A 69,324-nucleotide genomic window follows, 5' to 3' on the forward strand; every position below is an offset into this window, starting at 1 on the left:
GATACAAAGTTGATGGAGGAAAAGCAATCATTTTGAAGCACAGTAGGTCCTTGACACATTGGAATGATGGGCTGAAGTCAATAAGAAGAATTTCAACAAAAAGTAAGGCAAAATCCTACATTCAAAGGCCTGTGTGAAGCAGGGCACCGTTAAGGATTTGAGTAAACAAGGGGAACAGGAGCCTGTGGGAAAAGCAACGCCATCCTACTACAGTACATTGCCTCAACATCAGCAGAGGGCCAGACTCAGAGAAATCCTCATTCTTTTCTGTTCCATGCTGGTTACAGCACCCTTAGAGAACAGGTAATCCTCAGATTAGGACCAATTGGGACCAGGATTTCTATCACAGTTGTAAAGTGTGACATCACATGAACACATTGCTTAGCGACAGAAATTCCAGCCCTTCCAGTTATTATTGCCAAATGAGAACCTCGCCATCACCATGACTGCTGACCTCCGCCTGGCTTCCTCGGTGACTCTGTTTGGGAGAAGCCAGTTGCTGAACGGAGACTGCCCCCCCCCAACCCAGGCCTACCTGTACTGCCCCCCCCGGAAGCGCACGAGGAAAGCAGAACTCCGGAGAGGCTAAGCCGCCCAGCCGGGGGAGAGACGGGCCGCCAGGTGGGCAGCGAGGCTCGCACGGCTGCCTCAGGGGCAGAGCAGGGGGACGGGGCATTGAATGGGGGAGGAGGGGGGCCCACTCACAGCTGTTGCCCAAAGAGGGACCCGTGCGGGGCGGGGGAGATCAGAGCTTCCTTCCGCGACCCCAACGGGAGCATCGGGAACTGAAACCAATGACAGGAAACAGGGTGACGGGAGGTCCGTCGGGGGCGCGCACGAACCGACCCCGAGGTAAAAGCGCAGCGGCTGCCTCCTCGGTAAGGCTCGCGGGAGGCGCCGACTGCGGAAGAAGCGTCCGGCGGAGCTTCGGGTGCGCTCGTGCTTTTCCGGCGGCGGCGGCGGCCGAAGCCGGAGGGACGCGCCGTGCGCAATGAGGCGAGCGCGCACGCCCGGCCCCGCCCCTTTGTCTGTGGAAAAGAGAAGAGAAAAAACTTTTTTTTTTAATTGAGGAATCAACAGCCGCCATCTTGTCGCGGAGCCGGAGCGCGTCGCGGGCGGGAGCCGAGCCGGGCCGGGCCGGGCCAGGGCGGGAGCCGGGCCGCAGAGAAGACACCGCAGAGCCGCTGACGCCGCCCGGACAGGCCCTTTCGCGCCTCGGCTGCCCGATCCCTCCAGGAGGCGCTGACAGCACCGCGGGCCGCTGTCCGCCCGCTCCGGTCCGGTCCGGTCCGGTCCAGCGGCGTGAGCCCCGCCGTGCCTGCTCCTCGTGGGGACGTTCGGCCCCGAAGGCGCGGCGGGCCGGCGTAGGACGGGGAGACCGGCGTCCGCTGCGACTGACCGCCCGCCCGCCTGACGGAGGGAGGAGGAGGAGGAGGAGGGAGAGAGGGAGGGGGCGCGGGCGCCATCCGGGCACTGCGCGAGGGGGAGGGGCGCCGCCGCGCTTCCGCCGCTTCCGCCGCCGCCGCCGCCGCTGGGGGTCCTGCCGCTGCCGCTGCCGTCCGCCGCGGCCGCCGAGATGGGGGTCGCGCAGCGGCGGGGGCGGGCGGCGGTGAAGCGCTGAGGAGGAGCGGAGGGCGGCCCGGCCTCTCGGCCAGCCCCGCCACGGCGGCGAGCGGGAGAAGGACGCGGAGGAGGCGGCGGCGGCGGCGGAGGAAGCCGCGGCCGGCAGAGCGCGGAGCCGCGGGGGAAACCGAGGCCGCAGCGGCGGGCGGCGGAGGCCATGGCGGAGAACTTGCTGGACGGGCCTCCCAACGCCAAGCGGGCCAAGCTCAGCTCGCCCGGCTTCTCCGCCTCCGACACCACAGGTGAGCCGAGGCTGCCGGCCCGGGCGGCCTGTCATGCGGGGAGGCCCTCGGCGTGCACCGGGCCGCCCGGCGCTGGGCTTTTGTCCCGCCGCTGGTTGCCCGAGCCCGCAGGCGGGGCAGCGGCTCTGAGACGGGGGCCGCAGTGGCGGGTCCCGAAAGATCGGGCAAGAGGAACCGGGGCGGGGGAGGGGTGGGCTGGAAGGTGCCGCTGTACAAGGTCGCCGGCTTCCGTCAAGCAGGGTTCCCCGGGCGGCGCATCGGGCCGGGCAGAGGAGCTTTTAGCGCCAGCCCCGGCCCTTCTTCGCCTTTCTCTTGGACGTCCCTTGGTGCTGAGCATGTCAAAATGCCCCCCGTCGCCCGACGCTTCTTTACAAATGCCAAAACATTTCCATGATCTTCCGTTGTGAAATAAAATTATCTTCTCGTAGTATAAATGTTTGTTTAAGCGAGTATGCTTCCCGACTCCCAGCGATTCAGTTGCATAGGGCTTTTAGCTTTTGGGTGTAGGGTCTGATGATGAGGCCATCCTCCAAAGAGGCTTGTGAAGTTGTGGTTGGAGAGTTCAAAAGCCTCTTTCTTTGATGCAGAGTGATACAACATAAACTCAGAGAGGTAGTGCTTGGCTGTAACGTGGCTTCAAAATTATTACATATTTCAGCAATTTCATGCATTATGTTATAGAAAGGCGAGAGATTCCAGCTTTCCTTTTTTGACAGTGCCCCATCTGTAAAATGCAGGGAGAGAGGCACTATAGAAAAGTCCCTTCCTCTTAGTCTCACTAGCTGCACTTTCTAAATGGGGTGGGGGACCCTGCCTCTCTGTTGTGGGTTGGTAAAAATAACAGGGAAAAGACAGTACTTCAAATAAGCACAATACATAAAATTCTGTGTTAGCAAAATTATATTAGGTGTATGTCTAATTTTGAAAACACTTTTTGATGTATATTACAGACTTGTTTGAAACATTTGTCACCTTCAGATTTAGATAACATTAATATATATGTCTCATATTTTAATGTTGCTATCTGTATAATAGCTTGAATAAAATTTAAATGAAGAGTTGTTCAGGCCTAGGTGTAAACTATTTGATTATCTGATTGTTAGTAAACTATAGTTTACTATTATGTTCAGATTGACTGCTGCGGTTTACAGGAAGCTTAGAAGTTAAGTTTTGAGAATGTGTTGCTAATTGTAATATGGTAGATTTCCATAAACCATATGCAACAATTGTTTACTTTTGAAGCATTTCTTCCCCCATTCCACTGCCCATAGACATAATCAGCATCCCAAAACATTTGTCTATGGAGGTTCTCAATCATCCAGGTGATGGTTGTGCCAAAACATGATTTTTTCAAACAGCAACTGGACTTTCTTGATTTTTCCTTGAAGATGTCTTGAAGATATTGAACTTCTTCAAGAAAAATCAAGTAAGTCCAGTTGGCATTTGAAAAACGTGCTTTTGGGGATATCCCTAAACCATGTTATATGTGTACGTTTGAAAGTTCAAACTCATTTTAAGTTCTGAAGATGCTAGCTGTGCTGTGAGAATCTGAACCTGAATGGTTTTCACATTTTAGCTTTTGCTTTGGGGTTTAGAGTTTAAACAAATTTACAATTTCCTTATGGCAGCAGAACCTTTTATTGCTATTACAAATTTAGAAATCCACTGAACTAGCTGGTCCTGCTTGCATCTCTGTCAATTACATTATCATTTGAAATTTTCTAAACCGTGGCAATGCAGTTCACGTTCTTAGGTATTTTCCTGTTTGTGGATTTCTGATTGTACAAATCATTTTCTGAATGTTTAATACTTTGTATATGAAAACAAATGATAATGTTTTTGAATCATTTAATTTACTGACTTTCTTTGTTTAATTTCATTGCTCTTGCTTTATGCTATAGTGTGTTTTTGAAAGAAGTATTAATATATGGTAGTTTTTTTTATTTTCTATGGCAACTGCCTCCATCAGTATGTTAAGTAGAAAAGCTGTGCTGCACAACACTTGTTTTGTGTTCCTAAACTGTGTTCAGAAGTGATTTTACTGGGTATAAAGATTTTCTTTCTAACACAAACGTCTGTTAACTTTACAGATTTTGGAACTTTCTTTGATTTGGAAAATGATCTTCCTGATGAATTGATCCCCAATGGAGAGCTGAACCTTGTAAACAGCAGCGGAAACATTGTTCCAGATGCAGCTTCTAAACACAAACAACTTTCTGAACTTCTGAGGGGAGGCAGTGGCTCTTCTCTTAATCAAGGAATTGGGAATGTGAACTCTGGTAGCCCTGTCCAGCAGAGCATCAATAGCCAAGGCCAGGCACAAGCGAACAGTGTGAATATAGGCAACTTGAATGTGATGGGCAAGAGCCCATTAAACCAGGCAGACGCTGGTGTTTCAAGCCTGGCCAAACAAGCAGCCAGCACATCTGGGCCTAATACCACAGCCACGCCAGGCCTGAATTCTCAAGCACAGAAACAAGTGGGAATGGTGACAAGCAATCCAGCAACCTCCCAGACAGGTTCTGGGATATGTATGAACACTGGCTTCAACCAGGCTCATCCAGGTCTTCTCAACAATAACTCTGGCCACAGTTTAATGAATCAGAGCCAACAAGGACAAGGGCAGGTAATGAATGGTTCCCTTGGGACAACTGGAAGAGGCCGAGGTGCCGGATTGCAGTATTCTGTCCCCACCATACAGGGAAATGCAAGCAATGTGCTGGCAGAGACCTTGACGCAGGTGTCTCCTCAAATAACAGGGCACACAGGCCAGGCAGGAGCCATGGCAAAAGTATGTGGGGGTCACGTAAACTGGGGAATGGTTTGCAGTTTTATTCAAGTGCTTTGTGAAAGTTAAACTTAAAGGCATTTGCTTTTGCAGCTCTCCTTTAAATAACTAATTTTCAAAAGATATCAGAATAAGTGTAATTTAGTTGTTTAGGGTCTAGAGCAAAGGTGGCCAAATGCTACATAATATTTTGGGGAAGTAAAGCAAGAGCCACAAAATAATGGTTTGCATTCTTTGGTCTTGTAGGATTTTTTGTTTTGTTTTCTTCCTTGCTATTTGTATTGTTTAAAATCACATTGGTGTATAGTTGGACATATTTCAAGTCCACGTGTTTTTTAAATTTCAGATTGGTATAAAGCTGAATTTTGCTGTTACACTGCCAAAATTTATTAGTGCAATCAGAGTGGGCTCTGGGTGTGTGTGTCGCAAAGTAGTGGGGCAGGGGAGGTGGCAGTGTGGCCTTTCCCTAGTTTAGAATACTGTAGTTGGCAGCTATTATTTGAGACTGGTGCTCAAATAATATAACTTTCCCAAGTATGGTGTTTCCCTGAAATATTGAATTATATCTTTGACCTGGCTGCCTAAAGATAATGCCACAAATTGGAATTGGGAGAACATCTCTTTTTAAAAGCTGATGTTTTAATCAGGGCTACACTAATTTTTTTTAAAGACCACAAGAAATAGTTGTTTTGAGTTTTGGCTATGGTGACATTGTTGCCATTCATCGTTCACGATATCTGATCACTTTAATTTCTTGGAATGAAACAACATTTTCTGGCATTGTTGCATGCTGAATGTTTGGATTAGACACTTTGCTCTGTATTTATTTGTGACAATATTTTTCGGTTCAACATCAGCTGATTTATGAAATGATTGTAGAACCGTAAACTTAGAAGGGGCTAGTACTCTTTGCAGGATCCACATTAAGGCATCTCCAACAGATGGCTACCTAGTCTGTGCTTGAAGACACACGGTTGGATAGTCACCCCCTCTTTGGATAATTGATTCCACTGTTGGATTGCTGTTGGGGTTAGGCCGCAGGGGTAGGCAACCTTGGCTCTTTTATGACTCGTGGACTTCAACTCCCAGAATTCCTGAGCCAGCCATGCTGACTCAGGAATTCTGGGAGTTGAAGTCCACGAGTCATAAAAGAGCCAAGGTTGCCTACCCTGGGTTAGGGCATTTTCTTACATTCAGTAGGAATCTGCCATCCTATAATTTCCGCATATTATTCCATATCCTGCATTTTGGAATACTGTAGCAGAGGTCACAATAATTGGTATGATTTCCTTCCAGGTATTTGAAGACTGCTATCACATTCCACTCCTACCCCCATGCCTTCTCAAAGCTAGCTATTGCTAGAATCTTCAGTCTTTCTTCTGCGGACCTGAGTTTTTTAATCCCTCAATCATCCTGATTATCTGAATTTGTTTGTAACTGTGGTGCCCATTTACTACATACAATCCTTGAGAGTCAAATTTCAGATATTTGAGATAGAAATATCACTTCCTGTCATTTAAAAAAATTATTCCTCTATGAATGCCATCTAACATTGATTTTTCCTCCCAAGAAACCATATTGCTTTGTTAATTCATAGTGAATTGTAATAAGCTGGTATTCCAAGCTCTGTTTCATTGAAAATACTGTTGCCACGCCAGGTATCTGCCATTCAGTTTGGTGCATTTAATTTCTATTTCCTAAGTGAAGAACTGTGCATTTTTCTGTTATTTTCAGGCCATTTCCTTAATCAAGCCCTAATCAGTTTTCTGTGATCTGTAGATTTGTTCAACATTTCCTCCTTCATCAAATTAGTTAATAAATATTTTGAATAGTGCAGAGCGTAGGATTGACCCTTGCGATACCATATTCAGTTCTTCTCAATTTCAGTTTAATGAAGATCTGTTTATGAACCCATTGTGAGTATGATTTTGATCCACCTGTATCTCCATTTAATTGTCATGCTCATCCCTGAGTAGTTGGCTGATTAGAAACAAGATTTTGTGTACCAAAATCAAAATATATTATGTCTACAGTATTTGTATAGTTTACTGAGTCTGATTTTAAAAATGAAATCAGGATATTTGGGCGAGATCTGTTTTCCACAAATCTATGTTGATTTCTAGTAACTGCTGTATTATTTTCAAAGTGTTACTGATACTGCCATGTCAAGAAAAGCAATTAAATGAATATTTAGAAGCTTGATAATCTAGGTAGCTGACTGGATAGGATTATGCAGATTCTTTCAGAATATTCCACTGAAAGGTATAGCAATCTCTTCAACAAATTCTAGGAATTGTGTCATTATAGCCGAGAGACAAAATAGCATTCAGAAGTGTACATCCAAGCAGAGTCTAGAACGGCACATTAGTCTGATGAGACTCAGGAAAGGATAATATAGTATAATTTTAATACCATTGTCATCAGATTATTGCACATAAAATTTGGACATAAGTCCAAAAAATACTTTATTACAAAGAGGTTTGTTTATGTGATTTATATGTAAGTGTTGAAATGAACACACAGCCAAGGAATAAATATAAATATAAAATTAAACTAAATATAAAACTAAAAATTTCATTGTTTATGAAACAAATTTCATGGTTTATAATGAGCAATTGAGAGATTAGTGAAGCAAAGAAGCATCATTATAGGTTCTGAATAAACAAACTGGTTTTTTTTTTGGTAGTATGAAGAATGGATCTACTAGAGTAAGTAGATCGTCTGCCAGAAGATAAATTACAAATCCTGTATGAATAAATGTTAGTTGATGGTTTAATCTCCTAAAAGAAGGAACAGAAAATTAAGGAAATTAAATGCACGAGCTCCTTGGGACATAGTAAGAGAAATATTAGAGAGTGCCAAAAAAAGGTAGAAATATGCTGGTGGGATGATTAAAAAACGGAGCTTGGTGAAATGATGAAATAAAAGAAGCTGTGGATTAGAAAATTCATATAAGAGAATGCTGCAAAAAAGGAAGAGAAAGATACTGTATAATGTATATATATAGAAAAAATAATTGCAAAATACATGGTTAAAGAGAAAATGGGATAGTTAAGATTAAAAGAGGTAGAAAAATGCAGAATGATTTTGATGGAAGCAAATAGTTGTTTTGGAAGTCAGTGAAGAGGAGTCACCAGCAGAGTGGAATTAAAAATAAAAATGATGAAATTATTTGAGATGAAGTAGCAGTAGGGGAATACCAGAAAGAGTATTTTAGAGGCTTATATGGAAATGAACTGTCACAAATGCTGTTATTATTGTTACTGATTTGGCCAACAGTCAGAACTGACAAAAATGAATATGTATAAATACTAACAAGAAAGAAAATCAATATAAATTTTCCAAGAGAGGCAGAAGCACAGGATTGGAGAATATATCCAAACAATATATATCCAAACAACCAGTCTTGATCAAAAAAATGCTTTAAGATCAGTAAAAGTTATTCAGAATTCTCTCTGTCTAGAGAGCAATGAAAGAATGTATGGCTCAAGGACTCCACTGCATCTCCACAAAGATGTATGCATTAAAGGATGATATGCCCCAATAAGACTGGCAAGGCAGTGCATCTTAAATGCTACAAATGTAATGTCCAAGAAAAAATATAACAAAAAAGAAGTCATGAATATTGTGTGATTGTTGAGGAAAAAGTAATATTGCCAGTATAGATAGTTTAACTGGAGAAATGTTAACATGCATTGTGATTTGCATATGAACTGGCTGTGTGATTTCAGTATGGGTGTGAAGGTTTCATTAGGGGTTAGGGTTGGAAAGATTGCAAAAATGATGTTGTTATTCTCTCATACAAAGGAAAGGATATTAAGAGGTAGGAAAGGAATACAGTGAACTGGTATGGCATGAATTTTTGGTCTCCTGTTATTCTGAAGGTAGTTCTGGAAAATAGCGTATGCCGAATCATTGAAAATGACCAATGCCTCTGAAAAATTTTTAGAGTTACAGAAGAGGTAACAGAATGGTAGAGCGGAGCGAGCAATCTTTTGTTGGTTATAGACTGCTCTTAATATTTTATGTGTAGATGGTGTAGTGGATGGATTAACAATGCAAAGCAAATAGAGTCAGGATTTTCAGGGAGGGGGTTTCTACCATGATTAGACTTTTATGCCATTAGTTTTCAGCAGCTGTATTCAGAGGTGGTCCCAGTTACTGCAAAAATGGAATTTGGGGCCCAGATGATGCTGTGAGACCTCAAGATGCTCAGTGCTAGAGTGGATAGAGTTGTGATGTGGCTCTGTAGATGTCATATCCTTGTATTAAGCCCAGTGACAGGCCATCATTAGATACAGAATAGTAAAGTGTGAAAGTATTTCAGAGGTTATCTAGTTTGGCCCCACTATTCAGTGAAGGGTAGACTAAGGATTTCACCAGATTACTATCCAGCCTGTGTCTGAAGACCTCCAGGGAAGGGAAATGTACCCCTTCACAAGGTGACTTCTACTCTTCTCAGGAACCTCATCTTAATATCTAACTTGAATTACTTCCCTGTGTTTTCAACTCATTGGTTCTGGTCCTGCCTGTTGGGGTAACAGAGAACAAGTCCACTCTCCTGTATTATGACAAGTCTTTAGATTTCTGAAGACTGCTTTCCTATCTTTTTCAGTCTTCTCTTTAGCAGAATACTTAAAACTCAGTTCATCGAACCATTTTTTGTTCCAATCCCCACACCAACTTAGTGCTTTTTAGTCTTCAGGATCTAACACTGAACACAGTCTTCTAAGATGGTGTTACTTTAAAGTTCCATGGGTATTTATATGCCAATTGATTACCGCAATTTTTAAATCTAAAATGTCTAGAGGACACAAAATATTACATGGTCAGGTTACTGATTTGAACTGGGCACTTGGACAATTATATACTGATGTGGGGTGTTAACTTTGATGATTCTTCATTTTGATTTTCAACTAATTAAAGCTTGTTTAAACTTCTAATGTTGATTTTGAAAGCCCTTCGCTGCTTGAGTTGCAGCACCTGAAGAATTTTTTCTTTCTATCGTGACTTATGCTCATTATTGTTTGGTCTTCCAGAAGCCTGCTTCTGAGGGCTGCTTAGGAGCGATACTGTTCAGGGCTAGCATGCTGCTTACAGAATTCCATCCCCAGAACTGTCCAGTGTTCACCTCATTATGTTTTTCAGTGCCAAACAAATCTTATTGAATATTATTAGATTTCTATATTTCTCTCATGGTACATTTTTAGTAGCTTTATTTCTATGGCATTTTTTTAGATTTCCTGAGAAGCATGACTTAAGCATTACTGTTTTGATTCATTGTTTTTAACAAAGAGTTAAAAACTCTTAAACAAGAGAGCTCTTTCAATTTTCATTTGCGTAACACGGGTTTTATTTGCAATTTTCAACTGTGGACTATAGAGGGATATATAAATATTTGAAATCAATTAATAAAAAACACATTTCCAGAAATTTCTGGAGAACCAGAAACTCAGTTGAGAGGGTTGATCCTGAGAATAATCCACAAGTGACAAAGGTAACAGTTGCCCACTTCTTTGGTTATTCTGTAGAAACTGGTAATCAGAGTAATGCTGGCTTAAAGTCTTTAGGACAGATAGCCATTGATAGACCAATTTCCATGACAAATGAAGGAATTTCTTTCATTACTACCTTTCTGGAAAGAAATCCCATCATTGGGAGAAGTTATTTCATTTTTGCTGTGCTGCCTATCCCTCCCACCATTGAATGACTGGGCACTAGTCTTCAGAAGGGAAGGAGAGACAGAAGAAGGCCTCTGTATTCAGTGGCTCTGCAACACGCATTTTTACATTATGCAGACCGAGATGTTGTATAATGTTATTTTGTAAGGAGCATCTATTCTTTGGATACAAATAATTTGGAAAGATTTTAATAGTTAATGTATCATAACAGGTACTTTAGGGTCAAAAATGGTTGGCTATAAAGTATTAAGGCATAGTTTGGGGATTACGAAATTAAGACTCATTGGTCATATAAAATAGGCTGCAGTATTTGAATGCTTTCCATAATCACTTGTTTGTCATTTATAATCTAGTAGCAACTTACTTGACCAGTTTGTAGTTAAATCTTTTGTTGGCTTAATTGTTGTTTAATAATTTAACATTTTTTTAATCTTGTCCATTGATTTACCTTCAGTTTTTTTAATTGCCAATTTTGAGATCTAACAACAATTTTTCTTTTCAAAATCTTTGCAAAATTACCCTGGGATATTAGCAATTTCTATATTAATAATCAGTTAACAAGATGAAAATATTATTGCAGATAGAAAATGCATATTACTCAAGCGGTCTTTCAAACTTACTTTATAGTTCTCTCTGATAAATGCCAACGTTCATCAGCTAACATAATTGTGGAGCTTGAATGCTGGGCTTGTTCCGAAGCCTCTGGAGGATCACAGAGTCTCAATTCCTGATGTACAATTCTTTAAAGTTAATATGGCTGCCAAAAAAGTCACAGAGCAGAGCAAGAGGTTTTATGTATCAGAATGATCCCCTCTATCAAGTGGCAGCAATGTTTGTCAGAAGGCACTCTGATTTATTTTGTACTTAACTCTTCAGATGTTAATTTCAGCTCAAACTGTTGAATTTTTATTCTTGTGCATCCTTATGTTGAAATATTACAAATAAGATTTTAAAAATGAAGGGCAAGTAATTTCCTCTTCATGTAAAACAAGTTTATTCCCATTTCAGTGATATTTTTTGTTATAAAATGTGTAGTATTCCTTCAAAAATACTTGAAAATCATGACTTTGTGTGGATCATGACAACAAAACCACGTACATAATTATAATAACTGTTAAGCTTTAGGTATATAGGAAGTCCTTGTTTAGCAACAGACCCAAACAATAATCATTTGCAGTTACAACAGGGATGAAAAAGTAACTTTGTGACCAATTCTCATATTTATGACCTTCCCAGGTCTGTAAAGCAAAAACAAGCTGAAAGAAGATTGTAAGCAGAGTCATGGTTTCACTAAACAACAGCTTTGCTTAATAACTGAGTTGCTACTTCCAGTTGGGTCACTAAACAAGGACTACCCGTACTATTAATTCAAGCAAATTGCAGTGTGGGCTTGGAAAATTATATACTATTCCTTTCAGTCTGTATCTGCACTTAAGTGAATGCAGGATGCTAACATCATTCATTCATTTTGCTTTCGTTCTAGATGGGAATGGCCAGTAACCCAAGTCCCTTTGGGCAGCCATTTAGTCAACCTGGAGGGCAGCAGATGGGAGCAACAGGAGCCACCCCGCCACTATCAAATAAACAAGGCATAGCAAATAACCTGTCTCCCTTTCCTTCAGATATCAAGAGTGTTTCAGTTACCAGTGTGCCAAATTTGGTGAGTTGCTTGTAGCTCATTTAGGTGTTCGCTACAATACTTAGGTTTCTTTTGTCAATACAACTGTGGCAAAATGGTAAAAAAAACAACAACTTCACAGTATTCCACGAAAATAATAGCAAGAGGTGTGCAGAAAACTGCATTCTAGATAACTTGGAACTGAAGTAGTGATAAGATTTTCTGACAAGCTCTGGGTTATGAAGTCACCTGTTAGGAACTCCGGAGCGAACCTTCTTGTGCCTTTAGCATTTTAGTAGGTTTTTAGGAGTTGTTTCGAATAGCTGGGATACGTTTATAATCAACCTTGGTGAAATTGAGGGAGCTAATAAGGATTTTTTTTTCCCTATGGGAGAGTTATTTGATTATGTTTGTCAAGTTGTTTGCAATGCAAATTAGGAGACCAGAAAGATTTCTCAAAGTATGTAGAGAGAGTCAGAGAAAAAATATCAGCAAACACCGGAGAATCCTTTAGATCAGGGGTGTCAAACTGCCGGCCCATGGGCCGGTTGCATCATGCAGAGGCTGCGCCCACCCCAGCTCTGGCAACGCGAAAAAAGTCATGATATGTCACAACATGTCACGTGACACAGGGAGTTTGACACCCGTGCTCTAGATGGAGGTAGATTGCTTTAAAGTGTATGTCATTCTCATGTAACCATGAGGTATGTACCCCTGCAGCTGCACCGAGTTGAACTGGTTTCCATTCAGTGAGTGAAGGCTTGTGTGTAATGCTCATGTAATTCGATTACTTGTATTTTTAATGACTTTTCATTAGGGAAAAATTGATTTGTGGCTTCTAAAATATTTTGGTTATGGCACTATTTTTTTTTAGTCCTGGATCTTTTTATTCCTAAACAATGTACTGTATTGTTATGTAAGCTGCAAAATTATGCTAAAGTTTAGCATTAAAAATAAATATTTGCTTTAACTGTGGCCTCTTAAGAGGCAGTTTATCACTCTAAAGAGACTTAAGATGGTAATCAAATTAACATATTTATTAAGCACATATGTTGTCCTGCATGTATAAGGCTTCATGTAATGTATTTTTTGTTTTTAGTCTCAGATGCAAACCCAGGTACAGCAAGTGGGAATTGTATCTTCACAGGCTATGGCAACAGGACCAACAGCGGACCCTGAGAAACGCAAACTGATTCAGCAACAGCTGGTTCTGCTACTTCATGCTCATAAGTGTCAGAGGCGAGAACAAGCCAATGGAGAAGTGCGGACATGTGCTCTTCCCCATTGCCGAACCATGAAAAATGTCCTGAATCACATGACACATTGTCAAGCAGGAAAGGCCTGTCAAGGTAAGAGTCAAGCCTGTGGTGTGTTGCTCTTTAGCTTTGGTACAACACAGTCTCTTCATATGGTTGTATACAAAAACTAGGAGGTGGAAATTGACCAATAGGCCAGCCTGGTGATCTGAGATGTTGAAGTGCAACAGCTATGATTCTCAGCCAGCACAACCATTGGTAATTGAGCATATCTAGAGACTGATATATAAGCCCTTAATTCTCATGATACAATGTTATAGAATCCCTTGAAATCAAAAGGGCTGGGTTATCTATTGTTCCTTGCTTTGGTGAGATTGAATCTTTTGGAAAGAAATGAGTTTTCCTACATGTTTACAGCTTTCCCCTTCATTGGGTTTGCATTGACTTTCACCTGTTAAAAGTACTCACAGAAGTGCAGGCGTTTGTTGTCTTGTGTAGGACTGTAAAAGCTGCTTCCAATCCATTTTACTTGGGCTGCTTTTGATTAACTAGTGTTCTCTTATTAAGAGTTTTAAAGCTTGCTCTAATGTTTTCTTAGCATTTCTGCTTTTTCTGTATGTTTGGAACTTAAAATAAGATAGTTTTGACTGGTGAGGCTAATATTTTGTTTTTCCTTCTCGTTTCAAAAATGTCTTCAGATATGTCAAAGCCAATAAGCAACCACAAAAGGTTGCATTTCTTGTAAATTATAGTAACTTACTCGAGCTATGAGGGCTTTGCAGCATAGGTCTTTTTTAGAAAAGTATATCTTTCTTAATGGTATTTCAATATAGCCGCTCTAGTCCTTTGTTTAATAGATGATATCCTCGGTATATGATCAGCCCAGAGAATTCTCTGTTGCAATATAGCAAATAGCAGGTATTAGTGCATGCTCCCTATTCATAGATCCAAGGTTTGCAAATGCTACTATGTGATTTAATAAACTTGGAATTAAGGTTATTCAGGACTGTAGAGGTTTAGTTTATGGTTTTTCTTCCCTAGTGGCACATTGTGCATCATCCCGTCAGATCATATCCCACTGGAAGAATTGTACACGGCACGACTGCCCAGTGTGTCTCCCATTGAAAAATGCTAGTGACAAGAGGAGCCAGCAACGTAAGTAGTTTTTCAGTTGAAGAATTTTTCTATTGGGAGTAAAGAGAAAATGCAGATGAAATGCATCGTCTCCATTTCCTGGTTTACTTTTAAACTTGTTCCTTTAAAATGATACCAAATTAAGAATATATAAAGCCACAGTATTATTAAGATGTGTAATCTTAAATAGTTTGATTGCTTACCTGCATTTGGCTAAAAAGTCTCCCAGGGAAAATGTAGAGGAATAGAGATAACCCTGAAGGAAAAAAAAACTGGCAGTTATTTCCAGGGCACCTGCTTAGTCCTGAAAGAGAGGAAAGGGTGAGGAAGAAACGTAAGATTGGCCCACCTGAAATCCTTTGGCTATAAGAGGAAGGAAAAGAAAAAACCCTGTCAGGCTTTCGAGATTCTATTACTGTAAAGTAAAATTCCATTAATTTTTGTAACTCTGTTCCCTGAAACTGACTTCACAGCAAGTTCCAAGTTAGTAAAATCATGAAAGCCTTGCTGTTAGATATAAAAAGCAATGGTCTGAAAATATTTTTTAAAAATGTATTCAGATTTCAAAACTTTCTTTAAAATCCTTCATTAAACAATCCAACACCTATCACTTGCCCAGAGTCACTCTGTGAGGAAGATGTCTCTAAATTTGATGTATAAATAAATAAAAATAAATCAGTGATATAATTATGAGCATAATTATATTCTGTTCTGTTTGCTAATATGGAGATGAGATAAATCAATAGACCTGGTAACCAATCTTGCTAAAGGGTCACTTACTAAAGAATGTGAGGGGATAAAGCAGATAGAGAAGTAAAACAAAGAAGACCAAGTCCTAAGGATCTGAGGGATAAATTGCTGCTCCTGAAGTATACTTTCTAGTGATTGAATTCTAATCGGGGCATTAATTATTTGGAAATAGTTGAATGAATATTGAGTAAGATAGGAAATGGTGCACTATGCAAATCATAGAGCAAAGAAACCTAGTCAGCTAAATGAATTATCATTATGAGAATAACTGCTGCTTTGGACATCTGAGATTTTAGCCAGTATTTAGTCAATATAATGTGTGTGTATATACACACATATATACGTATACTTGTGTATATGTGTGTATGTATGTATGTATATCACATAATTGTTTTTTCTTAAGGACTGTTTTCCAATTACAATTTTTGAATAGATTTCTCAGAGTGCTATTGGAATTCTCCCATTAGAATAGAATTAGAGATATTCTAGAGGGGAAAAAGTTATTTTAATCTTGAGGTGAAACAATGCCTACAATGGTTCATTTGTATGCACTTGTAGATCAACAGAAGGGAGTGTCATTCATCAAGAAATGAATGTACTTCTGAGTATTTACAAACTAACCATAAAGTAAATTTGCTGATAGGTTGAATGGTCCCTTTAAAAATGCTGGAGCTAACTTGGAAGTGAACTACAAGCAAGAACTCAGCACGAACTAAATCTTGAGAGTAGATGGGGTAGAAACTTCAAAAGTTTTCCCATAGTAGAACTGGGGAAACTCAGGTTTAGATCTCCATGCAGCCCCAAAACTCATGGCTGTCTTAGTTTCACTTATCTCATGAGAGAACATAGATTGAAAAATGTGTTTGAGTTATGAATTAGTGTTTCTCTCAATTTTTATCATTAGTGCATTAGCTTGTGGTGTATGTATTGCATAATTCATTACTTTTTTCCCCTCCCGCTAGCTCTCCTTGGGTCACCAGCTGGTGGAATCCAGAATTCTGTGGCATCTGGAACAGGACAGCCCATAACTCCTTCCCTAACTAATCCTAACCCTATTGACCCCAGTTCCATGCAACGAGCCTATGCTGCTCTTGGCTTACCTTACGGCAATCAACCACAGGCGCCGTTGCAACCACAGGTACCAGGCCAGCAGCCTACACCACCTCAAACCCACCAGCAAATGAGGACTATCAGTGCACTGGGTAAGCAAGGAAGTTACTTCTAGCAGAAGGCCAAGAATCCTTGACAAGTGCAGAGATAGCCTTGGCTGGAAACTGGGATACATTATTTTCCTGTAATCAAAATGAGTTTTCTCCGTGTTTAAGGGTATTTAGAAGCTTGAAAGAAGTAAAGAATGGAGTTGTTTGGTTCTCAAGGGTCCTCCCAGTACTGTGCATTCATTCTGTGTGATTCAGAGAAGAAATGAAATCAGTTCTCTGGAAGGCGGGCGGTATGCATCATTGGCACACAAAGTGTGAATGGTTGAGGATGGAGGGCAAGATAGCACCTTGGGGGAAAATATAAGTTAATTGTCATTGGTTGAATGCATGTACTGTTGCTTATAACTTTCATTTCATTTGCATCTCACTTTTAATCATGTACTTAAATGTCTTTTACTTTGTTATTTGAGAAATGTATTTCTTGGTTGAGTTTTCCTACAGTACACCCATAAATTATGTTAATATAAATATAAGAACTATCTGAATATGTTCCATGACTAACATAGTACAATCTCGTTCCAAAGGAACTAATCAGATGAATCTGGCTACAGGAGGAATAACTGATCAACAGACTAGCATGATCTCAGAAACGGCTCTTCAGACTCCACTAGGGACAGCAAAGTAAGAAAGGCTTGTCGTTGAGCATTTACAGTTGACCATTCTAGTTTTAAAAATTACAAGCTTTTGGTAACATTACTTCCCATAGACATTTCATATCTCCCTTTCTAAACGATATCACGGTTATGGTAGGGAGGGCTCAGTGATAAAATTAAAATAAAATTTCATTGCTTGTGCTTATTGTAGTAATCAGTTGTTTGATAATATCTTAACTTTGGTCATCACTAAGGATATTTAAATAGAGAAATACATTTCAGTACAATAAATATCTACAAAAGGTTCCCTAACTGCCTTTTCTTTAGCCCATTAATGAGTGATGGCACAAATTCTGGCAGTATTGGAAATCTCAGTGGCTCTGTGCCAACAGCTGCACCACCTTCAAGTACCGGGGTGAGGAAGACCTGGCATGAGCACGTCACACAGGATCTGCGCAATCACTTAGTACACAAACTGTAAGTATTAACCTGGTGAAGGCATAGCTCACTATGGGATCAGACTGATATGTTAATTATGTTGTTACAGTGCCATTCCTTAGATTTGGGACTTGGGAGACAATATGAGAAACTGGTTAGTTTCAGTAAACATTGATTTTTTTCTTTACTGTATGAGAAGTATTTCATGAGAAAGACTATTTCACACATTTATTGTACTTCCCAATTTCATCTTTTGTCTCAGTGCCACCAACAAAGGTTTCAATTACTGCATGTCATTCTAAAGGAAGAGTAGTTCTCATTGAATTTCTTAAGAGCTGGAGTTTTAAGTGTGTTTCCACTACACAGTGTTTTCTTGCAGTGTTTCTAAAGGGAATTAAATCTTTTCTTTTTTTTTTCAGTGTACAAGCCATTTTTCCAACTCCAGATCCAGCAGCTTTGAAAGATAGGCGGATGGAAAATCTGGTGGCTTATGCTAGGAAAGTTGAAGGCGATATGTATGAATCAGCTAACAGTAGGGTACGTTATTGATCTGAAAAAAAGGTTTGGATGTGCTGTTCATGATCTACGTTGTCAAAAGCATTATGTCAGAGATGTATAAAGCCCTTTGTGCTGGTGAGACTGTACCTGAAGTACTGTGTGCACTTCTGGGCATCACATTTCCAGAAGGGCTTTGACTGGTTAAATCAGATTTGGGGGGGGAGGAGGAGGAGGAAGAGAAGGAGGAGGGGAGCTTGAGGAGAAGAATGTTGAGGCAAAACAGGATATCCAATGTTTAGGTAATAAAAGACTATCACTTCAGTTTATACTACTGTTCAATTAAATTGCATCCACAGTATTGCTGTCATAATCCTATCATTGTATTGCAGCAGCTTGGTCAAGTTTCTTTTCATCTAGAGCAGGGGTTGATGGACAATATATGGCTGTCCAGGTGTTAGATTTAAATTCCTATCATCCTCCCTCTTAGGTCACAGCTGATCATATCAAGCACCATCTGGAGGGTGATATGTTGCCTGTCTTTCATCTAGAGACTGTGTTGGGCCAAATTTCAGGAAGTATCTTTTCAGCTTAGGTACTCAGTTTCATGAGGTGACTGCTTCAAATGGCCACTATTCATGTACAAGAATGGATTCAAATTAATCATATCTTCAATTGTGCTCATCTGATCCTAACATTCTCTTTTTTTCAGGATGAATATTACCATTTATTAGCAGAGAAAATATATAAGATACAAAAAGAGCTCGAAGAGAAACGGAGGTCTCGTTTGCATAAGCAAGGGATCTTGGGTAATCAGCCAGCCTTACAGGCCCCTGGGTCTCAACCTCCTGGCATTCCACCTGTGGCAGGAACTGTGGGTCAAGCGCAGCCTGTGAGACCTCCCAGTAAGTGATTCACTAAAAATACAGGGCAAAAAAGACCTTGCTTATTCTTGTTTTTATCCTTTTGCATTCAAAAATCCCATCTTAACAAGTTTTAAAAAATGAAAATTTCTAAAACCGCAGGGAAGTGGGATCACATTTGAATTTGCCTCTATAACCATTTTCTGAAATTCTGAAGAGATGACATTTGATGAAACTCCACTCTCGGAAAGAAAGTCCTAATGTTGTGCCTCCCTAGCATCCCCAAATGAATTTTCTTAAGCAGAAAATATGATCCTTTCCCATCATAAAGATGAAGATGAGCCAGAGTGCCCTTCTCAGCACTTTCTTCTCAAATGGATTGCTTGACTTTATTATGCATCGCTGTGTTGCCACCTTCAGGTATCATCGTAGGGAGTGCATGACCTCATTTGAGGTGGAGGCTGGAGAAGTTTAGGCCAGGTTCCCACATACAACTTCTGATAGATGTTTGCTTTGTAGTGTGAGAAGCAAGATTTATCTCCATGGCAACTCCTAAAGTGTTACAGGTGTAGTATTTGTAGTATACAGGTTTGGTTTCATGGTGAAGGTGCTGCCCTGGAAACCAGGAGAGAGTGAGTTCTAGTTTCGCCTTCAGCATAAAAGCAGGCTGGGTGATTTTGGGCCTGTCTTTCTCAGCCCAACCTACCTCACAGGGTTGTTGTGGGGAAAGTAGGAGGAAGAAGGAATGTTATGTATGCTTGCTGCCATGAGTTACTTATTCAGTAAGAAGGGCAGGATAAAAATAAATAAAGTTGATAAAACTGCTACTTATTCCATATGTACTTGTGGAAGACTGACAAGAGAATTCATCTTTTAAGATGATAGCACTATTCTAGTTTTATGAATAATTAAGTGTTTTTAAAACTGACGTCTCAAATAATTCTAACATAATTTAGAATTCTATCAGTATTTAATTTTCATTCATTCTCTTACAGATGGGCCTATATCCATGCCAAGTGTGCCTCTGGGCCGTATGCAGGCCTCTCAAGGTATTTAACGTCCATTGCTTCCTCTTTTACTTAGCATCCTGCTGTGGATTTTGCTTTCAGTTGGGGTGCCCTACCTAGCCTCTCCAATGCCACCTGTTCCATTAACTTTCTATCCCATGTCAATTTGCTTGATAATATCCCAGTAAGATCTTGATAGTCTAGACCTCCAAATTTTACTTTGGAGTTCACTGTTGCTTCTGAAGCAATTTATGTTGTTTGTTAAATAGCATAATTAACATTTTTTGTCATTTGAATCCATCTATGCCATTCACATAATCACACAAATGACATAAATTATGTCCATTTTTAAAATTCAGAATTAACTGACATTCCTTCCTCCCAAATGGTCTATTAAATTGATATATACTAAAATCAACTGTCCTTGCAGAATTTTTGATGATGATGAAAAGATAGTGTCTGTGTTCTGTAAAGTCTGATAAAAACCAAATGCTTGGAATTATGGAAACTTTCTAATGAGACTTTAGGAAGAGCAGCTTTAAAGTTCAACAAATTAGATAAAACTGCAAAAATCAGCTTTAATATGATGGGCCTCTGCAAGGAGACAGAATTAATAGCTTTTAAAAAAGTAAATAGGTATGCATTTGGCCATGCGTTGTTGTGTGAATCTTCAGGGGGACATTTAGCCTGAATCTTCATCAAAACAAAGCTTTCTCTGGAAGGTTTGCACAGTCTTACAAACTGATGCTGTGCCCTCAGCAAGCTCTTACACAGAGCTGACTGAAAACCAGTTCCTTGTGGCATGATCTACAGGGGTTAGCTATTCTACAGAAACTTTATACTGTCCCATCACAAGTGTCTAAAGTAGAGGCACAGGAGAGATAAGTGAAGGCCCAAAGCAGTCGTCATGCATGAAAAATATGAAAACGTGATCCTTCTGATTATCACTTAGAACTGAATTAAAGATTTGTCAGAGTTAGCAGCGTTGCTGGCAGAATAGTTTTATTAAACCTGACCTCTCCCTACACGTAAAAACTCTCCTTTCATATGTGAGGTTACACAGAAGTCATATTAAAAATAGGAAGAAGGGGGATGTACCTTGAAACTCTTGTGACATGCCTCTTCATCTGCCAGTTCCCCAGGAAAGGAAAATTGCAGTTATAATAAAATAAATCAAGCTACTCCAGCCTCACTGACCCAAGACAACAGTTACTTTCAAAGGCATTGCAAAAGAGTTTTTGTCTAAACCTCCTGGCACCGCCTAGCAGTCCAGCTGAGCAATTGGACAGTCCTTTATCAGCTCCTGTTGGAAAAGCAGGCGGCCGGCTAGAGGACTTTGCCCAATATCAGTTCAGTTGTGCCAATCGTGGCTTTACCTAGAACAGGGAATATCCATCCATCCATCCTATATCATCCCACCACTAGCCATCCGTGAGGGCAACTGGAATGGTTTCATTCCCATATCTAGGCCAGAAGCCTGACTGCAAAGCAGCAAAGATCCAATTGAATCCTGCTTGTGATAATTGGAATTCATTGGGCTCCCAACAGTGCCCTCTCAAAGTGTCCTTTGTTGTTTCTTTCTGCTTGTACTCTACTGCCTGGGCCAGGTTTTCCTGCCCGTTTGTGGTCTGAGTGGGGCTTGGATGTTGTGTGTCTAATGAGCTGTTCTGGGGGTACATTTTGCAGGAGTGAATCAGTTTAACTCCATGTCCATAGGAAATGCCCAAATGCCCCCAACATCAGTCGGGCCTCGTGCAGCTTCTCCACTGAACCACCCTGTTCAGATGAACTCCATGGCCTCTGTTTCAACGGTTTGTATTATATTATTTTTCTTTCATTGTTCAGTTTTTAGAATACTTTCAGGAAGTCAATTCAGCTATTGGCTGCTTTGCATCTTTTCCAGTATTGCCACATTGGAATTTTCAGTTAATACATTTTATTGCAATATTTACTGATTTTCTGATAGCACTCAACTCTCTAAATTACACAAGAGAACCTGGGAAATATTCAGTGCAAGCCATTTAAAAAAGCATTGTGTTTGGTTCAGTGTTTCACTGCAAAGCCATTCTTCCTTTTGTAGTTGTTATCTGTACCTCCTGAAACCTGTGGTCCAGAATCCTAATATAAGTAGATTGTTTTGTTTACTAGATGGCTCTGTCTCCTTCCCGAATGCCTCAGTCTCAAAATGTGATGGGAGCTCATTCTGGCAACCTCTTGGGTCAGCCCGCCAGCCAAACCCAATTCCTGCCCCAGAATCAATTTTCTGCCTCTAGTGGAGTTTTGAATGTGAACAGCACAGCCCTGGGGCAGCCAGCAGCACAGGCTGGGGTAGTACAGGTAAGTTTTGCAGTAAACCAAAATTAATTTGGTATTTCTGACAAATTTGTTTCAGTATGGAGTCTTTTACTAAATTCTAGTTGTGGGGAATGGATAGCACAATGGTTGTTGTTTGCATGTGTGTCTGAGTGTACGCACAAGAGTTTGATGAATTTTTATATATCCTGTTAAGTGTAGATTTTTCTAACAGGGTCAGCTTCCTGGCAGTGCTGTTCCTAATTCAGTAACCTTACTGGGATCACAAAACAATCAGCTGTCGTGTCCTCCAGTGAGCCAGTCACCCCTTCATCAAGCCGCACCTCCATTACCCACAGTGGCTGGAGTGCCACCTCTTCCACACCAAACCCCTCCAGGACTTACTCCACCACAGTCAGTTGTGCCTGCCCAGCCGTCCACACCTGCCTCCTCATCAGGCCAAGCTTCCACTCCAGCTGCTGGCTCAGTTCCCAACGCCATGCAGATACAAAGCACCCCTTCGGGGCAACTGGCAACACCAGCTCAGGTCACCCCCCAGCCTCAGACCCCCGTGCATCCTCCATCTGTGCCCACCCCACAATCCCTGCAGCCGCAGCCACCGTCATTGTTGACCCAGGCTCCCAGTACTCCGGTAAGTGTTTTGTCTTTTCCCTGTCTGGGCTTTCTGCTGCCTTTTGATTGGAAGCTCCTTAGAAACCAAACAGCAAGTGAAACAGCGCTATCCATACTTGTGATCTTGGGCAAAAGCAAGCCGTTTTAAAATTTAGAAAGTAGAATGTTCATCCCTTATCCCGAATGCCATCAAAGGGCTGACAGAGAATGTGACTCTTTACAGGCAGCCTTTAGTTGCTGCTTACCATCTTTGATTGTTTGCTTTGGTCCCAAGCCTAAATAGCTTAATGGTGAAGCATTTCAATTGGACTTTGGTCACAACAGATGTTTAGCATTGATTGGCCGATGGTTCCAGCTAGCACCTTTACATTTTGCATTATCCACCATTTCGGAACTGCCCTTAAGAGCTCTAAACTGGAAGTCTACAAAATATAGATTTTCCTGTATGTGTTGTTTTTTAAGGACATTGTTTTAGCTTTCTTGTGGCACATGGAAACAATTGCTCTTCTACAAGTGCTTCGCATTCAGCACACAGAGCAATCCCTTAAACTGTGCCACAATCCTTCAAATATATTATTAGGCAGCTTATAATAAAAAGGTTGGGAGGCAGATGGCTCTCTGACTTTCATTAAATTCCTATTGAGGATTCTAAGATGGATAGGTAATTCACCATATAGAGATATTTATGGATAGCCATCTCAGTTTAATGTTGCAGGTTCAGTGCCATTCTGTAAAGTCATTTTTTTCATATTTTCCTCCCTCCCTTTCCAGCTATCCCAAGCAGCAGCAAGTATAGACAATAGGATACCTACACCAGGTTCCGTTGCCAGTGCTGATCTCAATGCCCAGCAACTTGGTCAGGAAACACAAATGCAAGAAAATAAACCAGAAGTCATGGTGGAAAAAGCTGATTCAGAATATGTTGAGACTCAGCTGGAGCCAAAACCAGAGGTAATTGAGGACCAAATCATTATCAGTAGATTAATAAAAATCATGACCTACTCTTGCTTATGTGAAAAAAATGGAAAATCTAGTAGGTTGCATTGGAGATAAATATTCTATTTCCCTTTTGCTTTTTAGTTGGAGGAGGACATATTAGGATCTGCACGAACCAAAGAAGAAACTAATGGGGTAGATGGTAAGCAAGAATCAATGGAGGTAGAAGGAAAAAAATCAGAGCTAAAAGAGGAGGAGGATGGGAACAGCAATGGCACCATATTGCAGTCTACGTCACCATCTCAGTCACGGAAAAAAAGTAAGTCTGCATCTCTGTAACACTGGGATATCTTCTGAGGCTGGACAGCAAAATAGTCAAGCCTCTTGTGTAGTCAGGCATAATAAGCCTTCCTTTCGTTATCACTCTATTCCCAGTAAGATCAGCCATCCAGACACCATGGAGAATGAGAAGCAGGGCTAATGGACAGCTGTTATTTGTGGCTTGTCAATCTCTGGGGGGAAAGGTATATGGGTAGGATCATTTATTAGCTTTAATGATTATTTACTGATCCTTTCTCCAACGATACTTCTTTTATCTTTCTTAAAGCTATCTGAGCAAGGGGTCAGGGATTATTGCATTTTTTGTAATTAATTTCTTCAATGAAGAAGACTAAAACATTTCATGAGAAATATAGAAATGACTTGTGGTTGATTGCATTAATGGTAAGGTGAATTGCCTTGAATTATGGAAATTTAGGGCAGTATAGAAGTGTTGTGGTGGGTGGGTGGGTGGATGGATGGATGGATGGATGGATAATAAGGTTTTTATTTAACAGTCTTTAAACCTGAAGAATTGCGCCAGGCCCTCATGCCTACCCTGGAAGCTTTGTATCGTCAGGATCCAGAATCGTTACCTTTCAGACAGCCTGTGGATCCTCAACTTCTAGGTATTCCGGTGAGTGAGTAAACAGAAGGAAATTGGCTAATTTCTTCTGGCCATGCATAGTTCTATCTGTTAATTAGAGGGCCATCTGAATAAAGAACAGATTCCTTTTTCAATGCTTTTTCTTTCTTTTTTTCCTTTGCCCTACACTTTCCATTTTCTTTTTCCTCCCTTATTTTCCTATTAATTTCTTTTGTATTTTTGTATTGTATATTAATAAAATTTTGAATGTTGGTAGAGAACTATGATGAGTGTCTGTGATAGTAGACATACCACCTGGTTTGTAACAACCTGACCTCCAGAAGACCAAGAAAGCCATCAAAGTGCTGTGTGCTAAGATTCTGGCATCATTTACTTTACTTTGGGAATATTACCAGGTCTCTTTTCCTCTCAGCGAAAACGAGAACAGACCATGTCTTGATCTCTGTGAAAAGTCCAATAGCTGTTCTGAGGTCTTGAAAATGGGGCAGTACTATTTATTCCTTCGGGCTCTCTAAGCTTGGTTGTGTGCTTGCAGACATTTTATTACCCAACTAGATGTTAACATTGGGTAATGAAACTTTGGATAATGAAACATTTTCAAGTATCTCGTGTTTGACAGAAAAATGAGGAAAGAGGGGCGTTCCTTATTGAGGTGGAAGGGCTTTTTTCCAAGCTCAGGCATTGGCGTGGGAACTGAGAAAAGCCCCTCCTCTCCTTAGTGTTATTCCCGGGGGAATCAAGAGAAGGATCTTTCAGAACCCTAGAACCTTGATACAGGCATGGATTGATCAGTAAGATCAGTTCCTTCTTTTTACAAACATAGACCACTATCTAGCTAGATTGGCTTAGAATCTGGACTGCTAAATTGCAGTTCTCCTAGATTGAGATTAGATAGCCCACATGCATTTGTGGCCCAGGAGTGGCTGGTTCCAGGAGTTCTACCAGCAGCTGCCCTCTGTTTCCAACTTCACCTGTTTTGTGCTGAAGAAAATGGTACATCTCCAGTTTTACCACTATCAAAACAGGAAAGGAAGTTTGTACACAAGAGCAACATTTCTTTTTTTTGCCTCTTTTCTCTCCTGTAACAGAGCCTTTCTCATTCCAAGAATTACCATGCATTTTTGCCTAGATTCTGCCCATAAAATCTTGAAGTCACTGAGAAGATTTTAGCTGTCAAGCTGACCTAATTGTCTATGGAGGTTCACAATCATCCAGGTCACAGTAATCCCAAAGGTGCTTTTTCAAAAGGAAACTGGACTTTCTTGATTCTTGCTTGAAGACATTTCGCTTCTCATCCGAGAAGCTTCTTCAGTTATTCAGCTGGCCTAACATATCTTTTTATTTTCTTTTTCTTTTTCTTTTTACATTCTTCAAAGGATTATTTTGACATTGTGAAGAATCCCATGGATCTTTCTACAATTAAACGCAAGTTGGATACAGGGCAATATCAAGAACCGTGGCAGTACGTAGATGATGTCTGGCTAATGTTCAATAATGCCTGGCTTTACAACCGCAAAACATCAAGAGTCTACAAATTTTGCACTAAGCTTGCAGAGGTCTTTGAACAAGAAATTGATCCTGTTATGCAGTCCTTAGGATATTGCTGTGGCCGCAAGGTGTGTTTGGTTTCATCCTATCTACAAATATAACTTTATAAAGAAAAAGAAAATGCTTTTTCTTGTTTGCCCAGAGTCTTGTTTTTAAACTCTAGGGTTCTGAGCAGGTGTAATGTATTGTATAAATGATGGCATTTACAAACATTTTAAAATAATAAAATCAGTTTAATAATAAGCTTCTCTTCCACAATATGAACTGTTATATTTTCTTTGACTATCCCCATCATTTCTGGACTATATGAGCTCCAGTTGAGCAAAGGAGGCCTTTTTAATGTTATAAGATTTTTCCCCCCAAAAGAGGCTCTAAATCATTTTACACTGAGTATAAAATAATTTACACTCCATGTATAACGTAACTGAGGAACAAATACTGTGGAACAGTTTTTGCTGTACATATGAGTGAAAATGTTTTAGGTAAAACTAAAGTATTTTAATGCCATAAAAATCTGTATTCCAAACATTTTATATGAAATCTTAAATAAGGTATTTAGAATGTTCTGCTCATATCCTATTTATGTGATGTATTTTAAAATCAAATATTCCAACTATTAAGAGATTAAAAATAACAAACTCCTTCATATAACATTATTACAATACAAATGATTAATAACCATAATATTTTAATAAGGTAGCAGCTAACTTCTGCATTCTTATTTGACCTTGTGCTTATTTATCAAATTTATTGCCTGCCCATCTTATCACAGGGTATCTCTGGGTGGCCAATAAAACTTCTTTAATGATCTTAGTGAATTACAGGCTTTTTTCTAAATTTTACAGATTGAACTTAAATGAACAGGATGACCCCATGGCTTTCGTTCAGTTCCTCCATAAGGAAAGAGATGGTGCCTTGGGTGTCCTATAAGATATTAAAGCAGAACATGAAACAAATTGATTGTAATGACAGTAATTATTATTTATGCATATAGAGAGTTCTGTCCTGTAGCAAACTGTTCTCTATACCATTTTTTTTCTTTTGTAGTATGAATTTTCTCCTCAGACATTGTGTTGTTATGGCAAACAATTGTGCACTATCCCCAGAGATGCTGCCTACTACAGCTACCAGAACAGGTGAGTCTTGCTAAGATTTAATTTTGCCCGCTTGCCATTTCTTCCTATTGGAATCTGGGAGAAGTTTCCTCATGTTAGAAAATGCAGTGACTTCTGAGACCACTCTCATTTATTTAGACAATGGGGGGGGGACAGAAATAATAAATTAATGTTGATTAGTTGTTAGATGAACGCTTTCACCTTCCCACAGCATGTCCATCTATGCTGTGATCTTGCTTTGTCCAAAGTATAAGAAAGCCTAATCCTACATTCCCTGCTCATGTCCCACTATTACAGCCTGCGGTTACTACAGGATGCCTAAGGCAGGCTACAAACCTAGCTGTATTCAGCTCGGAGGAGACTCCATGTGGCTGTTTGGGATGTCAGCTCTCTGTGCTGGGTTGAATTATTGTCCACCAGAATTCTGTAGCTGTTTACTTTGAAAAAGATGGAAAGTCCTGCAGTCCTCACATTGACTCTGAGGGCTGCTTTTACTCAAATAAGAGGGTGAAACAAATGCTTTGTCTCACTGACTATATGGGAGTCCTCTCACAAAGTTCTGTTCTAGCAAGGAAAATGGGAGTCTTGCAAATAGAAGCAAAAAGATGCTTCTAAAACTCTCAGGAAAAGAGCATCTAAAGGGGCAGATGGTCGATGCTTGACTTTGATACACCCGTGGTTGGAATTCATTGCAATAGATTTGCATTTGGTCAGCTGTGATGACCCTCTTTGATAAAACATCTGGATAATCTTGGTTACTAATGTAGTAGAATCAGCCTTGCTTTTAACTAGGCAATCTGCTCCTGCTGCTGTTTTGGGGCAAGATGATTATTGATGGAGGCATGCTTTAGCTTCCTGACTCTTGGGTTCATTTTTGTTACACTTTGTAGATCAGCCTTTGATATACAGTATCTTTGTAAACTGAATAAGTTAGTTCAGCCAAGTCATCTATAAAAGTCTCCATTTTCACAAAAAAGCAGTCTTGGTCAGTGCTCAGCAAGTGCAAAACTTGATAGCGTGGAGAATAGCCACCATGTTATTTTGGATGCTCCCTATTGTTATTTCATTGAGATTATCAGGACCGCTGTTGTTATAAAGATACTAATGAATGTTTATATCTTTCTTTTTTTGTTTTTAAAATGTAACAGTGTTTTTCTTTGTCTGTTTTTGTGTTTTAGTTTTAATTCATGCTTTTTTCATTTGCCAAGTTTGTCTTACATTGATACAGTTTTGCTTCCAAATTTTCTAAAAGTAAAAATGTGGATCTGACTTATTCAAATACAAGTTGTACCTTTATTCATCTTTGCTTATCTTAAACCAACAAAGAATTGGCTAAGTTTCATTCTAATTAACAAAAAATGGAAACAAGTCTGTTTCAGTTTGCAAAACCTTAATATATCACTTCATTATGATTTGTATTGTTACAGTATAAACCATGTAAATAGTTCACATACCTTTATAAAATATACATAGACAGAAAGATGCTTTTTGGTTACATGCTTGTTTAAAGTATGAACTTGGTTTTATTTATATAGTATGCATTTAATTTGAGCAGTTGGCCACATTTAATGTAACTTTCAAACACAGTTTGGTACAGTGGACAATATTAAAACTTTTCCTTTTTCTGTTGTATTCATAAATACTGTGATAAACTTACTTTAGCTGCAGTAAAATTGTATCTAGTAACTGCTTGCTTTAAAGGATACCTCATGATTAAACAGAATCCCAATCCTTCAGTTGAAACACTGATTTCCTTTGGGGCTGCCCCACAAGAAGCGTGGAATTCTGGAGCTCTCCTTTGTCATCCTTGGAATGAGACCAAATGCTAACCCGCACTTGGCCTGGGCTTTCTGCTCCATGTGGTCTTGATGTTTGTGTCTTACTACTTCTGTCGTTGCTGTTTGTCCTCTCCCCTCTTTTCTAACCCTTCCTTTCCCCTCCTCTTTTCCTTTTCATTGTCCACACTGGCCCATCAAACAAAAAACAACGCTCCCCCTTTCGTGGTGATGATCTGCCCTGCTCTGATTAGTGGTTCCATTGCTTGGGTGGCTATGTGTTTTGATGGACCAGTTCACCCAAATATGGCCTTCTCACTGACAGGTATCACTTCTGTGAGAGATGTTTTACTGAAATCCAGGGCGAAAACGTTACCCTGGGTGATGACCCTGCCCAGCCACAAACGTAAGTATTTCAGTTTTTTAAAAGCTGCTGAGTATAAACCAAGGAAAAAATAGTTTCAATTACCATGTAGGCGTATCAGATGTAGCAGGCCAACAGAGACCAACAGGCACACCTTCTCATACATTATAGCCTCGTTTACATTTGCAGAAAATTCTTCGGTGCCTGTCCTCTCTGCAGAATCTGGCTTTAACCATTTTTTGGCAATGCAGCTGTTCATTTTCCATCCTCAGTACTGAGCAACATTTCATGAATGTTCAGTTTAAAAGACTCCAATTCAAATCATATTCAGACATGAATACATTGCACACATCACATTCTGGAATATATGGACAATAAATAGTCCTGTCTTTGAAACATATTGCTAAAAATGAATTATCTGGGCGCTAAGCAAAAAAGAAGCCAACCAACCCTAGATAGCTTGTTCTCATAGTTAGAGTGCTGAAGACCTTTTTTACTGATAGTTATTAGTTTTTTGCTTCCCTGCAAGCATTGTTCGATGAATTTAACACAGAAATTGCAGCAGTTTTTTTAATATTGTCTTAAAAAAATTGATTTGACTTAGGTTAATTTGTATAACTGGAGATTATGAGCCAGCTTTGTCTAAGAATACCAGGTGACAATCAAATTCCAGAGTGACTAACTTTATGAGACTCTCTTGAAGAATACATAGCTTTGTTATATGCAGCTGCCTTTTTTACAGAAATATACTTATAGGTTATAATGTAGCCAAACTAAAATAAGTTTTAATTTCTTATATGTTTTTCTTTGCAGAACCATCTCAAAAGATCATTTTGAGAAGAAAAAAAATGACACACTTGATCCTGAGCCGTAAGTATGGTGTGATTTTATTGGCAGCAGTAGCTGCAAAACTGAACTTCAGATTTAGGTAGTATACGATAAGTCAGCTGGGGAAACTAGTGCAGAAAAAGTCTTTTAAAAAATCAAAAATCCAGTAATTTAGAAAGCAGTGTAATGCTGAAATCTTATTTATGTCTGAAACACCAATGTTATGCAGAAACACTTTTAAAAATTTAATGGTGTTGAGGAACACATATGTATTTAATATGTATTTTTGTTTCAAGGAAGTTAAAACTTCTTCTCTTACATTGTTCAGTTTTGTTGATTGCAAAGAATGTGGCCGGAAAATGCACCAGATATGCGCATTACACTATGATATTATTTGGCCTTCTGGGTAAGTGGCTCTGAGAGCTACCTGTTTTACTATTGCGAATTTTTATTTTATTCATTAAATTTATATGCCACCCATCTCACTATCAAGCAAATCTGGCCGGCTTACAACATGAGAAAAATGACAATATAAAAATTAAAATGTTAAATATTAAGATTAAAATTAACAAAAATTAGCTAATATAAGAACTAGTATACCCTGAAGTAAAGGTGTTTGTGTTGTATTAAACAAATTTCAGAATTCTGTGTAGATGTGGGTGATTGGCAACAAAAATTTCTTTGTTCTGTGGTTCTGACAAAAATCTGCCCAGGATGTTTGTAATATGTGGTTGCAATGATGTTTTTAAATCCCCTTTGTTTATTTTACTGAGAGTGACTTGCTCTATCTTGCATTTTAGGGCCTAAAAATATACGGTTTTTATATATTCAATTTGTATTCATTTCTAAGTAATGAGCTTAGAAGCTTAGAATTCAACTTGCTCCTAAGAAACTACTCAGTTTCGTAACAACATTTTGGGTTTCCCATAGGCTTTGGTTACGTGTTTTTATGCAAGTGAGTAGTGTTGTCTGCATCTGAGAAAAGAATCAATCTTCTATTGGCAGTTGCCTTTTATCAGAACAGGCTGTCTTATAATACTCTGGAGTGTTAAGGGCCATTCTGTGAATTTCTTAAAGGAATAATATAAATACATGCCAGGTTTAATGTAATATCAGATTCCATGTATGTGATACCTGATGTGGTGTGCATGTCACAATATGTCAAGAAAGTACAATTCATTGTTGTATGCTGCCCAGAGTCACACTCTTGTGAGATGGGTGACCATATAAAAATGCCAAATAAATAAATAAAAGAAGTGCTCTTATTGCAGAATGAGAACAGTCCTGTCCAGCACCAATTCCTTTTGACCATTGAACACAAGATACCCAGCTGACAAGAACTTGCCTGTGGCAGTCTCTTTGACCAACTGCTCTGGGATGCAAAGAGCTCTTCCAGGCAGATCATAATGGAATTTTGAGCTGAGAATTTCAAATTGTCTCGCTTGGCTAGGAGACTTGAGCTACTTATAAGTCTAATACTCCTTTTCACCATCAGCCCATGGATTCAGCCTTGCAATAAGTGAAGCTGCTGTTTTCCATGTTCTACCAGGGTAGCCTTACAAACCCTGTCCTCTCACTCTGTATCCCTTATGCTGTTCAGGAATTAAGATGGGCTTCAGCTCCAAGTTAAAAATGGCCCAGGGGGGAGAAGAAAACAAAGTGCACATTTGCAATTTTCTGTTAATGAAGAAAGTAGTATTTTGTTGTAAATCTTTTTTCCCTTTTTAAAAAAAAACGTTTATAATATTTTCAGCTCAGGATATGTTTATTAACTCTTTATTGTGTTTTAGTTTTGTGTGTGACAACTGTTTAAAGAAAACTGGCCGAACACGCAAAGAGAATAAATTCAGTGCCAAAAGTAAGTTTATGGCCTCCTTTATTGTATATTAACTATATTTAAACACAATTTCTTAATGCATATTTTAAAGAACCCCATTATTAATTGTTTAAGTAATATTGTGGAAGGCCATTCATATTTGGATTTTGTTTTGATTCAGATAAGTAGTGGAGTGGAAAAATAACTGTATTGCAGATCTAAATATAAAGCAGAGCTCCACTGGTAGTCCTCCACACTTGCTTCCCCAGTGGAGGGGGGGCATGTGTAATATTCCCAGTTTTAGAAACGGCAAGCTTTGTAAAGCATTTGGTGCTCCTGCCTCCACATGGTCTATAAGAGCTGTGGTGGTGCAGTAGTTAGAATGCAGCATTGCAGGCTAATTCTGCTGACTGCTGGCTGCCAGCAGTTTGACAGTTCGATCCTCACTGACTCAGGGTTGACTCAGCCTTCTGTCCTTTCGAGGTCAGTAAAACAAGGACCCAGATTTTTGAGGGCCATATGCTGACTCTAAACTGATTGGAGAGGGCTGTTAAGCACTGTGAACCAGTATATGCCTAAGTGCTATTGCTATTCCGCATCCCATGAATATAGGCACACACACCCCTTCAGCTCTGGATTCCTGATTGGTCTTGTGAACCCCTTTTTGTTGATGGTTTGTATTACAAGGCAATGGTCTATAGTAATAAGAGCCATTCCTTTATTGTTTGGAAACAAGCTCATCATTTTCCTATGGAGGTTACTTACAATAAAGGATGTTGATTGTAGCTTTAAGAATAAAGCTAAACATTGCTGTAATGATATATGAGCGAAAAACAGGATGATCTCTTTCTGTTCTTCCCTTCTTCCTCCCCACCTACTAGGGTTACAGACTACCCGCTTAGGGAATCATTTGGAAGAGCGTGTAAACAAATTTCTGCGGCGGCAGAATCACCCAGAAGCTGGGGAAGTGTTTGTGAGAGTAGTGGCCAGTTCAGATAAAACGGTAGAAGTCAAACCAGGAATGAAATCTCGGTGAGTTTTGCTTTTCTTTTACTGGATTCATCTGATTACCATTACCAATTGACTGAATCCATTTCTCTATAATATCTTTATTTAAGCATCCAAAATTTTATTTTTTTCTGACAGCGCCATTTTACCATATATTCCTAGAATTTTTGTCTACATAATCTCAGAATAGGGTATTTTATACATTGGGAACAAGAAAGCCTATTATGCTGTGTCCATGACAACAGCTAAAAGGCAAGATTAGGATCAATTAGATTAGCTAAAGAACTCCTAATGAGTATTTTACTGAAAAACAGTTACTGTAGAAGCCATAACAGACAAATAAAAGCAATTGTTGTGTTTCAACAGCAAGCTAACCATATTCTAGAAAATGTTCAAACCGTTATCTGCTCCCCCGTTTGGAGGGTGGGGGAGACCTGATTTCCCCCTAACTCCGTTTTAGTACTATAATGGTCAGATCTATTATGATCTAGTTTTTCTCACTTTATGTGACAACTGATTCTCATAACAGCCTAGCAGATAGAGCAGTCTTTTCCTTGGGAGAAAATTTTAAAATGTCATTCTCAGTTCTCTTTGCCCTTTAAGGAAGAATTCTAGGTAGCTGGGCATTTTATGCCAAATGTAGGGCCCAAAGAATCTTTTATATCAGGACAACCGCTGGGTGGAAGTTATGTTTGCCATTTTCATCTACTATAACCCAATAATAGTTGAAAATAAACCAATAACCAGTAAGCCAGCTTGAGAAGGACATTTTTTTCTAACATCAAATAATTATTTGGCTTTTTATCTTTTACCTTAAAATGGTGTGAATTTCTCTTTGTCGTAGATTTGTGGATTCTCGTGAAATGGCTGAGGCCTTCCCCTACCGAACAAAGGCTCTGTTTGCTTTTGAAGAGATTGATGGTGTGGATGTCTGCTTTTTTGGCATGCACGTGCAAGAATACGGATGGGATTGTCCACCTCCAAACACAAGGTCTTGCTTTGCTTCCTTCCAAAGGAAGGAAGGATTCTGGTTATTCCGTCTCAACTTAGGCTGTCTTATTTTATTGCTTTCTATTGTATTGCCTGCCTGTCTGGGAGGACACAAAGCATAATAGATAACAGTAACAGCCACCCTGGTGCCAGTAAAGTCAGACAATCCATTCCCAAAGATCTTTGGAAGGCCATGAAAGTCCCCCTTCCCCTTGGGGGACAGGTTGTTCCAACAGAGATGAGCCACATAGAATGTTATTGTGTCCTATCCCTCTGCGGGACTTTTGGCAGCGGTGCCTAATCATCCAAACCAAGAGCGGAATGCTGGTCTCCTAGATATCCAGGCCTCAAGCTGCATAGGTTCTTATAGGTAATGTCTAGCAGTTCAAATTTCATTCAGAAAGAGAAGCATTTTCCAAAGTGATAGAATGTGGCAATTCTAGAACAGCCTAATAATCAAGAGGTCTGCTGCATTTTCAATCAACTGAGCTTTCCAGATGGCCTTCAGGGGCAGCCCTATGTCAGATGAACTACAGTAATCCAACTAGTTAGGATATGAGCTTTTGAAGGAAAAGCAGGAGAGGAATAGCAATAGACTTACCATACCACTCCACAGTGCTTTACAACACTCTCTGAGTGGTTTACAAAGCGGTTGTGCTGACCGTGCAAGGATGGAAGGCTGAATTGACCTTGAGCCCATCAGGATCAAACTCCAGGCAGAGTTTGCCTGCAATATTGCATTCTAACCACCACGTGCCACCAGGGCTCAGGATATAAATCAAAGGAACAATTATTCAACCACTGAGTTTTCTTTCCTTTTTGTCACAGGCGTGTGTACATCTCCTACTTGGACAGTATCCATTTCTTTCGCCCAAGATGCCTCCGGACTGCTGTTTATCATGAAATCCTTATTGGGTATCTGGAATATGTCAAGAAACTGGGGTGAGTGTTCTGCCAGAACCTCTGAGTGGAAACAAGTGGAATTTGTTATATCCCTCTAACTTCTTCAGGGTCAGTCGAGACATTTTCCTTGCACTGGTGCATGGAGAAGCAAGTGCTAAATGTGATTGGGAAGCATAGTTGAGAGGCCAGGGAAAGATGTCAGGGGATACTAATTTCATAGTAGACATAAAAAGAATCGTAAGCAGCCAGGGGACTGTCTTTTTCTCTGTATGTGTCTTGATTCTCCATTCTTCAAACACATTCATTCACCTATTCTTCCTTTCTGATTTACACAAACTCTTTCTAACTTGGCTTCCCCCTTCTGTTGCTGCAGCAGCCATTCAGATTGATGCAGGGAGTGTGGTTTCTGTGGAGAGGTGCAAAGCACTCATTGCAAGCAGAGTGAAATGAGTGCAGTGTAAATTAGACATTAGGAACAAAATCAGTCACTTGGAAAATTGCTCTTTGTTGTTTTCATCCTTTGATCTCATTGGATTATCTTGATTTCCCTGCAGCAAGCTTCAGTGAGAAAGGGAAGGGCGGGGAGAGGTGAACCAACCAAAAAGGCAGACCCCAACAGTCCTGTCTGTCCTGTAGACTTTCAGCTCCTAAACACCTCATAGTAGTCTTCCTATATTGTGCATGGTAATTTTCTCTTCTGGTTAAAACAACTGACACATTCCAAAAATATGTACAATTGTGTGGGCAAGCATCGATTTTTCAGCTTTCTGATGTGGAACTCTTAGCTTTTATATAAATCATTCTCTATATGTTATTCACTGAGACTTATATAAAACATGTGAAAATACCAACAACTTATGGGAAATAAACTTATGGGCAACTCTCTTTCCTACTGTTAACTAAAAAAGCTTGAACAGCCTGTAATATTGACATTTTCTTTTTGTATATATGCAAGGCTTTCTAATACAAGAAGCTCACAGCTTTCTAATGAATAAGAGGAAATGACATTTTTGTAGCACAAACTTGATATTTTATTTGCATAAAAATATTCAAGGTCTGACTGCTGTGTTATGAAAAGTGTGTGTGTGTGTGTTTTATGTAAAATGCCTGCTGTTTACCTCCTCCTGTGTATGCTAAAGTATTTCAAACGTATGCCTCTGTGGTGCATTTAAACATTCAAACTGCCATTAGAGGTAAAGCAGTTAGGGTAGAAATTCTGGGCAAGCTGCCCTATTGAATTTTGTAAAAGCTTGTGTGCTTGAAGCAGATTTTTCCATTTCTTGGGAATAGGATAGAAAAATAAGAATCATATACATATTGACCCAGTTTTGTGACCATGTAAGTAAACTTGGTATGGCTTTCCGAGTTGAATTTTGTAGGATGCAATTTGTCACTTCCTTCCATCCCAGGAATTATTGAAGAAACTACAATTGACAGAATACCTGGAGAAAGTAATTCCTTGGGCAGATGCAAGTGGAAAGTGATTTTCCCCTCTTTCTTTTTTTTTTAAAAAAATGTAAGATATTTATATTTTGCCTATTAACTTTAAAGAACTTGAGGCTAGGGTTAGTTTACAGTATTTTTAAATTAAAATCCATCAGAGAACACTACATTTATTTCCTTCCTTTTAGCACAATATATAGGGCAATTATCAGTTAAGCATGATAACAATACAAAATAATAAGTAGGAAGCCACCTATGAGAGAAAACAAATAAAAACAAGAACCAGTTATACTGTGTGTAGTATGTATTGGATTTGGGTCTTTTCCTATTCCAAAGAAGGGGGTCCAAAATTATTCAAAAAGAACATAAAGAAAATAAACTAGGTGGCCTATAAACTTTATAAATCAACAAACTTACCTCAATGCTTGGGCATTCACTCAAATAGCTCTGTATTTTCTTTGGATTAAAACATTAACATCGTTATTAAAATATTGCCAATGCTGTTTTTGCTGCAGAGAATACCCAGGGTCCAGAAACAGCTAGAGATTAATGTCCTGCCCAGTTTGGGTTTCTTCTTTCTAAGATCATCAAACAATCAAGGTGGCATATAGGGCAAGTTAAAATCAAGAATGCAACAATAAAAGATGAACTAAATAGCAAATTACCACACAGTGAATACACAAATTTAATATTGGTGTAGTTTGATAGTCCTAGTTTTGCAGGCCCAGAGCCTGTCTTTATGACCTTCACAGAAACAGCATCGTTAGGGCTTCAAACTCTAGGAGAATGTTGCTTGTGAAAGCAGGATCAGCTCTTTTTAAAAAGGTACTGTATCAACAATGGTTATAGTCTCAAGAGGCACAAGGAGGTATGAATGAATGATTGAGTGTAAGTGCTGGTTATCTAAATATCCTTTCTACTGCAGTAGAACAGTTAGGATGGCTGCCTCCAATTCTGGACAAAACTGTTACTTAACTGGGATGTCTTGCTTGTGTGAAACTCACAGGTATGTTACAGGCCACATCTGGGCCTGCCCACCAAGTGAGGGTGATGATTACATCTTCCATTGTCACCCCCCTGACCAAAAAATCCCCAAACCTAAACGTCTGCAAGAGTGGTACAAGAAGATGCTGGACAAGGCCTTTGCAGAGCGGATCATTCATGATTACAAGGTGAGGATTTCCTCAAAGAGAATCTGGAGACATTGGTATCTAGACAGCAGCCTTCTCTGCAGTTGAAAGGGAAATCAATAATTAAGGGGGCTACAGTTCTGGGAGCAAATCGGTCATGCTTTTCTAGACCTCTGTCAATCCAAAATTAAGCATCAGCATGTGTCTTAGGTTTGGCTAAAGCAAAGGCATTGGATGTGTAAATATGCTTACAATCATAATGAAACACAGAAAACTACTTTAAACCACTGGTTTTTTTTAAATCAAATGAGGGTATAGTAAGATAGTTTCAATTTATATGACATTGGTTGGCTCCTGTACTTTTGCCATTGCTCTTATTTGCACCATTGATAACACTATGTGTTTTTTTTTCTAGGATATCTTCAAACAGGCAACTGAGGATCGGCTGACAAGTGCCAAGGAGTTGCCCTACTTTGAGGGTGATTTTTGGCCCAATGTATTAGAAGAGAGCATAAAAGAGCTAGAACAGGAGGAAGAGGAAAGAAAAAAGGAAGAAAGCACAGCAGCTAGTGAAACAATAGAGGTGACTAAATTCTTGAGTGATGTGACCACAATATTTATGTGAGCTATATGAACCACAAATTCTTTCAATCCAACAGACTGTGAGTTACATGCCACATTTCCTTTTAGAAGATCAAAATGGCATGCAGGGGAGGCTCCCTTCGTTGTAATCCCTGTGTAAGGAGAGAGTGACTGATCCAGTTGACTAAGGGATGCTGTTCTCTTCCTTACTCAAAATACAATTTGGTTTGTTTTGCATGGTGGTGTTTCTGATGTTCCAACTGTTAAGATCATAGATTAAGCTTTAATTTGTAGCTTCTGCTTGGGGTTCCCCTGCCCCCTCCAGTATGGTTTTGCACAACCCCATCATGGATTGATTATGCTGATTGTTTAGACTGGAAAGCATGATGTAAAGAGTTCTGTGCCGGAGCAAACCAGCAGAAAGCCTTGCTTGCCTGCCTTTGTTGCCGTTTTTAAATTATTTGCTGTGGGGAAGGAAGAGGTGGATCTTTTTAATCCCACCTTTATTATTTTTATAAATAAGGCAGTGAACGTACTTGATACACCTTCTTCCTTCTGTTTTCTCCACAACAATCCCGTGAGATAGTTGGACTGAGAGAGAGTGGCTGGTCCACCCAGCCAGCTTTCATGCCTAAAGTGGGACTAGAAGTCACAGTCTCCTGTGTTCAGATGAGTGGGTTAAATGTGTGCTTCATGCTTGCTTTTTGTTGTAGGCAAGTAGCCTGCAAAAAAAAGCAAGTCAAGAAAGATTTTTAAAAAGGAAGGTACGCACAAATATCATTATGACTATTATGTTAATAATTTTGGTTGGTTTACTGGACTTTGCACTGTATTTATATTCTGTTCATGCTCTTGTGCCCAATTCACATTAAATTTCTGGAGCAGTTGACAATGTATACATTTGATCTTACAATGTTAATATTCATGAAAGAGTAAATCAATAGTTTACTTCAGTTTTTATTTTTTGCAGCTGCAAAACACAGTCAGCAAAGAGAACCAGTTCAGTTAAAATGAAAGAAAAACCATGTAATCCATTGGGATTTTTTTATTTAATTATCGCCATGGCCAGTTTTTCTGAATTTGATGGGCCAAAGGTAGCACAGGCTGCTCCCTCTGTCCCAGACAGTGGCAAGAAAGAAGAAGGTTACTTCTACAATTAAAGGACTGTTGAATCTTTGTACTCAGTCTTGTTGAGAGGTATTTTTCTTACAGAAAATCAGAGTATTGTGGGAAACCACTTTTGTTTAGCTTGTCTGATATTTCCTTGCCCACTGCTCCTAGCAAGCAGGTGTTCTCTTCACATATGCATTGAAAGAGGAACAGTTGAGCAGCTTCCTGATGTTTTAACAGGGAAGCCAAGGTGACAGCAAGAATGCCAAGAAGAAAAATAATAAGAAAACAAACAAGAATAAGAGCAGCCTTAGCCGAGCCAACAAGAAGAAACCCTCCATGCCTAATGTGTCAAATGATTTGTCTCAGAAGTTGTATGCCACAATGGAGAAGCATAAAGAGGTACTATGGCCAAGCCCTCCTCATTTCCTTTTCTGCATTCACATGTGCAAAATTTAATGTTGCAAAAGAGAGAGGGAGGGAAGTAGACCACATTAAACAATGTGGTACCTTGGCAACTTGGCAGTTCTCATTGGTGGAGATTGTCTTGTGCTCACCTCTTCCTTTGCCTTCACACGGTAGGTCTTCTTTGTAATTCACCTGCACGCGGGACCTGTCATCAACACCTTACCCCCCATTGTGGATCCAGACCCATTACTTAGTTGTGATCTGATGGATGGCCGGGATGCCTTCCTTACTTTAGCAAGGGACAAGCACTGGGAGTTTTCCTCACTGCGGCGCTCCAAGTGGTCCACTCTATGCATGCTTGTGGAGCTGCACACCCAGGGGCAGGATCGCTTTGTTTATACCTGCAACGAGTGTAAACATCATGTGGAAACACGGTGGCATTGCACAGTCTGTGAAGTAAGTATATGTTGCCTGTTTTGATGCTACTCCAGTTGTGAATTGGCCTGCAAACCTGTCTCTTCTTTTCTACAATACTTTTAAAAATAATAGGATTATGATTAATATGATATATAATAACAACTGTGGGGCTAATTATTATGATTTGAGCATTAGTTTTACACATTGAACAAAGCCATATGTGGAAATTCTATAGGAATCCTATTTTCTGAGCAAGGATGTTCTGTATTAGTGGCCACTGGAGTTCTTCATTAAGTTCTTGATAATTGAATGACTTATTAATAGAACTAAAACTGTGACAGATGGAATGTCTCAGGTACATGGAGCTATCTTAGGCTTGTGTCTGGAGTGGTCTAAGGACCATTCAGCCTCTCCTGAGCATGCATGCGGTTCACCTGCATAAAAGAATAGGGAGAGTTTGTGAAGCTAGATTGAGCCTTTCTCACATTGTAGGTTGTTAATCTCAGTGTCTCTCACTTTGCTTTTCAGGATTACGACCTCTGCATTAATTGCTACAACACCAAGAGCCATGAGCATAAGATGCTGAAGTGGGGCTTGGGCCTGGATGATGACGGGAATAGCCAAGGGGAGCAGCAGTCTAAGAGCCCCCAGGAATCCCGTCGACTCAGCATCCAGCGATGCATTCAGTCTTTAGTGCATGCTTGCCAGTGCCGCAATGCAAATTGTTCATTGCCGTCCTGCCAGAAGATGAAGCGTGTTGTCCAGCACACCAAGGGCTGCAAGCGCAAGACCAACGGAGGCTGTCCTGTGTGCAAACAGCTGATTGCCCTTTGTTGCTACCATGCCAAACACTGCCAAGAGAACAAATGCCCAGTGCCCTTCTGCCCCAACATCAAGCATAAGCTCCGGCAGCAGCAGATCCAACACCGTCTGCAGCAGGCGCAGTTGATTCGCCGCAGGATGGCAACCATGACCACCCGAAACGTGCCTCAGCAGAATTTGCCTTCTCCTACCTCAGCAACGCCTGGGACCCCGACACAGCAGCCAAGCACCCCACAGACTCCCCAGCCCCCTCCCCAGCCTTCCCCTGTTAGCATGTCACCAGCTGGTTTTCCTAGTGTAGGAAGAACGCTGGCACCCCCTCCCATTTCAGCGGGCAAGCCTTCCACCCAGGTGGCTGCTCCGCCTCCGCCTGCCCAACCCCCACCAGGAGCTGTGGAAGCAGCCCGGCAGATTGAAATTGAAGCAGCCCAGCAGCAGCAGCAGCAGCAGCAGCAGCAGCAGCAGCAGCAGCAGCAGCTCTACCGGGTGAGCAGCAATGGCTTGCCTCCAGGCCGAACAGGGATAGTGAGCACAGCAGTGGGGACGATGAATCCAATGCAGCAGGTTGGCATGAATGTGCCCCGGCCTAACTCAGCCAGTGGCCCAATATTGCCTAACCTGCAGCCTGGGCAGTGGCAGTCATCAGCTCCGGTGCCCCCACAGCAGCCAGGAATGCCAAGGCCAGTCCTGCCCATGCCTGGCCAACAAGCAGTAACTGGCCCAAGGATGCCAGGCGTGCAGCCACCAGCCCGAACGATTCCTCCAAATGCTTTGCAAGAGTTACTGCGGACTCTGAAATCTCCTAGTTCCCCGCAGCAGCAACAACAGGTGCTGAATATCCTGAAGTCGAACCCACAGCTCATGGCAGCTTTTATAAAGCAGAGAACAGCCAAATACGTAGCAAACCAGCCTGGCATGCAACCCCAGCCAAGCATTCAACCCCAGGCAGGCATGCCACAGACTCCAAGTCCACTGCAGCAGCCGCCTCCACCAGCAGGGTTGCATGCTCAAACAGGCCTGCAGAATCTGAGTGCACTGCCAGCAGGTGTCCCACGACCGGGGGTCCCTCCCCAGCAACCAGCCATAGGAGGCCTGGCTACACAGGGCCAGTCAATCAGTATCATGAACCCAGCTCACAATCCAGCTATGGCCAACATGAGTCCTCAGTACAGGGAGATCTTGAGAAGACAATTACTACAGCAACAGCAGCAAGGAGGAGCTGGGCTGGCCACTCACAACCAATTCCCTCAGCCTCCAGGCCCCGGAGTTTATGCCCAAGCCATTCAGCAGCAGCGGATGCAGCAGCAGCATCTTTCAATCCAAGCAGGGGCCATGGGGCAGCTAGCGCAGATGGGACAGCTGAATCCTATGGGGCAGCCAGCCCTGGGAGCTGATGGCAGCCCTAACATCCAGCAAGCTCTGCAACAGCGACTCTTGCAACAACAGCAGCAGCAGCAACTTAAACCACAGATGGGCTCCCCAGGCCAATCAAATCCCATGAGCCCCCAACAGCATCTGCTCTCAGGACAGGCTCCCTCGTCTCACCTCCCTGGTCAACCAATCAGCACCTCCCTCAGCAGCCAGGTGCGCTCTCCGGCACCCATTCAGTCCCCACGGCCCCAGTCGCAGCCACCACATTCCAGCCCATCCCCCAGGATACAGCCCCAGCCTTCTCCTCACCATGCCTCACCCCAGACTGGCTCACCTCACCCTGGGTTGGCTGTTACAATGGCTGGCTCCATGGAACAGGGACACTTGGGCAACCCAGAGCAGAGTGCAATGCTTCCCCAGCTCAACCCCCCAAATAGGAACGTGTTACCAAATGAGCTGTCCCTGGTTGGTGATACCACAGGAGGTGACACACTAGAAAAATTTGTGGAGGGCTTGTAGCATCACATCAATTTTCTCATGTTCCTGGACTTCTTGAACTGAAAAAGACTTGTAGCTTGAGCTAAACCCTAGATGGGACTGATTCATCCTCTACTTGTGAATGGATGCTGTTTAAAAAAAAAGAGAATATATATTTTTTTGTTAAAGCCAGCCAGGTGTGGTTAAAATATCTGGTCTCCTTGTTGTGGGTTGTTTTTTTTTAGTTGTTATCGTTGACTTTACTTTTTTAAAGGGGAAAACGAGTCCATTATATTCATATTTTTATTTGTACTTTCAAAACTAAGCAGTGGTGTTTAGCAGAGGAGAAAAATATTCACATTCTAATGTATCTTGCTACATTTCTGACATTTGGCATAAAGTTTTGTTTTGTTTTAGTCTTATTCTATTCTGGATTTTGCAAGTATCCTAAGTATTATTACCCCTGGGAAAGATAGGAACTGACTCTTGCACACACGAACACACATTGCAGATGTAGAAATTGTTGCTTGTTTCTCTGATAAAACTGGTTTTAGATTTAAAAAAAATAGGGACACTCACTACTTTGGACATATTTTAACAGGGAAGAAGTGTATTCTGTAATTCTTCAATGTGAACTTGAACTGAGGAAAAGCAATTACAGTGTAAATCATGCAAACTATAATTACTATAAATATGAACAATTCAAGATTCAATCACTGTATAGAGGGGGGAACAAACTTATTTCTTACTTCTATAGTATATTGTTAAATAAACTGTGTGCAACAGACAAAAAGGATGTCCTTGAATTCATGTACATGGTATTAACTTAGTGTTTGGACTTTTTTGTTATGAAAATGCTGTTTTCAACATTGTATTTGGACTATGCATGTCTTTTTTCCATTGTATATAAAGTATTGCTTAAAAGTGATATAAATTACTGAAGTTTTTAAAATGTTTCTGTCTTTTAAAATCCATGTAAGATTGTCACAGTTTGTACTTGCCTGTGTGACTCTAGGGAGATGGATGCCTTTCAATGAACTCAAACCTAATAAGGAAGTAGTACTCTATAGAACTCTTTGAAGCACTAAAGAGCAATATATTCCCACTACTACTTGGCTGTACTAATTCATGAGAATCAACAGAAAGAAATTAGAAATGTTTGCTTTTTAAAAAGCATTTTGGGAAAGGAGCACCTGTTTAACTGAAACAGATGCTTCCTAAAGTAAAATAAAAAAAACCAAGGTTTTCTGTGCAGGAACAATGAAGAAGCTATACAACAGATCCAGAAAGGACAAGACAATGTCTTTCATTGATTTTCCCAGCCTGGTCCTATCTATGATGCTCCATGACTATACTATTTTTGAAGGAAGCAAAATTGGGCTTCTTACTCTGCCTCACTAAATGATCACTAGGAGATACATGATGGGTTTTGTCAGGTACCATAACTGATAAATGTATCTAATATATTACAATTTCAATGTAACTGAAAATACCACACAGAGGGTACACTGTACAGAGAAATCCACCCTTCCTCAGGTGAAGTGATGGTATGGAAGTCATGTAAAACCTCTTGCATAAGGGCATGACATAATTTTAACATTTATTTAATAAACATGGCTGCCCATCTTATATACATCACTCTGGGTAGCAACAGTTAAAAAAATTGCAATGTGGGACCAATGATACTTAAAAAAATGTTCACATTTAGTACATAAAATAATTTCTTGCTTTTTTTAATGGGGGGAGGTAAGAAATGAAATCAATTGTATAATTGAAGACTTGCATTACCATCTCCATATGCAAGTATTAACAGTGGCTCCAGTCCTCCAAAGTCTTTGAGAAGCAAGAATTTATAGTGTGTTCAGTAAAAATGCTGCCCTCTCACATCACATCATCTTGCTCTCTTCTTCCCAGTTTTGCACTGGGAGACAATTTTGTAATAAATTACTTGGGTGGTAGTCTCAGGTGACATAAACGTGAAAGTTATCTTTGCAAATGAAGGAGTATGTTTTTCCCTCCATCAGCCATCCATCAGGGTAAGGATATGCCGAAGATACTTCTAGGCCTCAACAGGTTGTCCCAACATGTATGCTGAAATCATTCCTCAGGATTGGATGCAAGGCTGAGAACAGCTGTTGCAAGTGACCAACTCTGACTTCAAACCCCAACACAGATTATTTCCCCCGAAAAAAGGATTGAGCAAAGAAAAATACATAATCATGAAAAAGGAGAAGAGGCAGGTGACTAGAAAGTTGCAGAGGAAAAAATCTCCAGGAGTTCACATTTTGGGAGAATATCCAAAGGGCTTAGCATCACCTTTGTCCCTTTCTCTTGGATGTATGGAGGTATTGTTTTTCTCTCCGAGCTTCTGCAGTGGTAAACGTGATGCAGTTTGCATCCAAAAAGTCCAGTAACTTGTCCAATGAAATCCTTATGCCATTTTGCTTCAGTTCTGCATGCAGTACAGAAAGTTCAATGGGCTGATACAGCAGAATTTGCTGGCAAAGAGATGGGTTGGAATGAATATAGTGCTTCAAGAATTCCAGTTGCTGACCCTCACCACTAGCGGCAATCTGAGAGGCTGGTACATTTTCCTCTTTCTCTGACAGCATGCTGATTTTAAACTTCACAGATGAACTAGGAACAGGATGAGAAAGGAAAGGGGATTAAGATACCTACACAATCTCTTAAATTTACTTGATTTTTTAAAAAGATGGGATACCTGGTATAACCCAGGCCAGAACTACTCACATCTACCACACAGCATCAACACAACCATCCCCCAATTTAAGGCTAAGTGTAGAGAATATGGCTGAGGATGGGGTGGGCAGGTGATTTTCAAAGTTTTTGCCTTCACGCCTCAGCATCTGGTGATACATGCCATCAGCCTAAAAAGTCAGAATGGAAAAATGAACACACATTCCAATCTGCCCTATACCTTTGAGATGCTGCATAAGTCTCATTTCCAGCTCCTGTTGTGCCAGCTGACACTTGAGAAGTTGTCAGGATTAGATCTCCATTGCCCTCTCCATCAGTTAATCTCTTTGCAGGAAAAGCAGCTCTCTTTGGCCACCCAAGTCCAGCCTCTGGCCTCTGAGCGCCTCCTTCAGAAAGATCTGTAAGGTTAGTTGTATTTGGGTTCCCCTGAAGCAGTCGATAAGGGGGAAGACATTTTTGCTGCAGTTTCTGAAAAGAACTGGTAGCAACTGGCATAGATTTTTTCTTACAGTCGGTTCCTGCCTGTTGGCGAGTAAATTGAAAAATTTCCTTCAGTTTTAAAACCATCTGCCGCTTTGGGAGAGCACGGACACCAAATCTAAGAAGAAAAGGAGATCAAATCACAATTCACAAGAACAACCTGTAAGATAATTTTGCAAGTTCTTGCCTACAGAAGGGTCCTGATTTGATCCTGACAGCACCCACCTGCTCAATTCCTTCTTCAACTCTGGGGTGTCCATACTTGAATAAGGTGGCAAGGGCATGAATGGAGAAATGCAAGAGATGTCCCTGGCTTGGCAGGCAAGATCTGTGACTGATCAAAAGGAAACTGAATCAAATCAGCCACATGGGCTATACTCTGCTGCAAAACATGTCTATCACCACTATATTTACTACATTGGTTAGTAGTCCACAGTAAAATCATCCCAAACCTCTGGGAAGAAAGCTGCCAGATAGACATCCCCATCATACACTTTTTTTAAATTAAAAAAATGCTCAGCAATTAATTAGAAAAGTGCTTTAGGAGGAGGAAGCCAAAACTGGATTTCTAGATTATTGCTCCCCTCCCAGAATCTACAGGAAATAGAGCTCATCCGAAATAACAGTTGGGCTCATCCATCCAAGAAGGAAGATCACTGTCTTTAGCAAAACTGAGTAAAATGCCCAATGATGTTTAACCAGTTGCAAGGATTCTGGTCTTGAACTTCAGTGGGATCGTTCACTGAGCTTCAAAGGACTCGACAGCTAAGTAAGTGGTAGGAAAAGTGCTCCCATTTTGGGGTGCCATGTTACAAAGCAGCCTTAGCTGTCAAAGAAGTTGTCATAACTGACCCAATGCAGCAACTTACCAGAAATCTTTGGAACAGGAATGGAAGCTGACAAACTTGAGCAGGCAGGAAGAGCTTCATTGCTGTCAGAGTCTTTTCCAGGCCAATTCTGAGAGTTGTGCAGTAGCAAATCTCCCACTCCAAAATGGAACATGGCTGCTGAATTAGCTACACTACTAGCAACATTCACAGGGTGATTGTCCTGCATGTCAAACATGTGCACAGAGGCCTTCAATGGATTTCTGGCATTTGGAGTTCTTACCTCCAAAGATTCTACAAAGATGCCCCTTGAGCATGGTGGCACTGCTTCCCGTTCCTCCTCACTGTCATCCACAACCACCACATCTCTCTCTGTTGCACACAGGCCATTGTTAGGTTTCACTATTTTGAGCAAAGTAGATGAAAGCACCGGTAGAGGTTTATAGCTGCAAGACAACGGTTCTGTCTGGGTTTCATGAGTCCACTGCTTTTTAAGGGAAGAATTCAACCTGGATTTTTCAACCTGCATGTCATCCAAGCTATTCCAGGCTGGCAGAGGAGTTTTAGGCACCACCAATGTCCTTCCTTCACTCCTGTCTAAACCTTCCCAGAAGCTGCCTTCTTTGTGACTACTCAGGTTCAAGGGCTGATGGCTTTCATCCAAAGATTGTACCTCATTACAAATTAGTGTGTCCAATCCATCTGCCACTTTACCTACATCCTGCTGGGGAGGAGATGGGCTCCAGCAGTTCACGTTGGCAACAGCGCTCACTTTATGCCATGATTGTTGCTCAGAGAAGCTTGAAGCGGCCTCTGCCTGTTTCTTTTCTGCCTCCTGTTCCAGCTCTTCATCAGAATCCAGTACTACAATATGGTCACTCGTAATATTCAGTTCATGAGGATTCACCGCACCAGACTTCTCTAGGTTGCCAATAGGAGCTTCTCCCTTCCTATTTACATTCTCTTGCTTGCCATTTTGATAGGGAAGCCTATCTAATATGTTTGGCTGTGATGCAGATGTTATCAAAGGAGCTTTTAGGTCTCTTGACAAAGTAATCTGGAGATCTTTTGCTGATGCTTGAAAAAGTCTTGGAAAATTTCTTGTTGTGGTTTCATTGTTGGCTATGTTAATATTCTGCTTCCAGAGAGAACATTTCATTTCTGAGACAGAAAATTGGGTTGCAGACCTCTCCAGATGATTATTATGAGTGGAATCCATATCTAATCCGAGATGAATCTCACTTGTAGGTTCTTTTCTAGTACTTGCTCCAAAGGACACTGTTTCCTTAAAATCCAGCTGGAACTCAACAGAATACTTTTTCAGATCTTTTTCCATGCTGGCATTAGAGGTTTTCAATTTGGATGACTCTAGATCATATTTTATTTCACCTTCCTTAATTGTCATGGCTCTTCTGGGCTTCTCCAGTGCTTTTCTTGGGCAAGAAGCACCAATTTGGCTAATCTTCTTTTCCACTTCATCATATCTGCATTCAGTGCAGACCTTTTCCTTCCTCGCTTCATCAGAGGTCATTCTGCGCTGAGTAGCCACAAACTCATAAATCTCCTCTAGTTCCTGCTCATTCATACTGTCATTGATTTCATCTCTGCATACAAATTTTGCTGCGGTTTCTTCATCTTGCCACATGGATTTCAAAAGTTCCTCAAAATTTCCAACTTTGTCTTTATCATCCACTGGCTTTTCTACAGATATCTCTTCACTAGATTGGCCTTCACACAGAACCGCCAATTCTTTCACTCCAAACCTGCAACCATGCAAATATACATAAATATTCTTTCTTCTCTCTTGGTACAACCCATGGCATAAGATAATAGAATCCTTATTCATGCTTCATACAGCAAACCAAAATGAGCTCTGTTCAAAACTGTCATACAGTAAATTTCATAATGATTTCCAACCAACTAAATACTCTGAAGCATCAACACACCAACCTTATTGCCAGGTCAACCACATCTGACAGCAAATGTTGAGGTACAAAATGTTCAGCTGTGTAAAGGTACTTCAAGAACAGAGCAACAGCATCCCCTGGAGCATCATGTAACAGCACACGGGAGGCTCTGACTTCTCCTTCTTCAGCCACCACAAAACATCTGTGGTCAACCTGGTAGCAGAACAGAAAAAGACAATGATCTTTGCAGCAGCAATCGTAATCCAAGGCTCCTTCCCTTCTTCTTACAAACTTTCCTGACCAGATATGGAAGTTGTTCTGTACTGCAGACATTCAAAAGCATTAGGCTTTCTGCCATCATAAAAATGGTTTCTAGATATGGCAAAGTTTGCCAGTCAAAAGGTCTCGTGCCTCAGCAGTTATAAACACATTTGTATTTTTTTCAATATAACAATACCAACTTCACTGTCCCATAAGTTATCCAAAGTCCCCTTGTTCCCTTCCACCAATTAGATTTGTAATTTTCTTCAAGCTCTTCCACTTGATGCACCCTTTTTTCTGCTTACAGCCTATATCTTGTTGAACTGACTTCATTTTGCACTTGTCTATTGTAAGGCATAGCTGGTTGCTGCTCACAGGAATAAACGTTGTAAGATCTCTGGTGAATCCTGCTGCCTACAGCCACTCTTCAAAGTTTGGTTTATTTGCTGCAGTTCTCTATAACTCACAAGTGAAATAGCTGGTTTGTCCCTCACTGGCATTTCTCTCTATTAGAATCAACCTCAAGAGAAAATTTAGAGAAAAAACAATGGAAGAGGTCCACAAATGTGGATCCATAATAAAACTCAAGCATGAAAAATGTTAAAATGTTTACTGTGTGCAGCCCTTAAACACATTATGGCTACTTACAAATTGTAAAAGCTGAGGACACCGTGCATACAATACAAACATATGGGCATAGAAGACTTCCCCACTGTCCACCTGGATCTGGATATCGCTCAGATGAGGATTATTGACCATCTCCTTGAAGGCAACAGCCAGTGAGCCAAGAGGGAACTATAACAGGAAGTAAGAAAGGGGAAAAAATACTCAAGTTCCTATTTCACAGCCCTTAAGCAGATAGAAGATATTAAATTTCTCATTAAAAAGTGAAGTCTTCCATTTAAAAGGAAGGTTTGCGAAAAGGACTGCCAGCAAGTCACACCCCAGCTTAATCCCAGTATCTTCCAGAAGTTCTCTATTTGGCAAAAGGAAATGAAGGCATTTTTCATTACATAGAGATCCAGTTACTCCTTTGTCCCTATTATGATACTGCTGCCAAGCAACTGTAGAGCTTGATGTACTGAGTTTGGGTAGATGCTCAGTATCATTCCTCATCTAGATACAATTGCATACAATTCTGTCCTTACTTTTTCATAAGAGCAATTTTGGAATAGTTGCTGCTGCTGCTGCTGCTGCTGCTGCTGCTTCTCCAATAACCGAGTAAAAGCCTTTTGCTGAACACCTGGCATCTGTTCTTGCTCTACAAAAAATCATCACCATCATCATTAATGTAAACCTGGTGCAGAATATCATCACTGTTACAGGTGAGTACAAATCAAATATGTTGGCTATATCCTTGCTCCGATACCACTGATGCCTTCAAGGGGGGTAAGGTCTAGCAGAGAATAACATCTTCTTTTTAAAGCAAGACAATTCTGCCATGGAACCACGGCTCCAAAAAGAAAGACTTCTGGCTGAGACATTTTATCTTCTATGACGCTAATTCCAATAGCCTCCCAGCAGTTTACAAAAGGTAAAACAAAATTGAAAATATTGCATTGCTTCCATCAAGATCCAGGGACGCTGCCACCCTTATAGGTCTTTACAGCCCTCTGAATACCCAGTCCGGGAGAGGGGGATTGAACTGTCCTACGCCAAGCAGCCTCACCCGGGGGCTCCGGCCGCCCAATATCAAGGCTCCACTGGGTGAACGTGAGTCCTTCCCCGGCCAACTCCACGAGATCTTGCAAGGTATCGGCATCCCTCGGACGGCCGCCTTCAAAGCATTCACCGGCTCTGCTTGGGAAACGCTCCGTCTCCGGAGACTCCGTTGGGGCACCAGGCGCGCGGAACTCCGGCCTCTGAAAAGGGAGGCTCCGTGGCAGCCCGGCCGAGACCAAGTCGGCATGCAGGACCGGCCAAGCGCCCGGGCTGAAGTCCTCAACCTGGGCCGCAGGGAGACGAACGTGGCCTCGGGACGGTCCGGGGTCTCTCCAGGGACAGAAACGCCGCAAAAGCGCGACGGCTCAGCTGCCCCGGATGGAAAGGGAGGGTCCCGCAGCCTTCCCCGGAGAAGAGCCCTCCGCTTCCCCGCAGCCACGCACCTGATTGGCCCCCCAAGGGGTGACGGCCGGGGCGCCCGTCAACGAGCTCAACTCCCACAGCCGGCCGGCCGGGCTTGCCGCCGGGCCCCCGTCCCAACGGCTGGCGGGCAGCGGGGGCGTGCGGGGCGCGGCCGGGGCCTCCGAGAGCAGCAGGGCCGCTCGGGCCTCGAGTCCTCGGCGGGCCTCGTCCGGCCTTTGGAGCAGCAGCGGAGGCGGCCTCCCGCGGCCCCTCGTCTCTAGGCGGAGAGCAGGCGGCAGTCAGCGCTTTCTCGGCGGAGGCGCCGCCCCCCCCCGGCCCGCCCGCCTCACCTTGGGCCGCTTCCCGCCGACCCTTGGGCCGCTTCCCGCCGAGCCCGACCTCCGAGCGCGACCTGGCCGCGGCCTCCAGCGTCTCCCCGCCCGCCGCCCGCCGCCTCTTCCCCCCGGCCGGCCGAGCCGTCGAAGGGGCGCCGCCCCGCTTTAGCCCGCGGCCCGGCGGGAGGGGTGGAGGCCCGGGAGCAGCGGGTGTGCCTGTCCTGCGAGGCCGCCGCCGCCCCGGCGGAATCCGCAGGCGAAACTCGTCCTCCGAGTCGCCCATTTTGTCGGCGCAGCAGCGCAGGCTCCGCCTTCCCGTCGCCGCGCGAGCGCCCCCTGCTGCCTGGCGGCCTTCGCTGCCGCAGCTCCGCACCGGAACAGAAGGCGGCGCAAAGCAGCAGAAGCGTCTACCATTTTTATTGCATATTTTATCCGAGACAGTTGTACAACCTTCCACTGCCCCAGGCCGCCCCATCTGGGAACCCCGGGCAGAGAGGTGACGAAGGCAGCCCAAGGAGGCCACTGAGCTTCTAGCACTGGGGCTGGTTCAGTGCTTCTCCAGGGCCCGGGCAAGCAGTTCGTTCAGCCGGTTCACCATCGGCCGGGGGTCTTCGCTGAGTCCTGCCGTTATCATGGCATTGTCATAGATCTGCAGCCAAAGGAGGAGCCAGAGGTGGTCACGTCGCCCAGGCAGTGGACTCCGAACACAGCCAGAAAGCACAGGGCTGGGGGGTCCTGCCCTCAAACAGGAGGGCAGAGAGGAGGCACTCAGATTCTCCTTTGCCCACTGGGGGCAGCAGGGAGACCTGGCCCTGTTCCAGCTCGCTTGGCTCTTCCCAACTCGCTCACCTCAATGTGCCAGCAGTATCTAAGACAACTATTTCAGCTAATTGAAAAGCTATCCTTTCTTATTTTCTGCCCTTTTATTTTTTTCATTCTGGAAGAAAAATGTGTTTCAGCAGCCAGGGTGGTGCATCAAGGATGCTGCTAGCACATGGATGGGCTCACACCCACCTACTTGACACAAGTATGAAGGACAAGATAGGGGTAGAAATGAATCTCCTCCCAACACAAAGCAGCTCTACCTCAAAATTAATAATTAGCAAGAAGGGAATTGATGTTTGTATTTACATTCACTCGAGAAAAAGGAATTACAAGAGAGTAAGCAGGCACATTTAAGCAGGAAATAGCAATAGCACTTAAGACTTATATACCGCTTCACAATGTTTTACAGCCCACTCTAAGTGGTTTATGGAGTCAGCATGTTGCCCCCAACAACCTGGGTCCTCATTTTACCAACCTCAGAAGAATGGAAGGCTGAGTCAGCCTTGGGCACCTCAGGGTTGAACTCCTGGCAGTGAGCAGTGAGTTAGCCTGCAATATTGCATTCTAACCACTGGGCTACCAGGGCTCATCAAAAGAAATGTGGTTGCACCACTCCTTTAAGCCAGAGGTCCCCAACCTATGGGCCGCAGCCCACTACCGGGCAATGCAACTCACCTGGTCAAGCAGCATTTGGGCCAAGTCAGGATGGTCAATTCGTAACTGGTTAAGTTTCTTGACTAGTGTGTGTCTAGAGAAGAAAGTGGCAGGGTAAGAGCTGCAGGCCAGGAAGGAGAAGAGCCTTCCCTAAGAGAGGTCTCCAAAATCAGCCTTAGTCCCCCAGATGACTTCTTCCTCATACCCGGCATTGATCTCCAACGTGGGTTGCAGGATTTGGGCTCGCTCTTCACTGGTCTTTGCCAGCTGCTGCATGCGCAGGAAGTGGCGGGCAGCACCCATCTCCAACACTGTGATCATGGCTGGATGTGAATCCAAACGTGGAGTCACCTGTAGGCAACAACACCTTGGGACATGTTTTGCACCCCAGAAGCTGCCAAGCTCACACCAATAACCTTCTTCCATAAGCCTGCTGACTCTAGGCCGCTCACTCCTCCCCTTGCCCTTGTGGCATTTCACATGCTGAATTGTAATTGATCACAATCACAATTGTGATCAATTGATCACAATCACCAACAGAAATGTCCATTAAGCCCAGGTATTAGTGATCTGAAATGGGGACAGAGCTCAAGTAGGACTCGGCAATAAGACTCCGTCTGCAAGGAGTGCTTGAAGCAACTTGGGAACGAGGATGGTTGCTGTGGATGTGCAACAAATGCAGCAATGGAGGTGAGGAGTCTGTCCAGGGATGCTAGGCATAGGAGCCACCCTTTCTCCATGCTCTTCGTCCCACTGGGGTTACATGCTATGGGAAACGCAGCTGAAGTCCAGGCTCCCTAGGATGACACAGCCCCGGGGGGCTCCTTGGCTCCCCCCACAACCTCACCTACAGTGCATGGCCACCCTCATCTCTCACCTTGACAGCGGCAACCCGTGAGCCAAGGGCATTCCTCATCCAGGCTAGGAGGTCCTCCGCTGCTTGGGAGCTCAGGCGATTTTCAGCTGCAGTGCAAGGATAAAAGCAGCATTTTGAGGAGAGAAATGATAAACTGAATCAAAGCTCTTTGCATTCATTCCCTTTCCATCTCCAAAGGGATCTAACAAGCCTTTCTTTGGTCTTTCTACAAGTAACCAATAGAAACTCTTCCTTATTTTTGGCCAAGGCCCCAATGATCAAAAATGCTCCTGATAGGCACCTACCTGAGTGACTTTCCTCAAACGTCTCCTCCTTGTAATGGTCAACAGCAATATCTGTCTCTACTGAGATCAGTTTCTTCTTGTCAAACTCACGTAGGTGCAGAAGAGTCAGCTCATCAAACTGCTTATAGCAGAAGAGCACCTGGTGGCCCAGAGAGGGGAGGTGTACTGTTATTTAGTATGGATTATATACATTTTTGATCCCTTGGGAAATGCCCAACCGCTGACCAGGGCTAGGTCCACAGCAATCTTAAAATCCCATTCCTACCATTTACAGCAAGTTGGCAGAATAGATGGTGAAAAGGAGCCTGAGCAGAATGAAGTTGGTGAAACAATAGCTCCCATATTTTGCTCCAGGCGGGAAGCATCACAAACCAAGCACTGGATCCTTCCCAGAAGCACCTTTGCTCTTCTTAGCTCTAGCCTCTGAATCTCTTTGCTCACCTCAACATTTTTCTTCTTTGTTGCTTCATAATATGGAGAATGTTCAGCCAAGTTGCGAGTGGGAGCACATAGATAATAGATGTTTCTACTGCCAGCTGGCATACGGCTAGCATATTCTGGGAGGCTGGTTAATTGGCCTGGAGGTAGTAACGAGGACTCATAGCGCAACAGCTTTGCTACTTCCTCCTGGGAGGGAAGTCATGTCAGTCAAGAGGGAAAGAAAGGTAATTGTGCTTGCCCACCCCTCCCTGCATCCATGACGGGCCCCAACTAGCCTCTCTTGGGTAGGGCCCTAATTACCAAAGGAAAGGCTGAGGACTTCATAGACGTGGGAGCCTCTTTGGTCACTCCCAATACCTTGGCTTCCTGCTCAGGCAGCATGATAATTCCCTCGCGGATAAACAGTCCGTAGTCCTCAAAGAATGTGGCATATTTCTCAGGGTCCTTCTTACTCTGGTCAATGAAGAACTTGATCAGCCTCTGTTGTAAAACCTCTCTGAGCTTTCTACACAAGAAAATCAAACAATAATGCATCAATTAGTAAGAAAAGAAATGGAACAAGAGGATATGACTTTCTGCAAAGCCAAAACTGGCAGTAACTGCAAGGCCTTACTTCTCCACAACTCATGCTGATTTGATCCAAACAATCCTAGCATACCGGGATCTCAGGCTGCAATAGAGGGAGAGGTCCACAACTCAGCTGAATTGTTAAGTGACATCATAGTACGCCTGAGTTCTCTTTTGAAATGTGATAACTCCCTTCTGTACTTGCTTAGAATGACAAAATATCAACTAACTCCCAGATAAGCGGAAACTACTACTGTTTTTATATCAACCATGTTCAGACACCACCTCCAAAAATATTAGGTCTTCAGATTGCAGCCATGACAGAGCAAGTCCAAGAGAAGCCACAAGTCAATACCCATTGAGACCATTTGAACCAAGCTTCTTCCTCACCTAACAAGAATACTCTCTTGAAGCAGTTCTCGGCTGAGATTCAAGGGGATATCCTCACTGTCCACAACCCCTGAAAGAAGGTAAATAGATAAGCTGTGTTTCGCAACAATCCTGCTAATCTCCAGCCTCTTCCTCCTAAATAGGGCTCTTCTGACTACCTTTCAGGAAACGTAACCATTTGGGTAAGATCTCAGTAGCTTTGGTCAGGATGAGGACCTTGCGACTGTAGAGAGCAACACTGGAACCTGGCTCCTGGCTCTCATCAAACATGGAAGGTTTCTAGGAAGTTATGAAAGAGAAGAACATATTGAAACCAGAGAGTTGCAGTGCAAAAACCATCCTCCTGAGGCGAGGTGAGATCCTGTTACAATCTCCTCACTTGTCAGTTTTAGATCTGAGGCCAGCCAAATGAGGCAAGGCTGCCCATCCTGCCCACTCACCACCCCTGGCACGTAAAAGATACTGCGGATGTCGAGAGGTGCATCGGTCTTGTAATGCAGGGTGTAGCGAGGCTCGTCGTATGCATGAGCAATAAAGTGGTAGAACTCTGTGTGCTGCCAATCTCCAATCTCCTTGGGCTCCATCATCCAAAGGGCCTGAGCAGAGGGAACAGATTCTTAGCTGAAGCTAGCCCCGTGCCCAAAGCAGGAACACCGATGAAGGAGGGTAGGGCAAGTTTCCGTGAACATAGCGGCATTTTGCAGATGGAGCTGGTGCCAGCAGTGATTTTTATCAACACCAAAGAACCACAGGAGATCCAAATAATCAAAGGGCACAATTAAGTGTTTTTATGCTACATGGGTGTCAGGGTAGAAAAGGGCAGCTGGCATTCCAAAGGCCACTTCCTCCACAAAGGTCTTCTACAGATGCCAGAGGATTGTGGGACCCCTGCTTGCTAAAATGCCATTTAGCTCAAGCCCAGCTTCAAGGGCCACCAGATATCTGCTCTACCTGCAAGGTGTTGACACGTTGCCCGTTCAGATAGAGGGGGAAACTGATGAAGTTGCTATACTTTTTGATGATGTCTAGAAAAGAAAAAAAAAGGGCTGAAAACTCTGCCAACTCCCTCTGCTCCCCCAGTAGGGGTTTTTATCCATTCAATATGTAACTGAGACCAGGTGTTAATCAGTGGCAGCCACTATACAGACAGGGCACAGTTGAAAAAGGAATTCAAAATTGCAGTATGGGACCACATAATATATTACTTAATGAAGGGTTTTTTTTGGAACCAATTCTAAAACCAACTCTAAGTGTTGCAATTAAGCCACCAGGCCTTTCACGGCTGGGCACTGTCTCCAAAAATATTCCTTCCAGTCATCTTCAGAAGCATTACTCCGAGGGCCTGGAATACGCTCCCCCAGAGGCTAATCAGGACTACTCTGAAGAGATGGATAAAATTATAAAAATAGATCCTATCAAATGGCAAGGGCTTACACACAAGACATTTTGAAAGCATTCTGCAAAGCATCTACTACAGCTATTATTCCTTAGTCGCCAAGCTTAAGAAGGGCGTTTCCCCCCAAATTTGGAAGCAACTTGCCATATATGAAAGTACTTTACAAGGAGTCATGCCACTAATCCTTTTACTCTAGCAAGAACTCCTTGGATTAGATGTGGCTCGTTGACCAGGATATGGGCAGAAGAGAGCTTCCCCCAATATTTGCGAAGACCAAAGCTGGGACCTTACCCATTCAAAACAGGTTGGGACAGGCCACCCAGCTCTGCTTCTTCCCCCAAGTCAGGCTCTGCATCTCATCCACTGGTCTGAGAGACATGGCACTAGTGTCTATTCATAGATAAGCAAGCAAGCTCCCTGCTGCTATTGCTCACCTTTGACTCGCTCCTCACTGGCAAACTCCTTGCAATCTTCCTTTAGATGGAGAATAATTTTAGTTCCAACCTGAACACCAGAAGCTTCTGAAATTTCGAACGTCCCAGAACTAGAGTTAGAAAAGCAAGTCAGAGGAAACAAGCAAGTTGTAATTATAAACTACAAACAAGTATGAGCCCACGGATGAAGTGTTATCCCACAAGCAGTAATCAGTGCATAGCTAATTCTCGTCCTAATGCACAATTGCAAGACCAGGTCTCCCTGGTGGAAAGTAGTATCATAGCACCCATTATCTGAGCACAATTTCTGCAGAAGTATCAGAAATGTCTCACAAAGAATAAGGCTTCTTTTCTACTCGGTCCTTCTAAGTCTATCTTTATTCTGGGATTTCAGGGAGGCAGGTAGAATCCAAAGCCCCTCAATTTTCCAGCAAAGCTTAGAACACTTCATGCAGCCTTTTAACCATTCAGCTGCAGCCTCTCAGCCCAGTCTCTGCCACATCCTTACCCGTCTGAATGCCAGCAATAACCAAAGCTATCTGGCTCTGCTGACTTGGAGAAAACTTCCACTTGATTAGCCACCATAAAGACTGAATAGAAGCCCACTCCAAATTGGCCAATAATCTTATTGCTGGCCTCTGTTTGGCTCTTCAATGTATCCAGAAAGGCCTGTAGATACAACATAGGCAGGCTAAGTGTATAAAGCAGGACCCAGCTGGTCAGCCTCACCTTGCTACCACTTTTGCTGGCAAAGAAGCAAATGCCACTTGGATTCTTGAGAGTCCACAGCCAGCATACCACCTGAGCATTCTTCCACAAACCCTTTATTAGAATATCATTACAGAAAATGGCAGTCTATATGTATTTTTTAAATAAAAATTACGAGACCATTTTGGTGTAGCAGTTAAGGCATCAGGCTAGAAACTGGAGGACTAGTTAAGTTCCTGTCCCACTTTAGCCATAAAGCTAGCTTGGTGATCTTGGGCTAGTCACTTTCTCACAGTCCTAGGAAGTAGGCATTGGCAAACCACTTTTGAAAACCTTGCCTAGAAAACTACAGGGACTTGTCCAGGCAGTTTCTGGGAATGGAATAGAGCTGGAAGGGACCTTAGAGGTCTTCTAGTCCGCTCAAGCAGGAGAACCTATATCATCTCAGACCAGTGACTGTCCAGTCTCTTCTTAAAAACCTCTAGTGATGGAGCACCCATGATTTCTGAAGGCAAACTGGTTAATTGTCCTCACTGTTAGGAACTTTCTCCTTAATTCCAGGTTGCTTCTCTCTTTGATCAGTTTCCAACCATTGTTTCTTGTCCTGCCCTCTGGTGCTTTGGAGAATAATTTGACCCCCTCTTCTTTGTGGCAGCCTCTCTAATACTGGAATACTGTTATCATGTCACTCCTATTTCTTCTTTCTTTAGACTAGCCAAATCCAAGTCCTGCAGCAGTTCTTCATATGTTTCAGTCTCCAGGCCTTGGATCGTCTTAGTTGCTCTTCTCTGAATTTTTTCCAAGGTCTCAACATCTTTTTTGTAGTATAGTGACCAAAACTGGTTGCAGTATTCCAGGTGTGGTCTCACTAGGGTTTATAAAGGGGTACTAATACTTTGTGTGATCATTATTCTATGCCTCTGTTTAATGCAACCCAGGATTGTATTAGCTTTTTTGGCTGCTGCTGCACATTGCTGGCTCATAGTCAAGTGATCGTCCACTAAGACTCCAAGGTCTCTCTCACAGTTACTCGCTGTATAAGTACAGATTAGGTCTCACCTAATCTGTACTTATATCTTTGATTTTTCCTAAATGTAAAACTCTGCTTTTTTCCACATTAAAACTCATTTTATTGGATAGGACCCATTGTTCCAGTTTGTCAGAATCAGACGTAATTTAAACTGAAGGAAAAATGAATAAAAATATGCATATCATACACACAAATATGCAAATAGGTTTACTATTTGTTATTCCACCCAGAGTCATATTATTTGAGTCGGGGGCTTTATAAACCTAGTTAATACATGAGAATGTACAAAATGAAGCTAATTACTCTGACACGCAATACAAATATTCTTAAAAATGTTTAAAATGCAATCTAATTACAAAGTTAAAAACTACAGCAAGTTTTATTCAATAAACACATGACTTTGTTTGTCCTTCAAAGGTACACAAGTATGCAAAGCCACACCAACAAAATTATAGCCTCCCTCTTCAACTTACCTTGGAGCCAGATCTCGCAATGGTCCCTAAATTGGACAGAAGTTCTTCACGGTTCATCCCAATTCCAGTGTCCTACAAGCAATAGAAAAGGAGTCTCTCACATATCCAGAGTTACACTTTGGGATGTGTGGGAAGAGACAGGCTCCTTCTTTGTCCCCCCCCTTTCCATATAAGAATCAGATTAATTCACAGCACCGCTTCTGATATTTTGCCCTGATAGCTATGGCCTAAAAGCTAGTGCAGTGCAGAAAAGGCAGAAGTAAATCCTCCTTCCCAGGCCATAAAACCCATGTTGTCACTTAAGTCAAGCTCAACATTCAGCCCAGCTGCATGCTAAGCTATAAACCAATGATGGCGAACCTTTTAGAGACGGAGTGCCCAAAAACCGGCCCTGCCAGCTCCTGCTCTGCCCCCCTCTCCGCCCCCAGCCTTGGCTCCGCAGGGCCACCCAGTGCCCCATGGCCCGCCGCAGATTGCCCAGGTGCCCCAGCAGTGCCATGGTGGCCATGCCCTCTGCCCGTGCCCCGCAGCATCATCTGCATGCGACGGGACTGCGCTGCTCCGCGCCGGCTGTGCTCGGGGGGCGACTCTCCTCGGGGGGAGCTGCTGTTATAAACCCTTTCCCTTCTGGGAAAACTCTTAGAGCATTCCAATTCCCTTCCCAGCTTCTTTCTAAGCTAGATTCTCCCGGAATCAACCTCACTGACATCTACTTGCCATGCAATCTTCGGCTAACCCTTGCAGACAGAGAACCCACTGAATAGCAAGAGGAACGTGTTGTTTTTTTACACATTATGCAAAAAATAAAAAATGTCCTCCTACCTGGATGGCAACCAGGCACTTTTCCTCATCTGTCTCCAGTTCAATCCTGAGTTCCGGCAGGACCTTTCCTTCAGAGATGAGTTTGTGGCGCAGCTTCTCCAGAGCATCGCTACTGTTGGAGATCAGCTCCCGGATGAACACCTGTCAAAGAGTCAAAGAGCAAGTAAGCTCTGCAGAGCGAAGGGACTTCTTAAGCCCATGCTGTTGGGCTTCACCCTGCAAGGCTTACCTCCTGCTCAGAGTAGAGGGAGCGGGCCACAATATCCAAAAGTTTCTGGGTTTCAGCTTGGAACTCATGCTTCGAGGTGGAACCTTCAAAAACAAGTTCAGGGTTGAAATAAGGGATCGTTGGTGCTAATCAGCATTAAGCACTAACGGCGTTACTTAGTTTGGGTAACGAAACGTCTGCAAGAAACAAGCGGGCTCAGAGAGTACCAAGGAGCCCTCAAGGGGAAGAGGAGCTGCTTCCGACTCCTCGCGAGAATTCGGCCGGCCCGGCGAGAGATTTACCTGGGACGCTCTCGGGCCTACTAGGCGACCGGGGCGGCGGCGGCGGCGCCTCTGGGTCGTCCCGAGCGGTGTGGCTGCTGCACGAGCGCCGCCAAACCCAACAGGGCAGGCCGCGGACGGGGGACGGGCTCGCCGCAGAGACCAGGCCAGGCGGGGCTCGGCGGGCGGGGGCCGCGGCCCTCTGCTCCCGTCCGGCGCGGAGGAAGACCGACAGGGAGGCGCGGCGGAGGCAGCCCCCCAACGGCACCAGCCTCCCCAGCCCCATGGCCACGGCACGCGCGAGGCCGCTTCCGGCGCTGGCGGGACGTCACACCCGGCGCGGGCTCGCCGGTGACGTCACGGCCGCAGGGGGTGGGGCCGTCCGGCGCCGCGTCCGCGGAGGAGCGTCCGGCTGGCTGGTCTCTGGGCGCGTGCAGAGCGCGGTCCGCCGGATGGCACGCCCGGAGGCGGAGGCGGAGATCCACCCGCTTAAGGCCCGAGAGGCGCCGGCCTCGCCAGGGACCGAGGCTCGGGACGCCGAGAAGGAGGCGGGCGGCGGCGCGCAGCCCGAGAGGCTCTCGCAGTGGCGCACCGCGGCCTTCTTCCTCTCGCTCTACCTCTGCCTCGGCCTGGCCTTCGCCTTCTCCTTCGTCATCCCCTGCCCGGTCAGGCCCGCCTCGCGGACGGCCTGGAGCAGGGCTTACGACGACGCCGGTGAGGGCGGGCGGCGGGCGGGCGGGCTTGCGCGGCGGCGCTCGAGGCCCCGGAGGCCGCGCGAGGCCCGGGCTCCCTTTTCTCTCTCTCTCCCTCTCGCTCTCTCGCAGCGGCATACGCCTTCCTGGCGGCGGGGGACGCCGACGGGGACCGAGTGCAGGACCTGCTCGTGGCCTTCCAGGCCGGCCCCGGCAGCCGGAACACCAGCGGCGCCGGCCATGGCACTTGCTCCGGAGGAGGTAACGGGAGGGGGGATCGGCGCCGGGGCCTGGGGCGCCGGGGCCGCGGCGGGGTTGACCGACCCGCGCCTGCCTCTCCGCAGGCTTCGCGCCGCCCTGTGCCTTCCTGGCGGCGCATTCGGGCACTAATGGCAGCACGCTGTGGGAAAGGCCAGTGGCCCAGGAGCTGCTCCTGATGGACTGCTCGGTGGAACACGGCGGCTCTCCGGCCTGCCTTGTCATCGGGAATCCGGCTTCCCTTGTCCTCCTGGACCTGGAGACAGGTACCTTCCTTTTGAGCCAGGCGTATCAGGGAGATGGACCCGTTTTGGGGGAAAGAGACGCCCAGAAGGGATCTGAAAGCACAGCTGCATTGGCATCTCAGGAAGAAAGTCCTGTGCACCTTTGCCTTCTGCCATAAGAAGAGTACAGATTTCTTCCTGCTTTGCCAACAGCCAAAGCACCAGCAGCACTCAGTTTGCATCTTGTTTATGTAAATAGGGGAGCTAAAGTTTAACAGCCATTGGTAGCTGAAGGGTTAGGGTTAATGCCGTTCTGGGACAACATGCTTCAGTTGAAGTTATCTGATCCGATCCAGCATGGGGCTTCATAGATCAGACACGGAATCCTGCTGTGACTCTGCAAAAGCATGGAAATCTTGATCCCCTGGTGGCAAGGATTTTGTTCCTTCTTCAGCTGCAAAGACTCATGGGTCTGCTGTTTCCTCCTCGATGGTAGCACTTTTCTCCAGTCCTTAAAAATATTGATGAAGTGAAAACAGAAAAATGATCTGATCCAGTGTGAAGAGATTTCTCCTCTGTCTGGTTCCTCTTGTGGTGAGCAAGTGGAACAGAAGGGCAAATGTGCATTTCTTCTTTTCCTTGTTAGAAGTTGCATTTCGTCAAGAATTGCTGCAAGGTTTTTCAGCCCATCTTTGCAAAAGCTGTTTAGGAGAACACTTGATAAATCTCTTGGTTTCTAGTTGGACACCTGTATGTGGGGAGTAGGTGACATTGGAACTCCCAGTTGTGATGATATGAATGCCAGAACTTAAGATGGGTCAAAATGGTGCCATATGCGAGGTCACGTTACAGTAGACTTATTCAGTGATTAACTGAAATGAATGCTCAGGGTTCCAGAATCAAAAGCCACTATGTTGGAAAAACAGACATCTTCTTACCTGTCAAGGCTTCAGAATCAGAATACCTGCTCTGTTTTTTCATAGGCCAGACTCAGTGGAATGAGACAGCCATTTTGGGGGCTAACTCTACAGTCCTGAGTCCCTTACTGAAGATTCCTGATATCGACAGAGACGGTGTGCCTGATTTCTTGGTCTTTGCTGTCACAGGAGAGGAGGTAAGAATTGCTGAAGCAATAGGGTCATCCTGCCTATTGCAGAGGAACTGGCCACATTCACAGCAGCATGGGAGCTCAGAGTCTAAAAAAAGTTATGCTACATCACTTCTGCACCAGAGCACTCAAAATTAATTGAATGATGACCTAGTCATAAACTAAATTTAATGAGCCCCTCATTTGCCTGCTCTGTAATTTCATACAGTCTTCCACATACTAAGGTATCATGAATTCCTGTACCCATCTTATTCTACCCCTTTTAGGTTTTTATAAACTTTTACATATAAACTTTTTGTTTTAGTATCTTCCAGCTTTTCCAAGTGTTTAACATTGGTGCTGTTTTTGAATCTTAAGATTTCTGCGCAGTAGGCCTGAAATACTGTTGTTGGGAGCCAGTAATTGCAGGGAGCTCTTGCCATCTAATCTCAGCCTCTGGGTTTCCAAAATGCATCCAATACACCCCGTCAGACACTGGGTGCTGGAGTAAAGGGCCTGGGGTTCCAGTGTTCTTTGGCTTAGTGATTCAAGCAGTAGCTTCTGGTTGGAGAAATGGCCACCAGTAACTGGGAAATTCCTGCTTTCCATAGCAGGATTGATCAGGGGAAGGAATGGGAGTAAAGGATTGCATCATCCTCCATGTTCTGTCTTTTTCCTCATCCTTGTTTTACCTTTAAGAATGGAAGTGTTAGTGGGTTGGGGTATTATTAATTGTGGTTGACTCAAAGGGGGATGTCAAGAATTTATGGGAGGAGCAATGCCACTGAAAGAATTTAGAGTGGGATGTCCCAGGCTCCCTGGAAGGCCAACAAGGAGCAGCAGGCACAAGAGACCTTCTATCAATCCTGAGGGGCCTTTTTTACACAGCTCAAACTGATACTTTGTCTAATGCCAAAATCATTTTCTTTCCCCAAGCTTTGAGCACAAGTTGTGTTGATGCTGAAAAATGTCTGTAAACCTTCAGGTTATACTCAACTTATTACCATGAACAAGGATAATCTATTCCCTTATTTTAAGGATCCATGTTTTTTGCTAACCCTTTTGAAGGTAGCATGAATGCCAGAGTGCTGCTCAGGCTGAACTATCCTGGCTCCAATTCTCTCTGCAGACGAAGAGCTTCTTCTTTTCGGGAACATTTGGCACGCAAAAGAAATTCAGCGGAAGCCTGCATTTGCCAGGACTGATTGGGCACCTGTTGCATATCACCAAGGGCGGAGCCCATTACATCCTGTTCTACACAGGTGGGTCCTGTACTTCCAGGGGTGGGAAAGGAGGGCAGCTGGACATTCTGCCCTTTGACCTGCTTTATTTGGACCTTTTTTTCTCACATTAGCAAAGGCTCTTTTTGCCTACTCGCTGAAGGAGCTGTATCGCATGGCTGTGGGCCCAGCAAGCCCAGCCCTTGCCAGCCTGAAGGAAGATGCGGACTGGGAGATGGCGATTCATCACAAGGCCCGACAGGTGCCTTTAGCCAGGTACCTACTGGAGTCCCCACTGACTTAGGACTTGTGGAAGCCCTTTGTCTTTTCCATTTTCTCTGCTTGCTTCAGCCTCTTTTTTTTACTCGTGAAAGCAGAGGACCCTCGATCCGTTGCCATGCAAAGCACAGGCTTATGACGGGCTGTAGCAACAAGGTTTGACCTGCACTGCTGCCCTGAAGGCTTGGAAGAGGTACATGGCCTCCGACAAGGGATAACAGGTGTTTTTAATTCCCTTTTAGTTCTGGAGACATTCAGTACGTGACAAAGATATCAGAGAAATCAGGGAGCCATATTTTGGTTACAAGATCAGCTATGTTGGAGCTGGTGAATGGACAGCAACTGAGTTCGTTGTGGGTTGTTGGTGTGCCACACATTCTGAGGTAATGACAGTATTAGGAATGTTGGCTGTGCAACAGGGCCTTGTGTGAATGCTCAGTCCTCTCGAGTTGCAGGGAAAAAGAGAGGACTTTGCTGCCTATTTCTGGTATTTCCTGGATAAGCCACCTCTAGACAGGATGGGCGGCACACGGATCAGATCAGATGACTGAACGAATGAATGAATACACCGGCAAACCTGGGATAGGGAAAGTAGGGTGAAAAGCCGGAGATGCCACCCCTTGAACATCACCCCGTGTCCTGCTTGCAGGGAGCCCATTCTTGGAGCCTTTGGTCCCGATGAGATTGCCGTGGTTATTGAAAGCAGAGTCTCACCTGTGACAAAGAAGGTTTGCAGGGGGGCCTGTGGGTGGGGTGCAGGTGCAGATCCTTTGGTTTCTTTGGAAGCACCAGTTGTACAATTGTATCCACTCGAGCAAGGGGTGCTGGAGATGTGTTGTTGCCAATACACACACGCATGCACACACAGGCCTTGTATCTCTCCCTTTTTCTTTGCCAGTGCGAAATCCACTAAAATTTTCTGCCATGTTTACATAGTTGACATTGTGGCATCAGCATCACATAAAATACTCAACCATATGATTGGATTTGATAGTGCTTGTGTTAGATCTCCAAAAAGGTCACCAAAATAAATGAGCCATGCTTGCAATATTCCCAGGGTTTGAGCTTGTGATGCAGAAGATTACATTTCTTAAAAGACTTGAATTGGGTGATGGCTGATGATTTACTAGCTAATTCCCAATTAGTCCAAACTCCTAAGTCACCTGGATCTTTCTCTAGTTCCATATTAGTTAAAAGAGCTTTTTATTCACCAGACTTTCTGTCTGTCACTGACACCCAGTAGAGCCTGGTGATTCCTTTGCCTTCTTCCACTTTCCAAGTGCTGGGATAGAAAAACACATCTGCTCTAAGCTATTAGAAAGTGTATAGAAAATATAGTGATGAGCTGCCATGCCATGTGCTTGCCTTCACGAATGTTGGGCAACTGCCCAGCCCTGCTCTCAGCCAGGTCCTTGGGCTAAAATGGTGGTTGAGAAAGGGAATTACAGCCTGGAGCCCAGCTATCCTTTCAAGTCAACATTTACTCTCTAGGTTACAATCGTGGAGGGCAGTTCTGGAGCCATCAAGTGGGAAGTGGAGCTGCTTTCGGAAATACAGAGTCCCAAGCCAGCCTCTCTTGCAACTGCTGATCGCAGATCCATTTTCCTCTTTTGGGGCCTGTACCAAGATGAAAGAAATGAAACTGTGAGTAGGGAATGATCTGTGATAGATGGAAATGAAGTGGGGCTGCCCACGATGAGCCTCGCAGAGCCAGCAGCAAGTCGGAAGCTGCACTCTGATCATCACCAGCTCCATTCCTTGTGGGCTTTTCCTTTGGGTTCAGTTCCCCCCCCCCCCCGAAAGCCCTGGGGAGAAACTCTACAGATAATGCTTGAGTTTTGGATGTAAGTCGTGCTCATTAAGCAAGACACCCAAATGACTGCCTCACTCAACTACCACAATCCCAATTCTTTTGTGGTCATTAAACAACCATCCAGCAGTGCCTTAGGATGGGGGAGACCTTGGGAGGTCCAGCGTCTACCGGCAGATGGAAACCACCGGTGGGTTAAAGGCCTCGGTAGGCCAGGCCCGTCAGTCTGCCCCATCCCATGCCCACTCTCCCTTTTCCACAGCTAGAAAGGTAGCAAAAGAGAAACTGTTGCTGCTTAGGAAGATTGCTTCCACTAGCTTTTCAGTTCCGCCTCACGCCAGCTGGGCGTGCCTGTGGGCAGGGGAAGAGAAAGCTAAGTGGATCTGCATGTGGCAGGGCAGGGAGAAAGCAAGAGTGGCAGAGCAGGGGAATTGCAGCACTTCCATGAGCATAAATGCCACCAGGCTGCCAAGTGCCCGAATTTTGATCATGTGACCACAGGGCTGCTGCAAAGATGAGAACGTCAGGCAGGGGTCACAAGTCCTTTCATTCAGCACTGTTCATTTTGGTTACTAAATCAAAATGGTCGCAAGTTGACTAACTGTAGTAAACACAGCCCTGGGGTGGTCCATCTGCAGTGGGTGCAGCAAATGGAGCAATTGGATGGCCTTTATTGTAGGGGGGAGGGTCTTCACCCATGGATCACAGGAGCATGGCAGCTCCTGGGCATAAGTAGACCATCCCGGCAGTCTCTTATGGGGCCCTGGCCTTCTTACTCTTCTCCTCCAGGGATCTTGGCATGGAAGTCAGCAGCAGCGGCTGTACCTTTTCCATCCCTCCCTGCCCACTGTCCTCTTGGAACTGAGCAATAGCACTGAGCCCATAGTGGCCTTTGAAGGTGAGTGGATGCTCCAGCTGTTTCCCAAATTGCCCAACCACTGGGGGCTCCTGCTATACTTCCCCTTTTGGTTCTAGGGTTGCTTTTTGAGCGAAGCCGCCATGCCTGTTACGTGCTGCTGGTAGGCCCACAGGTTGGCAGCTCCCTTGGGAAAGTGATACTCTCAAAGCGGAAGCTGAAGGAAGACATTTTCAGCAGCCACGTGATCTGGCTCAACCAGATGCCCCAAGATACTGACCAGAATGTCCGGGACTATTTCCACCGAATGCGATTCCGTACCTTTGGGTGAAGCTAGCCAGGGAGAAGGTAAACCGCACTCGGCTTCTGGAATACTTTGGCTAGTCCACCACCAGGACTTGGATCCCATACCCTGGATTTTGTGTAGAGGCCCTAGGTTAAACAGCACATGGGGGAAAGAGAGAGACATTATGCCTCCTCTCTGACCATCAGAGATATCCATTCCCCAGAGGAGAAAGATCTTGGAAATGGTGCAACTGGGGTGGGGGCAGTTCTCAGAGTTATCGTGTGCCTGGCCATCTGGCTTCTCTTAGTCATCCTTCCCACTGGAACAGCGGACTCTGCGCAGCTTGGCTATATAACTGCATCAGCCCCAGAAGTGCCTTGAGGGCCCTCTCAGTGTCATAATTGGTTTGGATCCTACAATCTCCCTGAAGAATCTGCAAAGCAATCGAAGCAGCTCCATCGGCCTTGGCCACCTCTGCTCCCAAAGTAATGCACCTGGGCTGCCTGATCTCCAGCTCACAGGCACCGAGCCATGCAGGTACTAGGACATCCAACTGCTCCTTGTTTTCTTGCTGTGGCCAAGCCTCAGGTGTGGCTTTTTCTATCACAGTTCAAAGATGGAGATGCTTTGCAGAGTCGGAGTTCATTTATCTGCCACAGATAATTTCAATTTCAATAAATTTAGCTTTGGCCACAATGTTTGAAATGTCATCTGTTCTCTGTGCTTCTCCCAGTACCTAAAAAAGAGCTAGGAACAGCCCAGCAGCACCATAGTAGGAATTGGAACAAACTGGATTTCCTGCTGGGGAAAAAAATGAGCAGCACGTTTCCGTGATGTTGACAAGTTTGGTTAGGGCTGAGCAGAAGGGAGGGTTTGGTGTGGCATACACAAGGTTCTGCATCCCATCTATCCAGCAGGTCAAGGCAGTCACTGTGTGGGGCTTTGGAGGAAGCCATCGAAGCTCCACTTGGTCCTTTTGTACCCAGTTATGGGGATCTGGCAGGAGGGCAGGGGGGCTCTCCCTTTTGAGCGCTTTCCTGTCTCTTCTCTGCCAAACACTTGGAGCCCCTGGTGAATTGTATGCCTTTTGGGAGAGACTCCTCACTAACCAGGTGGGTCTTTGACCACAAAGGAAGCCCACACCGCATTGTCTTTTGGTCTGACCTGCCCTGTTCTGCTGTTGGTAGTGGTTGGCCGAGATGCTGCTCTGCTTTCATAATTTTCAGGGGGGAGAGGGGACCTTTCCAGCATAATCTTTCCTGATGGTGAAGCAGCTTATTCCCAGCTTCCTTCTTAGGCTGTGCTCTTGATACTTTCCCTGCCTCTCACGCTTCAGGCTAAAACTAACCTCATGTCAGCAAGTAGAGCTGTTGCCAGCCAAGAAGCTCTAATGGGTATCTGTGGAGATCCCCTTTCTGACTCTCTCCCTGCTTGAAGCCACTGAAACCAGCTTAACTGAAGGGCCTCTGCTAGGAAGAAGCCCCAGACTCACAGCTGTAATTTAACTCACTTTGCCTCCATCTAGCCTTCCCCTTGCTACTTGCAAATGTTTTTTGGCCTTAAGTTAGGCGAAGGCGGTTAACGTGGCTGGTTGACATCTTTATCCTGAGAAATCTCTCAGATTCTCTAAAATAGGCACCTACCTTTCAAAGCTGCAACTTAAAGCAGGAGAGACTTTCCTATGTTTGTTTTTCTAGAGGGATATATTCTCACATTTGGTTCATTGGTTTATAAATTCGGGTTTTACCATAATGGCTGATTCTGCTTATTTTTGGCAGATTCATGGTGAAGATGGGCATAGGCCTCCTTGTAAAATTTAATCTTTGGAAGAAGTCCACCCATAAGGAGTATGCAACTCCCAGCATTCCACCTTGATTCTATTCAGCCTGGTCTCCCTGCTTATGCAGGAGCAGCAACTATGCAATTGTCTGAACATTTCAGATACATTCACAGAATCCTAGACAGGTCCGACTGCAAGGTGATTTGGGCAGATCTTCCTCAGAAAGGTGCAGAAAATGGACATGGCCTT

The 69,324-nt window shown here is 43.3% G+C and overlaps 4 protein-coding genes across 5 annotated transcripts; 2 read left to right on the forward strand and 2 right to left on the reverse strand.

Moving 5' to 3' along the window:
* Nucleotides 1–4,164: 4,164 nt before the first annotated feature.
* On the forward strand, nucleotides 4,165–43,548 carry CREBBP (CREB binding protein). The gene is made up of 30 exons (XM_015811959.1): nucleotides 4,165–4,656; nucleotides 11,818–11,994; nucleotides 13,052–13,301; nucleotides 14,250–14,363; nucleotides 16,055–16,294; nucleotides 16,837–16,933; nucleotides 17,233–17,382; nucleotides 17,763–17,880; nucleotides 18,551–18,743; nucleotides 19,697–19,750; nucleotides 21,425–21,519; nucleotides 21,857–22,045; nucleotides 22,236–22,652; nucleotides 23,405–23,584; nucleotides 23,714–23,888; nucleotides 24,406–24,524; nucleotides 25,871–26,110; nucleotides 27,090–27,178; nucleotides 29,258–29,338; nucleotides 30,110–30,166; nucleotides 30,453–30,530; nucleotides 31,915–31,982; nucleotides 32,822–32,972; nucleotides 33,793–33,939; nucleotides 34,767–34,880; nucleotides 37,291–37,456; nucleotides 37,830–37,997; nucleotides 39,347–39,508; nucleotides 39,689–39,970; nucleotides 40,460–43,548. The coding sequence occupies exons 1-30, from the start codon at nucleotides 4,222–4,224 to the stop codon at nucleotides 42,641–42,643; spliced, it is 6,990 nt and encodes a 2,329-aa protein (XP_015667445.1). The 5' UTR covers nucleotides 4,165–4,221; the 3' UTR covers nucleotides 42,644–43,548.
* A 131-nt stretch (nucleotides 43,549–43,679) lies between these two features.
* On the reverse strand, nucleotides 43,680–48,435 carry SLX4 (SLX4 structure-specific endonuclease subunit). Of its 2 annotated transcripts, none has more exons than XM_029283348.1 (4): nucleotides 46,669–48,435; nucleotides 46,025–46,133; nucleotides 45,540–45,917; nucleotides 43,680–45,238 (listed from the first exon to the last, which is right to left on the reverse strand). In XM_029283348.1, exons 1-4 carry the CDS (start codon nucleotides 48,269–48,271, stop codon nucleotides 44,914–44,916), a joined length of 2,415 nt encoding a protein of 804 aa, XP_029139181.1. In that variant the 5' UTR covers nucleotides 48,272–48,435; the 3' UTR covers nucleotides 43,680–44,913. The 2 variants fall into 2 exon arrangements, with proteins under 2 accessions (XP_029139181.1, XP_029139182.1); XM_029283349.1 differs by having other exon boundaries at nucleotides 46,025–46,148; nucleotides 46,910–46,924.
* A 3,159-nt stretch (nucleotides 48,436–51,594) lies between these two features.
* Nucleotides 51,595–60,622, reverse strand: TRAP1 (TNF receptor associated protein 1). The gene is made up of 17 exons (XM_015811946.2): nucleotides 60,605–60,622; nucleotides 60,324–60,406; nucleotides 60,095–60,235; nucleotides 59,273–59,344; nucleotides 57,570–57,730; nucleotides 57,062–57,171; nucleotides 56,183–56,256; nucleotides 55,672–55,827; nucleotides 55,390–55,510; nucleotides 55,232–55,301; nucleotides 54,632–54,779; nucleotides 54,275–54,460; nucleotides 53,834–53,972; nucleotides 53,550–53,635; nucleotides 52,878–53,023; nucleotides 52,694–52,766; nucleotides 51,595–51,842 (listed from the first exon to the last, which is right to left on the reverse strand). Exons 4-17 carry the CDS (start codon nucleotides 59,327–59,329, stop codon nucleotides 51,741–51,743), a joined length of 1,629 nt encoding a protein of 542 aa, XP_015667432.2. The 5' UTR covers nucleotides 59,330–59,344; nucleotides 60,095–60,235; nucleotides 60,324–60,406; nucleotides 60,605–60,622; the 3' UTR covers nucleotides 51,595–51,740.
* A 413-nt stretch (nucleotides 60,623–61,035) lies between these two features.
* FAM234A (family with sequence similarity 234 member A) lies at nucleotides 61,036–67,975 on the forward strand. The gene is made up of 11 exons (XM_029283338.1): nucleotides 61,036–61,297; nucleotides 61,408–61,536; nucleotides 61,593–61,799; nucleotides 62,741–62,871; nucleotides 63,974–64,106; nucleotides 64,199–64,340; nucleotides 64,586–64,726; nucleotides 64,993–65,071; nucleotides 65,835–65,987; nucleotides 66,943–67,051; nucleotides 67,129–67,975. Exons 1-11 carry the CDS (start codon nucleotides 61,036–61,038, stop codon nucleotides 67,338–67,340), a joined length of 1,698 nt encoding a protein of 565 aa, XP_029139171.1. The 3' UTR covers nucleotides 67,341–67,975.
* Nucleotides 67,976–69,324: the final 1,349 nt, after the last annotated feature.

This window comes from Protobothrops mucrosquamatus, unplaced genomic scaffold, assembly GCF_001527695.2.
Source record: "Protobothrops mucrosquamatus isolate PMUCROS unplaced genomic scaffold, P.Mucros_1.0 scaffold60, whole genome shotgun sequence".
Taxonomy (NCBI): Eukaryota; Metazoa; Chordata; class Lepidosauria; order Squamata; family Viperidae; genus Protobothrops; species Protobothrops mucrosquamatus.

Excerpts from the sequence above, each read along its gene's own strand:
- CREBBP (XM_015811959.1), top strand. The coding sequence starts at position 4,222 with ATGGGCAAGAGCCCATTAAACCAGGCAGACGCTGGTGTTTCAAGCCTG. Across the intron at positions 19,751-21,424 it reads CCGTATGCAGGCCTCTCAAG|GAAATGCCCAAATGCCCCCA; the intron begins GTATTTAACGTC and ends CCATGTCCATAG. Across the intron at positions 39,509-39,688 it reads CAATGGAGAAGCATAAAGAG|GTCTTCTTTGTAATTCACCT; the intron begins GTACTATGGCCA and ends TTCACACGGTAG.
- SLX4 (XM_029283348.1), bottom strand. The coding sequence starts at position 48,271 with ATGTGGCAAGATGAAGAAACCGCAGCAAAATTTGTATGCAGAGATGAA. Across the intron at positions 46,134-46,668 it reads TCCTGTTCCAAAGATTTCTG|TCACAGATCTTGCCTGCCAA; the intron begins GTAAGTTGCTGC and ends CCTTTTGATCAG. Across the intron at positions 45,239-45,539 it reads ACTTATGCAGCATCTCAAAG|TTCATCTGTGAAGTTTAAAA; the intron begins GTATAGGGCAGA and ends TCCTGTTCCTAG.
- TRAP1 (XM_015811946.2), bottom strand. The coding sequence starts at position 59,329 with ATGAACCGTGAAGAACTTCTGTCCAATTTAGGGACCATTGCGAGATCT. Across the intron at positions 56,257-57,061 it reads CAGTGAGGAGCGAGTCAAAG|ACATCATCAAAAAGTATAGC; the intron begins GTGAGCAATAGC and ends TTTCTTTTCTAG. Across the intron at positions 55,828-56,182 it reads AACGTGTCAACACCTTGCAG|GCCCTTTGGATGATGGAGCC; the intron begins GTAGAGCAGATA and ends CCCTCTGCTCAG.
- FAM234A (XM_029283338.1), top strand. The coding sequence starts at position 61,036 with ATGGCACGCCCGGAGGCGGAGGCGGAGATCCACCCGCTTAAGGCCCGA. Across the intron at positions 62,872-63,973 it reads TTGCTGTCACAGGAGAGGAG|ACGAAGAGCTTCTTCTTTTC; the intron begins GTAAGAATTGCT and ends TTCTCTCTGCAG. Across the intron at positions 65,072-65,834 it reads TCTCACCTGTGACAAAGAAG|GTTACAATCGTGGAGGGCAG; the intron begins GTTTGCAGGGGG and ends TTTACTCTCTAG.